Genomic DNA, 62,631 nt, shown 5'->3' on the forward strand with positions numbered 1-62,631 from the left:
TAAAACAAACGCACGCTGTAACGTATAACTTGCTTTGACGCGTAATGAGTGACAGTAATTTTTCATCGTGTTTGTGGGAAGCTTTCTTTTCTACTTTTCTGAAATTATATTATATCATAAACAGTCTGAAGCCTGTAATTTACCCCAAATAAAACACGTGGAATGGAATGTTTTACCTTTTTCTCTAAAGACCGCAAGGTAGCGTATTCGAGCGCTGGAGTGGCGAATAGGGTGCGCTGCAGTCACTGTCTAATGGCGGATGAAAAAGGTAAAACAAAAAGATGCCATAACTCATAACTTGCTTTGAAGCGTAATGAATGACAGTAATATTTCATCGTGTTTGTGGGAAACTTTCATTTCTATTCCTCTGAAATTACATTACACCATAAAATCTCTCTGAAGCCTGTAATTTTCTCCAAAGAAAACACGTGGAACGGAATGTTTTACCTTTTTCTTTGGTACTGTTAATCACCGCAAGGTAGCGTTTTCGAGCTTTGGAGTTACGAATAGCTCCAATGCACGAATGCTTAAAGTTAAATCGTCCAGTGTTTTTTGGGCGCTCATACCGGCAGCGACGTCATGTGAACAATAAGTTAAGTTTTAAGAGTATGCGAAGCACATAAGTTAAAGTAAGTTCAGGATTCTCGGAATAGATTTTCAATCTCCTTAGAGGTCAATCCATTTCGAATCACCCAGGAAAAAAGACGATTCGTTCCCCATATGTTTTCTAATTTTGATAAAATTTGGTGAATATGTTGCTATACTGGTAAAAAAATCATTTCTATTTTTTGTTTCCTATGTTGTGTGGTAGGGATTGAATTTTACAGCAGCTCAAACTTTGGGAAAAAATTCCTCTCCTCTCATTCACTAAACCAATTTTGTATGCATAAGTACATCTTTAATAAATTGTATCTGACACAGAAATCATTCAATCTCACCGAAATAACACAAAATCTATACTGATATTATGAAGAGAGAGGGAGGATTTTTGTGTGTTTACCCAAGTAGCATTGAATCTTGGCGCAATATTGTACTTGGTTGGCTGAATGTTGGCGTACGATTTACACCCAATATTGGCTAAGGCTCGTAGGGGATACATTTTAACAATATCGGCCAATATTGCTATTGCAATCTTGAGCCATTATTGCATGCCAATCTAATGCCAATATTGGCGTTACGTTGGCTAAATAGTGGCTCACAATATTGGCTGAAGCACGGAGGGGATACATTTTGACAATATCGGCCAATATTGCTATTGCAATCTTGAGCCATTATTGCATGCCGATCTAAGGACAATATTGGCGTTACGTTGGCTAAATAGTGGCTCACAATATTGGCTGAAGCACGGAGGGGATACATTTTGACAATATTGCAATCACACTCTTGAGCCATTATGCATGCCGATTTTAAACCAATATTGGTTAAATAGTGGCTTCCATTATTGTTATTATACACTGCTGTCTACATAAAATGCGACATCAAGAAGGTGCAGTCAGAATGATACAAAATTTTACACTTGATGGAAACATTGATTACAAAATGAAAATAAAATGAACATTTATTACTGGAAAAATCCCAAATGAATGGAGGTTTAAGTACCCTGTTGAATCAACTGTTGCTTGTATGTACAACACGATACAGTCGAACATTGAGGTATACTAGTCTCATACGATGTAATAGGTCAATTCCTATCAGTTAATGTAAAGCACTACTAATTCAATCAAACTCATAGATTGTTCAATTTACCGTCAAGTCATTCCAGATATGCTCAATTTGTGACAAATCATGACATCACGCAGGTCAGAAAAGGTGATAATGTGGGAGAGGACCCCCCCCCCCCCCCTGCTGTGTGTGAAGGTGCATTGCCCTATTGAACACGAGTCTCAACACATGACAAAAATATACCATTAGGTTGTGATAGTGCAGCAAATCAATGTTAGAGGTGATCCTGTCCCACACACAATATAGCACCCCATAGCATCACTACAGTTGTCGATGTGGTGTGCTCCCAAAAAGCAGGCTTTATTAGGGTCGCATACACTTGGAGTAGGTTCGAGTTCAAATCGATTTGTAAGCAACCGAATGGTTCCTGATTGTTCTCATAGCGATGAATCCAGATCGAATTTGGCAAAAATAACATTTTTGTAAGGTTATGGAGAACACGTTGTGAACTACCAAATAATGCTTTTGCTTTTCAGCGGCATACCCCACCCACAGCTGGGATGCCTTTATGGGTTGCAATCATGTACAAAACATAGTCACTTCTAATATTGATCCACAGCACTACGACAGGTCACCCTGCGGTCCCCATGACACCAAACTGCGTTAATATCATTATTCAGTCACATGTGTTGGCACTCATGGCGGGGCTCCCAGGAAGACACTGCTTGATCACACACAGCAAGGGTGTGAGGGGACTTCCTTTTCCACTTTCTATGTCCAGTGCGTCACCCTGCTTTGTCACAAATTGAGCATATCTGGGATCACTTGAGATGGTGAATTGCGTAGGCTATGAGCTTGATGGAATTAGGTGCACATTTCTAGTACCTGTGTAGTAGGATATCCTACAAGACTGATATGCTTCAATGTTTGACTGTATTACATCGTACATTCACGCAATAGGTAGCTCGACAGGAGACTTAAACCTCCATTCATTTGGGATTTTTCCAGTAATAAATGATCAATTTGTTCTCATTTTGTAATCACTTTGTGATAGTAAGGTTGCCATCACGTGTATAAAATTTCATTTCACTCAGACTACTATCCTTCTTGGTGTTGCATTTCGTGTGGTCAGCAGCGTAGGTAGCTGTTACAGTTTAACCAGGAGGGAATGTGTTAGGATTCCAACAATTTCAACGAAAAGGAAAAGGAATTAAAAGTCGCTTTCCTGGAAGCTTCGACCACGTAAACACTGAAGATGACTGCCCCAGATGCAGTTGAAACGTTTGTGGTAACAACACTCAGACCACAGCAGAACAGCCCAGAATCTCACAACATCATCAATTTAATTCATATTTAAAGTGCCTAGTTATTAAATGTTGGTCAGAAAAAAAGAGAATTTCTTATGACTGTGCACCAATTAATGTATATTTTATTTTTGAATCATATAACTGTAAAAGTAGCTAACAGAAGAAAAATGAAACAGTCAATGCTAACTCCATAAAAATTGATGAAAATGTAAAATGAAATATAATAAAAAGAAAACTTAATTTTAATTCTACATATTGTAATAATAACATAAGAAAATAAAGAGTTGTTTGAGGAAGCATTTACTATTTTAAAGACTTTAATTTGTGCTAATTGAAAATATCGGATATTTCCGAATTCTGCTCAAAACTTACTAACATTGCTAAATATTAGTTACAAAAGTTCCTGAGCAGAATTCAGATTAGAGTTAATTCTCCCTCGACGAACAAATAGAAAATTTGTACACATTTGGTTTCATTGCAATTCTACGATTGCACAGAAAGTAAATGTAATTGAAGTACAGTGCAAAAGTTGCTCAAAATCTTTGCTTGATCGTTTTCATTGTCATTCAAATTAATAATAAACTTTTAAATTTGAAATAACTTATTAGTAAAGTTATTTTGCAATATTGAACAAATAATGGTAGGAATTTTTATTCTTATTTAAAAAAATTAAATATGAACATCATTTTTAAGTACCTTATTTTTCTTTGACCCGGATAGTTCAGAAATAGTAACTTAATTTTGCAACAATTAACTCCTTCAGTAAAATGTTTGACCATGTTTATATAAATAAAGTAAGTAGATCTTTAAAATTTCTTTATCAAATACTCCAGCATATGTCTAATATTTTCACATAAACAAAAAGTATTCAATAATGAACTAACAATTATTGTCAAAGAAAAATAATAAGATCTATTTCACAAAATTGGCATTCATTATAATAAATGTGGAAAGAAACTACACTCAAACCTAGTTTTGTGTGGTGGATAGGGACCGCATAAAAAAATTCACTCAAAACTTCACTATTAGCTACAAAAAAATGCTTTCATAACACAGTCTCACTTGAAAATAACCCAAAACTTACGAAACAACTGTAGGAATTTCTTCTTTAAACAAATTCAAGACACTTTTCACTCCAGAGTTCCCCGTACCTACCACTTTTTGTGGCTTAACCAGTTAGATGGGACCCTGAAGATAGCTCTGCTTTTGCAACTACTTTGAATCTCGCCAACCATTTAAATCCGCTTTTAAAATATACATCAGAGAACGATTCATCACTTAAAAATACTACCGAGCACTTGTTTTATAGACAAGTTAGTCAATTGAGTAACAATTTGATTGAAATTTTCATGTACCACAAAGAAAAAGGATCACACACAAACAGGTTTAAGTGTACTGCAAACAAAGTTGTTAAGTTTTTATTTTTTAAAATGGATGTAATGTAGGTGACAATAAACACTGAATAATCTGAAAATCATTTATTATTGATGCAAATATAGGTTGCACTTATTGCAGTGAAATTATGGACAAGCAGTCAGTCTAGTACATATGTTTGAAAACTAAAACACATAAAAAAATACTTCCACTTACCATTATGAAAGGAAAAAGTTGAAAATGATTATTAAACCCTTTGCATTTTTGGCTTAACTTCTGACGTCACTTTTTAGCTCTGTATTGTCTTAGTTTTTATAAAAAATAAAAACATTTATTTTTATTTCTAAACAAATAAAAAATATTCCATACATAATGCAAAAGAACTTACGGCTTACTTTACATGTTTTTCCCCTCACCTTTAAATTTCCAAAATCTTCAACATTATTAAATTTTAATCTACTTTTAATAGACGAAAGAGTATGAACACTTAATTTTTTTGTGCAAAATAGATGAAGTGAAACAATTTATAAGGTTGAAAAGGAACATTCACTAGAATAGTTTGTTACAGGCAACGGTATAAATAGAATTATTTGTAAAGCAAATGGACAATTCCACGGTGTTGGACGTAGAATTTGCACAACATTTATCAATAAAAGTTCAGATTTTCTAGATGACTGAGCCATTTTTTTTTTTGCTCAATACTTATGCATGTAGAAACAATTAAAAAACCTACAAAATTTCTAGAAAAAAGTTCTAACTTGAAACATGAAAAACGTCATGGTGTTGAACGTATATTCAAGAGATTCTTGACATGTCATTAGAAAATAAGGGTTTGGCACGAAAAATTCAACACTGGTGCAAAATCATAGTTAATCAAAGCATCTTGGTTTTATTCGATTTCGGATACATTTCTTGAACTACTTTATCAGATAGAACTTCAATTATTTCCGTAACAATGGTTGAGCTAAATAGTTTACACTACCTTTACTGCCATTTAATCGTACATGCTCAGCTGAAAATAGACCATGGAACTTAATTCTCATTCCGTAATGAGCCAAAAGTCTTATGATCATCAAAACGCAAATTGGTGTAGAGAAATGAACTTGGTAGCATAAAACTAGTCCGTAAAATCTTCTTTCAGATTTTGCATTCAGACTTCTAAAAGTTTACTAGATTATTGTCAATAAGTTTAGGTGTTATAGAGCACTGTGAAAAAGAATGCAGTTTTCCAGTAGAAATTTGAATTTTCACGGAAAGTTTGTCTCATGATACATTCTCACTTTAGAATCATGAAAATAAAACTCCTGGAATCTTTATATATTGATCCAGTGTTTTCAAAGTCAAATATGATCCAGAATTTACTCCAGTTTCAAATGTTAGTTCAGAATTCTCAATGTTTGACGCAATTTAGAATGTCACTGTTCGATTATGATTTCGAGTTTTGAAAACACAAGTCGATCCAAAATTTTCACTGCTTCACATCGTTTCAGCAATTTCTTCAATGTTGGATATCTATCCAGAATTTTATTCAGTATTTAATATTTCTTCAAAAAAAATTTTCCCTCATTTCATTACTTTTATTTTAGAAGACAAAGTTCATCACTGCAAAAGAAAGCTTTCTCATTAAGTTGCTCCAATAACGCTTTTCTCTTTCGCTTTTTAAAATTTTAGAGTGGATTAGACATAGTTAAAAAAATTCACTGATGAAAATGATAAAATATCATTTAAGAAATGAAGGCAACAATAAAATTTTGAGGAAAATATATCCGATATTCGGACAAAAGCATTTACCATGTGCAGCGGCGAGGAAGAGTAACAAAACACAAAATGTGCAGAACAGACAAAGTTGAAGTTTCTTTTTCGCCGGGTTTTAAAAAATTACAAAAGCGTTTAAAGTGAACTCAAATAGCTCCAATTTTTGAGGACTCTCTCTACGTTCAAAATTTGTTTTAGCTTTAAAACAGTTTGTGGAGTTTCAGGTAATTAGACTCAAAGTTTAATTGCTCACTTAGGAAAATGAATCATTTTTCAGATTTGTTTCAAAATCGGTTGAACATCAAAGAGCCATCTTCCGCCCAATATTGGCTTTCCATTATTCGACCAATTTTTCGCCAATATTGTCTCACAGCCTAAATACAATAATGGTTGCGCATTGTTAAGCCAATATTGGGACAAGATTGTGTGCCAATCTAAGTACAATATTGTTAATGCAATAATACGCCAATATTGGCACAAGATTATCTGCCAATCTAAGAACAATATTGTTAATACAATGGGAAGCCAATATTGGCTTAATATTGCAAAAATCGTGCCAATATTGGCCAAGACATTGCCAACGTGAACAATCTCACGCCAATATTGAGCCAAGATAAAATGCTACTTGGGTATATGTTCGAAGTAATTTCCGAAACCACTGCACCTATTTGAAACATTCCTTCACTATATAAAAGGTGCTTTCTTACTGAGTGACATAGTAGGCTTTAATTCAGAAAAATCCGATAAATAGTTCTTTTTTTATTCCAATTTAGGCCCAAATTTCACATAAATTCTCGAATATGGGAGTGAAAAATTACTTGCACATATTAATATTATATATCGTTGAAAAGGGTGGAATTTTTCACTTTCTAAACAATTTATTTCACTGCTCTAACTTAATTACGGCGGGAGTTATTTGCATTTTTAGCTCGAACTTTTTTATGCTTAGCTGAAATTTAGGCACTACTTTCTTCATTAAATCTATCAATAAAAAGTGAAGGAATTTGGTTGTTAATGGTTGAAGGAGATTGTCCCTCAGTTTTCTTTTTGACACCATTGGAAAAAGCGACATTTTTTACTCCAGATTTCTCTCGACCTATGGTCGTAAAACCTAGCTTCTATCTTCAAAGGAGAAAAGTTACAAGCGTTTCTAAATGAAATTCAAAAAATGTCATTTTGATTCAGGTTTTCAACCATTTTATTTTCGCGTTTCTACGGTTACTCTTTTTGAATCCATTGTTTCTTTCCTTATTTTGCGTTTCATTTCTTAAACTTATTTTATTTCGTGTTTCCATGGTTACGCTTTTAAAATCTATCTTTCACATTTTAATTTCTTAAAAGTATTTTGATATCTGTCGTCATTGTTTGGAAGGGTAATTTTGCATGGTGTTTATTATTATTATTATTGAAGCCTGATTGTTGAATGTGTCACTTGACACACAATTTTTATTCTCAAGGTAGACCGTGCAAAGCCGGGCAACGCAGCTCTTTATATATAAAGATTTGAAAGCTACTGTTAATGTGATTTTATACTTTTTTGTTCGTTTGGCGAAACATTTACACCAATAGCGCAAAGTAAAAATTGCGAAAGTATAAAAAAAAAAAGATTTTTTTTTTAAATCTTTGACGAAACTTCTGAGACAAAAATTACAATGCTGTTTCCAAAAGGTAGAAAACTATAATCAGTGGTTTACCGAGTGTTTTGCAGCTGAAACACTGCTTTAACGACGTTCAAGAAGGACTACACATGCTATGAAACTATTTAAGTTTCGAAAACACTATTTGAGTACAACGTGAACGATATTTAACGCGTTTAAAACTTCATTCAATGAAATATGTCAAATAAATTTTCTCCCCCCCCCCCTTCTTTTCCCCTTATCAATTGTTCAGCTCCCCTCCCCCTTCCAAGCACGTTTTAATAAACCTCTACTGAGACACGGGCTACTTTGGCCCACATTTTGTAACTTTTCTCATTTTTCCCCCCCAATAATTTTGTAACTAGTCCTTTTTCTTAGCTGTGAAAACATTTTTTTACTCATCTAAAGCGCTCTTAATTTGATTTTCGACTAGTTTTCACTTTGTTTCAAAGTGAGTACCATTTTTCATTGCTTTATTTTTTGGGCCAATAATACCCTTACGTTTAGTTTACTTTCACAAGAAATTTTATTTTATATTTAAAATCATTGTACAAAGAGCCAAAGGAAAACGTGTGTTAATGCTAAATTCGTTTTTTTTTTTTTTTTTTTTTGAAAGAAAAGTACATTTTACAAGAAGTTTGACTCACATTTTAAGGAAAATTATATATTTTTTAAAAATATATATGCAGGCCTAGCTATTGTCTCACAAATTGCCGACGGAGAAACAGTCATCATATAAGTTTTCCAGGTTGATTTTTTTTTTTTTTTTGACAAAATACCTTTTGCAAAACAAAGCATTCTTAATTGTCGGTCGTTTCAAAAACTTCCTGGTACATTCTATGCTTTCAACACACACATTACCTATTTCTTCACTCACATTAATATAGCTATCACTGGAAACATGAACCCATTTCATTCTAAAACAACAAAATTCTATAAACTTACCAACAAATTTAACAAAATTTGTAAGAAGTAGATTATGTGGATCGACCTCTTCTAGACCTTTTTCAACTTGTAGTTCCTCTTCATCTACCATAGTAAAAGTCATGAAAAAGAGCCCTAATGAATTGAGGCTATAATATCTCTCTTCATCCGTTGATCAGAAGTCCCGATTTTTTCTTGTATTCCTCCTGTTCAGTTTTACTCTTTTAACTTTCTTTTCTCTTTCAAATCTCCCTCGCGGATTTTTTCAAACTTTTATGCTGGGCCAAATTAAGCCGTAATTTGTAGGTTTGAAGATGTGTTGTTATCGTGAAATTTTTAAATAAAAACCGCAACCTAAATGACAAATACTGAATAAAATATTAAACACAAGTCCCGACTAACTAAAACTGAGGCCCTAGGCCCACAGTAATTTGGAGGCCCTCTGAAGACTCTATAGCGGAATGCAGTGGTTGATTTATAGGTTTGGGCCCCATCGGAACGAATTTTTGGGGCGTCTTTGTCTATCACAGAACTCTATGTAAATCATTTGTCATGTGCATTTATGAATCCCCTTCAGGGTCCCTCATAGTTGTGACATGGTAAATTCACTACTAGCAGAATGAATAAAAATTCTCCGTTGGAAGTCTTTTGCTATTAAAAAGTCTTCATTTTTTAAATTATTTTAAAAATACGTGTATATTTCGTATATTTATAATGCTATTCATACTACTTTAAGAAATTTGGGGCCCTCAGGCCCAGGCCTCTTCGGTCTGTGCGGTAAGCTGGCCATGATTAAACAATGTTCATAAATAAGTACTTGGCAAACTCTTACATATAAAATCAGTTCTGCGTCTGCTATAAGTTTGAGAGGAAACACACGAATAAAGACACACGTTAGCGCTAAGAACAGGAAAACACTCGTATTTCCTCTTCAGGAGAGCTATCGAACTGCTTGGTATACATAACTGAATGCTTGGGGATGGTCTCTAGCGCATTCCAGAGAAATTTCTGTTCATGAAGGCTTCCAGAGAACGTTGTATGTTTTTTTTTCATGGGCCAAAGAAGGACCTAAGAGCCAAAGTAGCCCACGTTTACGGTATTTTGTTTGACATACTTAGCCGTGACTCTTGGTTTAAGTATTTAATTTTATATCACTCGTTATTTGCTCTACTTTTTTTTCTCGGGAAAAAATCGACGATATCTTACAAATTCATTTTTAAAGCTTTCACTGCGCCATAATTTAAGGAAGTTTAAGTATGCCGCTTCTCTAACAAGAATGATGAAAAACTCGCTTTTTTTTCTATTTAAAACGGAATTCTATGTAAATGTCCACTGCAAGATGCTTATGTTCATCTTGATCTTCAGGGAATTCTCTTAGAAATTGGTATCAGGCTAATGAGTAGGGTAGGTTTTTGCACTTTAAATTTTGTAAGGGAAGGGAAAAGCTTCCAGTGTCTCCCCCCCCCTTTTATCTATTTATTTGGGGGAGGGGGGAGTCTATTACTGATTTCGAGTTTAAGAGCTCCTTTATAGAAACTAAAACCAAAAATTTTTTTTGTTTTGTTTTCGAAAGAATATGTTCAACCGCGATTGTAAAACTGCAATAGTGGTAGGGAAAAACATCTGAAACATTTATTTTGAAAGGAGATAATTCGATCGAATATGATCGAGTGTGTTCTTACCAATAGCGCAGCTTTGTCCCATCCGAAAGGAAATTTCTCGTTACGCTACTGATAGATAGAATTCTATCGAATCAAACAAAATCGAGTTTAATGAACCCCATACTTGAATTTGTATGACGACATGTGTTTTTGAAAAATAATTTTATACTTCAACAGAATCCGATGGATTATGTAAGGAAACAACGACCCTGTGTTTAAGGTATAAAAGCAGCTTTTATTTTAACAGCACTGACCAGTTTCACAAAGTTATAAATAAATTTAAAAACTTCATTTTGTGATCTATAATTGAGTTTACAAGTAAAACAGGTTCTCTACTTCGCATAGATTTTAGTGAATTTATAAAAAAAAAAAAAAACTGAAGAACAAAGAAACTTGCAAAGCAATGAAAATACTTTACAAACATCACACAAAACAGGAAATAGTTTTGTAATAAACATGTTTTGAAAACAAACAATTAAATATATTTGGCACTGAAACAAATACTGAGCAATGTTTATTAATAGATAATACACTCCGTTGCTTTGAAAACGAATATATTATACAAGAATCAATAAAGTCAAAAAACGAAATAATAGATTCAGGGGCATATTCATCTTTAACACAATACAAGGTTACTTTAACACAATAGTTGGTGTGTTAGAGATGAATATGCCCCTTAAACCATTCCTACCAGGAAGCTTAAAGAACTTTGGTGTCTCTCGGCAGCTTTTTTTTAAAACGAAAAGTCTTCAGAAATAAAATTGTTGAACGAATAATTCACTAACGAAGTATCTTAGATTAAAATCCATAATGATGTGAAGTGAAGTCAAATCGATGTCTTCCGTAAATCGATATAAATATGAGAACAAGGTATGATTCCAGAACTTAATGACATAGTTTACTCGAATGCACTGCTTATTATAATGGGGTTATTGGTTTATTAAAAAATATTAAGTTTAAAATGTCTTGTAAGTAAATGTTTTTAAATGAACTTTATTTTTTAAAAAGCAGCAACAGACATCGAGAGTTACAAATGTTAAGGCAAGATAAAACCATTTTATTTAAAATATTTTCTTTGCTCAACCAATCTGCAACCTTTCCAAAATCTAATCAGTACATACATTTAATGTAGATATAAATATTTTTCAGAATCCATCCTAAATTTAGTTTAATAAACATTTTAACATACTATAATGGAAGCGTTATAAAACCAAACTGGAGTTACTCTATCATGTTATACAAGACAGTTATTAAAGGTGGGAAAATTAAGTTTTAACATTGGAAGATTTGCAATTCTTAACATCCACATACTTAAAATGTTCACCGCCGAGTTTCATTACTTTTCAGTTGATAGCAAATATGTACTAAAATAAATGGACTTGTTTTATTTTTTTATTTTGCACAACAAACTGTAAATTATTCGTTTCGATTCTACCTAAATTCTCGCTCCAGGTTTGTACTCGATAGTTGCAACAGAACCTCAATGCGCACCAGAAATCGTTAATATTTTGTTTTTGTCGATATGTATTGTCAACTCTTTTCTGAAAACGTCTGAAGAATGGATAAAAAATTCTTAGTTTTTCATTATCGTTTCTCTATTGCTTCAAGACTACGCGATTTATTTTTTAGACCCCTCTATGGATTCTTGCAATTTCTTTTCGATATTTGAGAAGGCATCTGCACCCATGTAATCCACTTGACCTCGTTCCCATGCATATCGACGGGCTTCTGAGCTCTGGATGAACGCTGATGAACCTGGAGCGATTGGTCCTATTTGAAGCTTGGAAAGTTCTCCTGCAATGCCACTCTGCAAAACAAAGAATTTCAAATTTAACAGATGTTTTCAACGCTTTTTATTGCATCATATTCTTATATTCTTAAACTAAGCGGTATACTGTCTGTCCTTCACGAGAAAAGCTCCCGCCGTAAAGTCTAAGCCCGTCTACTGCCATAGAAACGGACTTCGTTCATTTTCTGCAAGGGTTAGCAGGAGGGGTTTTTTTGGCGCCATTTCGCTACTCGTCTTCACCTTCGTGCAATCAAGCGGATTTTTTCAACATCAAGTTTCCCCTTAGAAAAATAAGACACGCCTCGTTGCTATAGCAACAGACAGGTACAGACATTTCGGCGGGGGCTTTTCTCTTGACGGCAGGACAGCATATAGCTCTGACCTGATACCGCAGACTGAGTGCGAGGTGCGTCGCAGATTCTCGAGAAAGTCTGCACACTATTTCATAGTTGTAAGAAGAAAAAAAGAAAAAATTTTAACATTTCAGTTAATAAAGATTTGGATCGTAATTTCCGGGATATAATCCACAATTGGCATGTACTTACATTAGCGTCTTATTCCTAAGCATTTCACAGTGCCGATTTAGATTTTTTACAATTAATCAAAAGGCAGTTTATCTTGCAGATTATCTTTTGATTTGCGTCGCAGACTTCTGCAAAAAATTTCTGCTTCTAGATGCGCATGTATGCGTTTGGTATACATGCTCATGTATGCCTGGTAACAACCAGGAAATTTTCGCGCATATGTGCGCCTATGACAGAAATGGATTGCATTTGTTTCATAGCTTCTCAAGTGCAATCCATGGTACAATCTACAGTCATCAGGGGATGGAACAAGGAAAGAACATTCTTTTGATGAATTGAAGGGCTCGGGGCAAGAACGTGATAAGCCACACTTTTGAAATAATGAGTTTTTTGTTGTAAATGCTGCCTTGATAATTGAAATAAACATGACAATGGATTATGTCACTGTCAGAATAGCATATCTGGTTTTATTATTGCAGAATCTAGGATGTGGAATACAAAATGTTTGTAGAATTTTTCAAAAGTTAGAAATTGGCCTACCGGAAAAAAACTCATCTGGCATATCTTATTCTTGCCCCGAGCCCTTCAATTAAATGTATCAAATGCTTTGAAGTTATACTTACGCATTCTTCTGTGAGATTGGGTTGGACTTGTCTCATAAATAGGTCCCACCAAAGCTGTAAATGTTCAAATGAATGAGGACTGTCGGGCTGAACTCGACCCGTTTCACTATTGTACATTTGCATCCATGGTTTGATATGACCCAAGAAATGAACAATTTTGACATCTTTACCGAACCTAAAATGTAAACATCCATATTATTTTCAGTAGAAAATTGTAATTAATAAACCTATTTAAAATTTAATTTAGCGCAACCCACAGTCTCGGTCACAGAAAAAGTTTTCTCCGCGTCTAATTGAATGAAGTTGCTGTAAAAGAAAAAGGTGTAATGAAGACAATGTTCAAGAAGAGGGGGGCTTGTTGGTAATTGTTTGGCTTTTTTTTTTTTTTTTGCCACAGGACCTATTTTGGTGCAATTATAGGTTTAAAAAAATGTTCGGCTAAAAGAAAAGAATGATGGCAGTTTTCCATGGTAACGTTTGAAAGTAATCAAAATATAAACGAGGCAAAGTACACTTTCAGGAAAATAGCACTGAACAGAGCTAAAATACGGCACTCAAAGACGAATTCCTTTTAATACCAGAAGTTTCATTTTTTACTGCGCATAAATTGATTTGATCTAAACTTGATATGTAAGTAGGATTCAATTATTTTTAAAACTTATTTTTTAAAACTTGCAAAATTTCGTACAGCAATCAGATAAATGAATTTTAAAGTTCTCGGAATAACCGCGACACACAGCTCTGTAAAAGAATATCCTTCCTCAGACCATAACTCCTCGCGGGGAGGATTTACATGTTTCTGCATCCCAGTGTGAAGCCCATCTACTGTGGGAACCCCTGGTTCAGCAACTTATTTTAACTGGTCTTGAAAAATTCCAATATTTTTCTGTTACGTTATTCATAAAGATGAGTTCTCGAGGTGGATAAATATTACCAATATTAAAAGTGAAAGCTTTCCTAATTCTGTAAAATATCAGAAAAAAAGATTGTTCAATCCATTGAACTTTTACTACGTGTCGAGTTTTGCTAAAACATACGTCAACAAACAGTTTCTTAACACTACATTCTATAAAAGAGCATTTGAAAGACTACTTACGTTTGCTGATTATAATTAAGTTAATATACAATACATGAACCACGACCGTTTGATTAAAATCTGCGGGCAATTTAGCATTGACGTAGTACCAGTTACTGAAGCAATTTTTATAATATATTATACGAAAAAAAAATTGTAACATTTTTAAATATTACAATAATCATCAGTCATTATAATGGACTATTCCATTAAATACTTACTTGGGGTTAAATATCTTGAGTACCTGTACACCTTCGCTTCAGAGCAACAGTAAGATAACTAATCCCGGAAATAACACTAAGATATCTTACTGTTGTTCGGAGGCGATGATATGTTTTCAGTTAAATTGAGAAGTTACTTACTGTTTGTATGCTGGTTGATAGGAATATGTGGCATTGGCATTCATGTTGTAAATGAAGGACAAATGCCTAGATATGTCAGCTGTCCTCCAGTCTTTGAAAAACATGTTCAAGACTCCCTGGTCACCACCTACGAAAAGAAAAGTTTCTGCTCTTAATTGACTGGCAGTTGATCAATGAACTCATTTAATTAAATTGATATGAGTATATCAAGAAGAACCTGGAAAACTTTCACGTGCGAGTTCATACATTCGTTCCGAAAAACAACTAAAGCACGTAACAGAATGGCCTATAGTAAGCAAGGACGCTCCGATGGGAGGTCACTGTCACCACCCAAAAATGTCCTTATTCGGTAAAATTTGGTTCGACGATTCGGGAAGTTTGGAAACATAATTGTAGTTTTTAAATACCCGAATGTCCCGTTTCATTTAATGTATGGATACCCTTATTTTACCATTCGGTAAAATTTGGAGTTCCATTCGGCAAATAACGAATTCCACCTCCCAAAAATTTGAGCTTGGGACGCCCCTGTTGGAATGTAGCGTTTATGAGATCAAAATGACGATTATATAAATTGACCGTCATTTTATTTCCAAATATATTGTTTGACTGATATTAAAAAAGTTTTCAAAAAATAAGAATACTGATTCAGTAACAAAATTCAAATGAGATACTATCATTAACTTTTGCTATAAAATTATAAAGCTTTAGCAAACGCTGGATGAAAAGTATACATAGAACGAAACACATTGAAATTAAATATTTGCTAAAAAGAATAAAAAGCACCATGAAAGGAAAATAAATGTTGTGATCATCACATTATGAAGAAAAACTATTTGTGGCAACTGAAACTCTTGGATTTTACGTGTAACAAATCATAGAGCTTGCTTCGATCGTCTACTAACCATATTCAATGTCATGAAAGCAATGTGAATTTTATTTAAATTTTGCTAAAGAAAGGAGGCTATAACTTCAGTTTATTTTCATTGGAAGTTCTACAAAAAAATTACACTACACACCGAAAAATTTGTTCTTTCGATTAGTACTAATACACAGCCGAAATGGCGAAAGGATGCTAATAACTATTTGTCGTGTTTTTATGCGATCGAAAGTGACATTTAAATGTAAATCATCTTCCTCAGTGATGATTTAATTAATTGTAATCGCTCAACTATGATAAAAATCAGTCCCATTTGGAGCGATTGCCACCAAAATTGGATTAGTGCCTATTTCCGTATATGATGCAGCTTCATTTGTACACCAAATTTTGTCTGAATCCACCTCGCATTACTTCTTTACTATGCATTTGACTTCGCATTATTTCAAAACTATATGATAATAAATTGGGTCATTAACTCTGTCATCATTCTGCATTTCATATGAGACTCCTTTATATAGCGATATTTTGGTTTCAATACGCCCGCAGAACTACTTTTGTTCGGTGACAAGATGCCTAAAATTGAAAAAAATTGATAGTAACCTGCGATCAGTAAACAAAAAAAAAAAAAAAAAATCTGATGTGTGCATCACATGACTTCCTTTTACTCCAATTTAATGTCATTTTCCCATTATTGGCAATTTTAATGTGATTCAATAGTTTACTCTCTAAATATCACCACCAGTGGCTAAATTTAAACCAGATTTAAAAAAAAAAAAATCGTCAAGTTGGCGACAAACTTGGCGACCAAAAGACTGGCGATTTATCGTCAAGTGTCCACCAAATTATAACACCACTTGAGTATCCATCGAAATTAACAACTCTCAAAAAGGGGCAAAAGACCCTTTTAGAAACATCCGAATGCAACCAAAAGAGGTGCACAACTAGACCCTCACTAGAAGTCTACGTACCAAATTTAAACTTTCCAGGACATACCGTTCTTGAGTTACGCAACATACATTCGTAAGTCACGAGAAAAGTCGTTGTAATTAACCGGGAAATGTCAAAATGGATATTTCGGGTAATTATACGTTCTTTGGCACTTATCCGCGTGTGGTAGAGTTGAAAAAAAAAAAAAAAAAAACTCAACATTAATTTGGGGGTGAGCAAAATGGAAATTAAAGCCGAATTTTGAGTGAAATTTTTTTTGTGAAAACAATACTTCCTTTTTTGTAAAATTAAGTAAAAATAAGTAGCAACTTTTATGCTGCTGGTGGCCACTTCGAACCATGTTCCAAACATAATCCCATTCCACTTAATTGTGCTTATAAACATGAAATATTTATTACATTATATACATACATATACCTTAAAAATACATTTTTACTAAATTATATATTGAGAGAAAAAGGTCTTTTGAAGGAAAGGGGAAAAAAACCCTTTAAATTGCAAACATCTCTCTAAAAAACGCAATGATAACGTTGTAAAATATTTGGGGAAAACATATTTTTTTGAATTTTGATCTTGCTTAAAATTTTTAGATCTGATTTATAATGATGTATTTTAAGTTCATACCAAAATGTTCATCTCAATATGCATTTTTCTGATTTTTCAAAAAAGAATTTATTTTTTGCTTATTGAGACATTTTGACTTTGCACAAAATTTTCAGTAAAAGTGGGATCCAGGGTTGGCAAGTTTTTGCCGGAGGCGGAAAAAACCATGGAAAAAACCACGGTTTTTACCGTCCGGCAAAAATAGGTTTTTGCCAGTTTTTGCCAAAGTGGCAAAAATAGATTTTGTGTTAACAACTTACGGACAGTTTTTTTTTTCCTTTTATATAAAAGTAAAAGCATGAAAAGATTTTGATAAAAGGCTTTGCCATTTTCTGTAGAGTGAGCTAGTATCACTAAAAAGTAGAGTGATTATAGAATGCACATATTGATCAGCTTTTTTTTTCTTCTTTTTAAATTCTTCTCTTGGCTATCCATTTTCCCAGTAAGTGAGAAAAAATGCATTATTTCTTTAGTGAGGAAAAGTTAATATTTTTCTATATTCAAGTAAATATTCTGTTATTAATTAAATAGCTTAAAAATCTTAGTGGGATCAAAAAATAAAAAGTGATTAATTAAATATATATATATATCTATAATTATAATTCAATCTTTTTATTAATTTACTAAGCTTAAGTAAACATTCTTTGTTTTAGCATTGAAGGAATTGGCTCATTCTGAAAAAAATGTTTTAGCAAACATTCAAAATCTTTTACAATCCCAATATTTGTTTTTTATATTTATTTTTCACTTTATAAATTAGAAGTAACATGGAGAGACAACTAAAATATTAAAGTGCATTATTTATATTATAGTGTCACTATTTCTTGATTAACACTATAATGCTACTTTATTTGCAATTAGGTTTTTGCCGTTTTTTTCATTTCTGCCGGTTTTTTTCATTTTTGCCGTGGTTTTTTCCACTGTCCCGAAAAAAACCCCATCCTGGTGGGATCAATAGAGATTTTTTGATAATTAAGTTATGTATCAAAATTATGTATTAAGGGTTTGCATCAATTTTCAGTTCTATGCAAATGCTTCCAATTCTTCAAAAAGATTTTTTTCAATTTCAACTATTGACCTTGCACAAAATTTAACTCCACTTTTTGCACCTCATTTATAATGCTGTCTTTTAGGTTTGTACCAATTTTCAACTCTGTGCGAATTTTTCTGAACTCTAGTGTCTATTTTGGCCGGACTATAATATGTTCCTAAAAAGATGTAGAATAATTTCAGTTACAAAAGTTTTAACATATAAATCACTAAAATCTTTATTTTTCTGCTATAGAGAAAACTTTGAAAGCCCCCCCCCCCTTTTGCTTTACCTCTCTTTCGGATCATTTCTAATGGAATGAGAGTTAGTAGTAAACAGTTTTAATAATAACTCGTTAATGTAAAATAACTCTTATTATTGGCATACCATCAAAGCTTCCGTTTTGGATGGCAAATTTGATTATTGCAGAATAAGTTTCTTCGTTGGGCTGGAATACAAATACACCAGAGTTGAAACAATCTGGCCACCCAACATCTGGAACGGCAGAAAGTTCTTCTCTATCGAATAGCTCATCGCAGTTTTGTACGACCTGAAAAGTAGAAAAGCGTTATTTAACACCTTGCACTGAAAAGTACTTCTAAATTAAATGAAATTTAAAGAAAATAAAAGTTTGTCCCTGAGATCCTTGCCTCCTTCGATTAACAATCAAAGCTATTTTGCGTGTTGAAAAGTCGGCTAATATTATTGAATCTTATAATATTACTGTAGGTTCTACGCCTATTTTCAAATGAATCACAATGAGGTTGTTTCCTTCAGTCAAAACGTCTACTTTAAGTCACTGATATTGATAGAATAAGCACAAAAATAACATGAAGCCAGAAAGAAACTTATTTTCTCAGCAGTTATTATATATATATATATATATATATATATATATATATATATATATATATTTCACACAAACATTCAAAATAGAAATGAAAAAAGCAAATGAAAAAAGCGAGAACATCAAAATGGAAAATGAAAAAGGTGAACCCAGGACCAACACTTTCTCAAGGGGGGGGGGGGGGATTGGTCCTAAAGTTCACAAGGCCCTTTCTGTCTAGCAAGAGGGAAGGTCCCAATAGCTTGCTACCCTCCCCGAGAGCCTTAGAAGAGAAAGGAATCAGAGAACATACCTAAAGATAAAAGAGCTGAAGAAAGTTCCGGAGTGCATCCAAACGGAATGAGCACATTGAAATTAAAATTGACCTGCACGTGCCAGGCAAAGATGCAGTTAGGACACGGCAGCAGCGTTTCTCTTTCGGATAATTCTGTGCATATTGATCTTTTTGATAAACGAATGTCCTTTCAATTCCATGTTAATCGTTTGATTTCATGGGATTCAAATATTTCTATTAAAGTTTTTCGTAATACCTTGATTAATGAAATTAACAGAATTAAAACTATCTGCAACAGAAATGATTTTGTTTCTAAAAATCTTAATTTAATGAAAAGCACTTTAGACTATAATAAAATCCCTCAATCTTTTTATTTAAGCTACATTAGAAAAGTAGGGAATTGCCTAGCAGAGTGAAGTATAGCGCAATTGTATTATTGCAGTAAGGCCACCTGAGCTATGAAGAAGGTCTGCCAGGAGCTATCCTGAATATTCTGATGTAATTTCCGATCCAATTTTTGTTGTTTTTTTTTTTCTCTCCTCGGCTTTACTATACTCCAGGTTTTTTCAACTCCACGGTTTTCAATTCCATGTCCCGCTGCTGCCGTGTCCTAACTGCATCTTTGCCTGGCACGTGCAGGTCAATTTTAATTTCAATGTGCTCATTCCGTTTGGATGCACTCCGGAACTTTCTTCTGCTCTTTTATCTTTAGGTATGTTCTCTGATTCCTTTCTCTTCTAAGGCTCTCGGGGAGGGGTAGCAAGCTATTGGGACCTTCTCTCTTGCTAGACAGAAAGAGCCTTGTGAACTTTAGGACCAATCCCCCCCCCCCCCCTTGAGAAAGTGTTGGTCCTGGGTTCACCTTTTTCATTTTCCATTTTGATTTTCTCGCTTTTTTCATTTGCTTTTTTCATTTCTATTTTGACTGTTTGTGTGAATATGTTTATACTGTTTTTGTTCCTAGCAGCTTTGCGCTGGCATTACGGTACACTTTTGTATTTATTCTTTCAGTTCTTTTTAATGTCGTTGATTTTTTCAATTTCTTTGAATTTCTATTTTAAATTTGTCTTAAATTGTATCTCTTGTTTTATATATATATATATATATATATATATAGTCCGATTTTGGAAATAAGGCGTGGTCATTATGACATCGCAAGTGATGTACTTTGGCGCGTTACTCCATTGCCATGCTAAATGTTAACTCTTTGATGTCAACCACGTTGCCGGGATATGATAATTTGCGCTGTGCGCTAATGGCATCAGTGAATGGCATTTCATCACTTGTGATGTCATGTGCAAAAGCGTAAAAAAATGAATTTCAATCTGCGAACCGATTAAAATACCCGAAATATTAATTTTTTTCAAAATGTTTAAAAAATGGTTTAAGCATGCTCTTTCAGGAAGAAAAAAAACCCTTAAAGTTTCGGAAGCAACCCCATTGCAAGAAAGTTCGTGCGTTTGTCAGATTAAGTTTAATATTGCCAATTTTTGTGCAGTATTGTTGACATCTGAATAGGACAAGTCCAACAATAATTTCAGAAAATATTCTAGAACAGCGATACTCAACCAGCAAACCACAGACCGATGATAGAAAAAGAGAAAACAAAAACATGGGTCCAAAATTTTTAAGTGTTTAATCGATGTGCAAAATTTTATTCTAATCGGTGAGTGACACTTCGGTAGGTTTACTAGTTAGGTCGGATGATTCTCAAATACAGATCTATTTCATGAAATATCACAGAGTTTCCCAAACTGTGGTCCGCGGACCACCGGGCGTCCACGAGTCCATGGCAGGGAGTCCGCAGTGCTATCCAGCTAAAACGTAAAACATAACTGAGATTGAAGGACGAGTAACGATATTTTAATTCAAAAAGAAAGTTTCAAAATAAATTCATGAGGAATAAAAAAGTTCTTGCTTAAGTACATGCGGGACGCAGCAGCCTCCCCCCCCCCCCCCTCGGAACTCTCGGGGGTAAACATACTACAAATTAATTTTGTGTACATGGCGTAGTTCAAAAAGTTACAAAACTATATTAGGTAAAACGCCAACATTAGGGCACATTTTTACAGCTGAGATATCATACTTCAGATAAACATTTTTATTCCTAATTGAATTTTAAATAAAATTTTACTTCCATGATAACGCAAAATAATGTAAGAAATGAAAATCCTACAAATGCTTTGAAAAATATATAGAACAATGAATAAATAAATTTAAAGGAATAAAAGCGTGAAAATGTGTTATATAAAATAGATTTAAGTGTATCAAATCATTTTTCCTTTTTGCTCGCGCCGGAGGGGAGGGGGGGGGACGGGTTCCGTGGAGTTCGTAATTTTTACGGAGGGGGTCCGCGGAGATCTGAAGTTTCGGAACCTCTGAAATATACAGTCATGTTTCCGAAAATTGCAACAACATGGAAGACTCATTAGAAAGGAGTAAAATTTATTGCTCATATTACTCCTAGTGCTACAAATAAATTATCAAAGTTATAGATAAAGGAAATAAAAATAACAGCTGAAAATTAATGTCGAGTGTAGCTACCCGGCTCAGCTATGAGAGCCTGTACACGTTTTGGCATCGAATCATAGAGGTGCTGAATGTCACGCTTCGGGGATAGCATCCCATATCGCTCACTCATTTCAACACATCATATCTTAAAAAAGGGGATTTTTTAGGAAAGCGATTTCAAAAATTAAAAGTAAGATATGTAGTAAAATTATTTTTTTGCCACTGATTGAACTTTTTTGCATAAGGTCTTTTTCCAAGAAAATCTGGCGTTTCTTGTTTCATGAAGAAGTGTAAAAACAGATCTTGCAGAGATATTCTACTCATACATGGCTGTTAAAAATGGCATAACTCAAAATCGCTTTTATTTTTTTTTTAGACATGACGTTTTTGAAAGGAGAGAGCGATTTTGATTCAATCTAATGCCAAAGTTAATCCGCACCCATTGCCGGACGAGACGCATGCGCGAAACTCCGATCAACGCAATCCCAGACATGCTCGATTGGCGACATATCCTATGAACGGGCAGGTTAAGGAAGTTGTGATCTGTCGTGCACTGAAGAACACTTGTACGTTAAATGAAACATGTGGACGTGTACTGTCCAGCTAAAACACTGCACCAGGAATGCTCTGAGGAAAAGGTAGTGCTTCCGGCGTCACAACGGCCCTGACGTAGCTCTCGTTATTGAGGTTACACGCAATTCGGAGTAGATGGGATCGCCCTTGATACATAATAGCGCCCCAGACCATGACGCTTTCCATTATTCTAGTATGAACGCGGATTACACTCTCTGGGAGGAGGCGTTCCCCTAGGTAACGCTTAACACGTCCATCGTTATAGTGCAGATTAAATCTGGACTCATCCGAGAAGATGACCTGTTGCCAGTCCGCACGCCACTGGGGTGTTAATCTGCACTGTGGGCCCATTGAAGCTGGAGGCTGCGATAGTTGAGGGTTGAAGGAACCCTGTATAGGGGAATCCTTGCATGCAAGGGCCCTGGCGCAGCAGACGTCGACGAACCATGGATGCAGCAATCTGTAGCAATACTCCAAAGTTGTACCAGTCAGCATATGAGAGGACGCTGTAAAATCCGCAAGCGTGACGCCTTGGTAATTCTAATTCATTTGCATACCTTATGCTATACACTTGATGTGAATTTCCATTAAATTCCTTCTTGGTGCTGCAATTTTCACAAGCAAGAGTGTATGAAGAAAATAGACTGCTTATGCTCAAAACAATTATAGAAAAACTTTTAATTTATAAAACTACACTTACTAGAATGTCGGCATCGAGAAAGACACATTTCTGGAACTGTGTGAGCCTCCAACAATGAAATTTTGTGAATGTGACTCCAAGCTCTGGCCTTGTGAGCAATGTCAGATTAGCTTCATCTTTGCTGTCTAAGACGTCTACAACTTTGATAAGATCGAAAACATTTCCTAAGAGACTCCTGTTAGGAAAAGAAGGAATGCGTATATTTTTTGGAAGTTAGCAGTTAAAAAACATAAAAACTATTTAAAAAAATATTTATTATTTAAACAAGTTTTTATGGGCGGAAAATGCCCTATTGAATGCCATATTCAATAAATGCATGAGAAAAATCAAGATAGGACTTAGGTAAAATTTAGTTTAACTTTTTTCAAATTCAAAAATTAATTTTATTCTGAAGCTGTCATTGCAATTAAATGCTGTCAAAAAGTTGAAAGTTCTACAAATAATTAGTTGCATTTTCCTTTCTTCTTTTTAAATGAACGAACCTTTCTATTTACAAACATCCTCTTTAAAACTCCTCTTGATCAGTGCAAAATTAGTGTTTTTTTATACACTGAAGAGAGTAGAAGCATTGAAATAGATTTTGTGCTTTATTTGCGTTGGTTTTTATGCGTGTTCACTGTTCATGTTCGAATTTTATCATTCGGTAAACTAGAAAATTCCTTCGGAAAATTGAGAATTTTCTCCTTCCCAAAATTTTAGCTCGGAGCGTCCCTGTTAATCTTAGTACATTAATATTTACACATGTTATCCCCCCTCTCCCGAAGCAAATCCTGCAAGTATGCTTATTGATATTTTAAAGAAAATGTACAATTAGTCCAGTGCATGCGGGGCAAGTGGATGGAGCAAAGTGAAATATTTTGTTTCATTTACTCACTCAATGATTTAATAAAAATCACTTACGTTTTTATTTATTAATCAATTCATTTTCATTACTTCATTTAGTTATTCAATTTTTTATTCATTCATTCACTTATTTTCTTATTTTTTCCTTCTTTTACTCGCTGATTTATTTTTCTTCTTATACTATTTTATTTATTCATTTAATTGTTCGTTTATTGTATCATTATCTTTTCATTTATTCATACAACCTTTTATTTACTGATTCTTGTGATAAAACATATGTTTTATACACGAATAGAAAATATTTTAGTAGAAAATATTTATTTTTTCACTTTGTCCCAAGAAAAAAATAAGTGAAAAATTTCCACCTTTTTTTTGCAGACTCAAATTTACTGCCAAAAATAAAAAAAAAAACACTGTTTCCAAGTAAGTTTTACTTTGAAATACAATGTTCTTTCTTTGTGTGCTGTAATTTTCAAAACAAAATTTCCGATTTGTTCACTTTGAAGAAAAAAAATCAGTCATCTTAACCATTTCACTTTGCCCCACATTTCCCTACCATTTCCCTCCCAGGAGTGACCTGTCCCGTCGGCCCATCGGCACGCGGGCCGGTGCGCCCGCCCTTCAGCCTGTGTGCCTTTGCTCCCTCGAACGAGTGTGTCTTCGGGATTTTTTTGCGCCCTTGAACATGTGAGCCTTCGTTATTTCTTTTTGCGCCCTCGAACCTAAGCGCCTTCGTCCTTTTTTGCGCCCTCGGTTTTTTTTTTTTTTTTTTGGCACCTTCGAACCTATGTGCCTTTGTCTTTTTTTTTTTTTTTTTTTTTTTGCCCCTTCGAACCCAACTTCAAGGTTGGTGCCTTCTTGCGGAACCCTGTCCTCCCCTTCCCATATAAAAGTGAGGAATGACGGGCCTGCCCGTCCGAGATGCTACACCAGGGCCCGACTAACTAAATGTGAGGCCCAAGGCCCACAATGCTTTGGAGGTCCCCCTCTCTATTCTATTACGTTAAGTCAATGCAAAATAATGTTTGACAATATTTTAGAGGAATGTTTTCAATTAATAAATCATTAATTTTCATTATTTTCACAAAAATGCATGATTTTTTAATGCTATGTATAAGTTTTTTAAAAAATCGGGGCCCCTGAGGAAGATGAGGCCCCAGGCCCAGGCGGCCTGTGCGGTAATCAGGCTCTGTGCTACACAAGCACCGTGAATACCAAATATCTTCTTTTCAGAGATGCGTTAAAATTATTTCTGCTTACCTGATTTTATTCGTAACCTGAGGTGTGACGATGATCGCTAATTTTCTCGTCGTCTGCACATTCCTCAAACTATGGGCTAGAACTAAAGCACCTAAAGCATATGTGTCGTTGGTTGCGCACGTGACGAATGCCTGTTGGTCCACTGAAAATATAAAATGTCATATTAGAATTTTTTTAAAGTAAAACAAAGCATCGACACATGTTAAAAAACATCTGTAATAGTCATGTTGAACACCTAGCAGTATCATACAAACTATATTATGTGAGAAACTAAATGCAACTTAATTAAATTCTGACACTGAAAATTTACTATTCAGAAAAAGTATTCGATCACAATACACCCGAAGTAGTAACTGAAATGAATTGGGGACTTCAATTGTACAATGTACAGTGTGTAACTTGTAATTAATAGTACATCTCTATACGTTGTGAAGTGCCATATATAATAGATACACAGCAAATTATTCTTTCAAAAAAAAAAAAAAATGCAAACAACTTCGGCATATATCAGTTTGAACATAATAAACAAATAAAAAAATATTAAAAAAAAAAACCTTTTTTAACTTGTTTTTGACGGATTAACAGTTTTGCATTTAAGGATTACTTGCTAGAAGGAATATTTCTTTTTCCACTTTTAATTGACGCATGTATTCGCAAATCAATTGTATTTGAAAAAATTTTTTTTAAATTTTTCAATTCTCTACCAAGAGAACCCAAGTGAAACAGTTTCATGAATGTAAACCATGAATTAAAGCCAGCTTTTAATCAAGAACAATAGCAAATATAAAACTGAAGTTTCTATTAGTAGATGGGGGGCATCATATATTATCAATAGCGATCTTTACCAATAACGTTATACGGAACTAAAAAGTCAAGCACAATCTTTTTTTTTCCCTCGAATTCAGTATGTTTGATTTTCGATGACAGTGGAGCAGTATAATTTGAACTTCAATGGACAGTGGTTAAAACCAGTGGTGCCCAACCTACGACCCGTCAGCCATTTGTGCACAGCAGTGGCGTAGCTAGACCCGACTTTCGGGGGGGGGGTTGTCCCCAAACCCCCCCCCCCCTTAGCTACGCCCCTGGTGCACAGATTATCTTCATTCGGGACATTAAGAATGATTGTGATAAATTTTGAGCCAAATAGTCAGAAATTGATTTCTAAAAAACTAATGGAAACTTCGGATAAACAAAATAATCACAAATGAAAATAACAAATTTTGGTTTGTAATGTCATTTCCTTTCCCACGTTTTCCCATATTAATTGAATTTATTTGAATAATATTTTAATTTTATATTTGGTCTGACCCGTGAGATAAAGTGCGGTCCTCGAGTAAAAAGGTTGGGCACCTCGGTTTAAACAATTCCATTTATTAAAAAAAGGGGAAAAGAGAGCTGGTTAGCTTCCGCTAATAAGGCACTACTAAAGCTATTGATCTCGCTTCAATTTCAGAATCCTCCTCCATCTCCTTCAAGCAGAAATAAACTCTCTCAAGGTCAAAATGTCTTGGTATCAGAGCCATGCTATACTTAAACGGAGCATAAACAATAAACGAAAGTGACGGTTACATGAACTCAATCACTCGAAACTGATAAGCAATCTTTGATGGCTTCTGTAAATTAAAGTATCTGGTGCGGACCCCGCACTACTTCCGTTTACGTCTATTCAACATTCTAGAAGCACTTATTTTGGCGAGACATAATTTTCGTGAAAATGAAGGTATAGGTGAATTCGCGAGCTAAAAACTTCGCAATTTTTATATAAACAAAACCGAAAGTTGGAAAATCCGCCGTGAAAAAACATTTCGCTACGGGTTAAATTTTCGCGATTACGACGAGCTAGGAAAATTTACAAAAATTGAAGCCTCGCGAAAACACTTGCTTTTGCAGCAATCGATATTTTTAATAACTCAAAAGAATGAATGCATGTTTTCGTGTAGGAGCGTTCGACGCAATACTTCTTGAATGAATAACTTGTTAAACATTTTTCTTTGCATTCATACAAACATTTCTGAACAAAATATTTCGTTTGATTTTGAAGCCTCATATATAAAATAGCCAATGATAGAGTAACGCTCCTGAGGTCATCAACAATGAAACTCGCTCCACGGCATGATAATTTGATATGTTTCGGTAATGTATAAAATGCAGCGAAAGGCTTTATTGTGACAAGGCTGAACTGGATCCGGTAATGTAACTGTTTTTGGTAAGAGTGGCATTTCGAGGGAATAAAGGAACGAAAAAACGGTCTACTGTGAACGCTATCTACTGGAGTTTATGGTTCATCCACTGGAGTTGAGGTTAAAATTTCAACTATCAAACTAGCATCAAGGAGACAATTGCTTCTTTCAAATGTAGAAGCTATTTTGACGGGCGATTTTCTAGTCATGAAAATAAAGTTCAACAGAATTTTAAAAAAATCAATCAAAAATTATCAAAATTATTAGTGTTTCTAGAAGCTAAGCCATGAGAGTTAAAAAATAAATGTAAAACATCATAAAATGCGAGAATGTATTTTTAAAACCTTACCCATATTTTTGACAAAGTTTTCTTGTTGCTTTTAATACCGTAAAATTTCTAAAAGGACCGATTTACGATAGGAAAGTATTTTTATTTAACTTATCAAAACCCTATCTTCAAAAAGATTAAATCATTGAACTGATTGCTTTTTCCGATTGGGTAGAATTGCAGGTTTTGTTGATAAAATCAAATCTTTAACCGAGGGGAGAACAAGAAAAGTAACACTACAAAAGATAAGATTAAAGTGATGATACCTAAGTGAATCAGTTTACTACGAATGAGGATCTAAAAATGAAAAGCATTGCAAGGAATTGAAAATAAAAGCAGCACTACAGAAGCGCGTTTAAGTCCCTTTATTTTTATTCCAAAAACTGGTCTACGGTTTAATTCACATTTTTTGCCAAATGGAGTCAAATTCAAAATGCTAAAAAACTATGAGTAAAAGTAAGGAGTAGAGCATGTGATTAAAAAAATAAAAATAATAATAAAGAAAAGCTGTTTGACAAGTTACTAGAATTAGCTGGCTATTGTTAGTGGAGACTGGGCGTGATTTCATTAATTAGTTGCTTAACACGTTGTCTGACACGGCAATTTTCAGAAATCTGGCCTAAAATGAGAATTGGATTTAATCATACTAATTCTAGTGCATAGTTATCCACAAACAATAAAATATTATTTTATTTCTTGAATTTGAACTAATTTTTATTACATTTTTTAATGAATTTTCTGTTTGTGCAAGCCAACATTGATTTTTTGTTCTTTTCCCAGAAGCCACCCATCGATATTAGCACTGATATATTCAGATTTTAATCGTAACTGCGCAAAAATGGCAAGCAAACAAGTACGAGATAACTCTTAATTATCTTGTACTTGTTTGGCGTCCTAGCAATCTTCGCGTTGGCGAAAGCAGTCTACGAGTTATCACGTAGTTGGCAATCAACGTGTTGAGCGGAGTTGAAGGGGGGCTTAATTGGGGCAAACCTAACCTGGCAGCATCGTGATGCTGTGATTAGGATTTGCGTAGCTTTCACAATGCTGCCAGGTTAGGTTTGCCCCAACTACAGACATTCATACATTTCCTATTAGCAGGGGTTGCGCCATCAATTTTTTTAAGGGGAGGGGGGTAAAAATTTTTAAAATTTATTTATTTTAATTTATTTACCGATTTATTTTTAAATCAAATTATTTTTTTTATTTTATTCTGTTTATATTTCATTTCATTTATTTAGTTGGTGTGTGTGTTATTGGTGTAGCACAGAACTTTTCTAATAAAATATTAATAATAATTAAAAATAAATAGTTAAATAAAAATATTTAAAAAAAATAAATTAATTTAAAGAATATTTAAAAAAAATAACTTAATATTTTTTTTAAAATAAAAACTATTTTTTTAAAATAAATTAATAAAAATATTTTTAAAAATAAATAAAATAAAAAAGAGAGCTAAAAATAACAAAAGGGTCGAGAAAAATTGTGTGTGGGGGGGGAATTAGCGCTATTGGGAACCTGGAGGGGGGGTGGGACCTTTTTTTCCATGAAACGAAAAATTTATATTTTTTGAAGAGTACATCAAAATGATTGTTTCCGAAAAACACAATAGCCTAAGGTGAGCCGACCATGCATCATTCTCCAGTGAAAATGATAGTGAAAGGGCGATAAGAGATCTTTCTCAACTATGTACATCAGACAGTCGTTTTTTCCTTCTTTCCACTCATAACACAACTCTGCCAAAATAGGTAGAGCATGCAGGGTTTTAAATAGATAAACTCTACCTCACTCCAAGTAGGTCAGGAAAGCAATGGGTCACTGTCTGGTACAGCGACAAGACTCGGGAAATTTGGCATTCACGTGAGGGAACATAATGATTAGGCGTGACAATAGCCTTGGAGAACTGCCAACCAGGTAACTGATGGAGGGCAATAAACACATTTAAAAGAAAACTGAGGTCTTCGAGTTTTTAACATTTTTTAATTGAGTTTATGACGGAATTACAAGTAATGCACTTAAGATAATTGCTAATTATCATATAGAAATTGTGACAAAAATCATCAATATTAGTCTATAAAGAGGTGAGTTCATAGAAGATCTAAAAAAAGCAATAATTACACCGATACACAAATCAGGTGCTAAAGATGACTGTAATAATTTCAGACCTATCTCAGTTCTACCAATATTCTCAAAATTATTGGAAAAATGTTATAGCTCTCAGTTGAAGAATTTCTAAGAAAAATATGATTTTTTCCATAACGCACGATACGGATTTAGGCAAAACAGAAATACTGAAAAAGCTGTATTAAAATTAGCAGGTGAATTTATGCGAACATTAACGAAAACTATGAAAGCAGTATTCTTGGATTTACGCAAAGCATTTGACAGGGTAAGCATAAAGATTTTGATAAAAAAGTTATACAATATTGGAATAAGAGGAATACCTTACAAATGGATATTATCCTATCTCACAGACAGAAAACACAAGCAACAAAACTAAATAACTGTATAAGCAAATAACTGTATAAGCAAATTACTCTATACGCAGATGATACAGCATTAACATATTCTGCAAGGAGCATTAATGATATAAAAAACCAAATAGAACTTGATTTAACTGCTGTAAATAAATGGTTAACTGACAATATGTTATCTCTTAATATAAATAAAACAAAATATATAAAGTTTGATTTAAAAAAGTAAGGAATTAATAAAATTGATTTAAGCATAAAATATCACGAACCAACATGTAACTGCACAAATAACTGTAACTGCCCTACCATAGAAAGAATCGAAAATATAAATTATTTAGGTATAACTTTTAGTGAAAATTTAAAATGGAAATGCCATACTGATAAACTTGTGAAGAAATTAAGAGGTAGAATACATTGGCTTTATCTATTGAGAAATATAGTTGGGAAAAAGTTTCTTAGATGTTTATTTTATGCTTGGATAAACTCAATAATTACGTGTGGTATTTGTGCATGGGGAGATGATTATGAAACAAATCTTACCAATTTAAATAGAACTTATGCAAAAATTTTGAAAATAATTTATGAATCTAAACAAGAACTTAATAAAAACGATACTATTTTACAAAAATCAGAGAAATATATGCACAGAGAATATTGTATTTTTTGCATAACAACAGTAACTGGTTTGAAATTAATGAAATACAATATAATACTCGAATTTCAGGTAAACAATATAAAGTTATAAAACCAAATAAAACGATTATTAAAAAGCAATTCTTTTACTTGGCACCGCGGCTGTTTAATGAACTAACGGAAGATGTTAGGAATGAGAAGAACTTCAAAAAATATAAACAAGGGGTCAATGAATATATAAAAAATAACGACATTCTATCAATAATTAACTTTTAGCTGATAAAATATACTGACTTGCCAACCGGGGGGGGGGGGATTTTGTATTGTATTTTTTATACTATTGAATGTTTCAATGCGAGTTATTGTGTTTTTTTTTCTGGAGTCAAACAGTCCAATAATTGTTCTGTGTAAAATTTTTACTACTTGTGTAAAATTAATTTGTAAATATTACTGTTAATACATATGTGTTTGTACTCCATACTAAACCAATTAAAAAACACTGCGGACAGTGCCTTTGGCGCTCTTTAGTGTTGAATTTACTACTAACTCATGTTGAACTATAGTCAAGATTTTCTTAATGTTTTATTATGACGTTTGTAATTTATGTCTTATAATTTGTAAGTTTTTTTTTTTTAACTTTATTTTATTTTGCTTACTGTTATGTATGTGTATTTTGTTTTGTTAATATCTTATCTTATAGTTTTAAGTTTTACATGTCTCATAAATAGTAAAACTTCTTGCCTTTAGTTTGTATTGTTGACAAAACTTGAATCATTTTGCGCGATTGTCATAAAGCATTATTGGATTAGAAAAAAATTGGCAATCAATATATATATGTTTCATTTAAGATGCATGATAATTTTTTAATCCTAATGTAGATTTACATTACACTTTTGTATAAATAACATTATCAGGAGCGGATACAAAGGGTGATGAACCGTCCCCCCTAAGCTGTACCCCCCCCCTAAACCGTTGGCAATATTATTCATTCATTGTGTTCAAATACTTTATGAATAACGGGGATGCCCTCTCCCCTAAGGTCAATGGCGCACTCCCCCCTAAATATCGCGAAGACCCCCCAAAGAATGAAAAATGCTCCTAAACCCCCTAAAAATTTCAATGGCGAAGTCTGCGCCATATCCCCCCCCCCTTCCTAGGTGGGCACCCCTGTGAATAAGAACGATTTCAGCTATCTTTTCAATTCACTAATTATGTTTACACTTACATATTTGAAATTGCCTTCTTTTCATTACTCATGAAATTCATTAGTAACAACTACGCCCTAAGATGACTTAATCCTGACCGATTTGAAGTTTTTAATCGACACCCTAACAGTTTCAGAAATGTTTCGTGCCAGTACCCTATATTATTCAGCATGACCTCCAACCATTGAGGAGGCTCCCAACCCTTCCTAAAACACTAGTCCGCATCCGCCCCTGAACATTATTCATGCGACAACGCTGGTTATGTAGCATGGTTTAGTAAACGCAAAACAGCTTTAAATATTGTACCAATATTTTACTAAGTGTATATATAAAATACTTTTGTAAAGTTTAACTATTTTCAAAACTGCTTACAAATTTTAGAAACATTGCTTCATTAGCAAATATTGCTTTATTAGCCAAAATTTGAATTGAACGTCGTTTAAAAGTTGCAGTTATTTATCTGAAATTTAAAGCATCCAAACACTGTTACTTTCTGCAACTTATGAATTGTTGACGGAAATGTTTGGAAGAATTTGATAAAATGAGAAATTGTCCAAAACGTTTTTGTATTTATTTTTAAATAACAGTCTGGTGTAAAGATTTTTAGACACAATCTGTCTACACAGGTGTATAAATAATAAATCCTCACGCATAGCAGCTGGATACTGGCAGCTGAACCAGTTAAAGAAGAGAATTTCCCACATTTCTTACGCGATGTCAGCCAGTTGTGTGAAAAAGATATCTAAGAAAGTATAAAGTAAAATCACTATTCTTCTGAAGTAGCATTGTTCTCGGGTGATAAATTAAAGACGCTTCAAAAAGACAGAATGCTCAGTGACTGCCCTGACATATTAAAGGAAATTCTTTAGACTAGAAAATTTGTTTGGTTTGTTCGAAATGAACTCTTGAAATAGGCAAGTTGCCAGTATGTCTAAAGGATTTATAGAAAACTTGTGATATTGAATTTCTTTCATTGAGAAATTACTCCTTTAATCATGATACGTAATCCCTAGGTAGATCTATTAAAGGGGGCGAAATTGATGAATTATATCTCTAACATCAAAGACTTCTTTTAAAGCACAATGAAATATCTGAAGACAGTATTCAAAACATTTGCTCAAATTTCTTCATTATCTTGCTAAATGTCATGCCTTCAGGATAAAATCATTTACATCTGAATCAATCTATTTATAAATTGCAACTTTGCAAATGAGTGGTTATAAATATTTAAATGTTTTTATTTTGCAGACATGCGCAGAAATCAACAAAATACATTTCTCAAGGCTGCGTAGTCGGAGTCGAAGTGTTGGAGTTAGACTGATTTTGAAGTAAAAGAGAAGTAAATCATCGAGTTATCATCGAATCACTCGATCATTCAAGATCATTTGAGAACTTGATTACCACGAGTTCTCGATTATAAGTTATCAAGTTCTCTACAATCCCGTCTCAAGTTCTCAACAATCACATCCCGAGATCTCGATTCAAAATGAACGAGAAATTAATCGCTCGAGACATCGATTCGAAAGATCTCGATTGAAAATCACTCGATTATGAGAAGTACTCGATTCCCAAGATCTCGATTATCAAAAGTTATCGATTATGCCCTCACTAAAGAGTCGAAGTAGGGAATCGAAATTTTAAAATTCCAAGAGCTGGAGTCTGAGTATATCATTTTCCCACGAAGTCCGCCACTCCGCCAGCGCTTGCGGAGTCAGAGTCCGACTGATTTTGGGGCAAAGGAGTCCGAGTCGAAGGCTCTCAAATTTCCGGAGTCAGAGTCGGAACCGGCTCGAACTCAGCAGTCGTGACATTTACAATGGCGTTATGAATAGTTTGTTATCGATTGGAGTTAAAATATCGTTAAAAAATGACGACAAAAAACGAATGAATAATGTTTAGAGATTGAAAAATGCATGTAAAAAGAATGAAAACTAAGCTTTTGAAACTAAATAAAATTTTAAAAACGGCAAAATTATTCATCCGAAAAATAAAATAAGGGAACGTCTGATTGAAATGATCAAAATTCTTCCTGGAGAAAAACAGTTCCAAAACCCTCCCCAATAAAAGCTATATAATATACCCGAATATTTCTGATGATCGGGGAATGCATCAGAGCGGTGAAGCGAGTACAGTGGATAATCCAATTCATGCGTAAACTAAAAAATTTTTTGGAAAAATGATACAAAATGTAAAACTGTTCAAAAGACGAATAAAACAAAATAACTAAATAAACCCCCCCGTAGAACTTTTGCACTCTACTTTTTTATATTAAAGCTACGGGTATGGTCACAAATAGCATTACTGAGTCAAACGACTCTAGCAATGCTTGATAGCTATAGTGCGTGGCGTAGAAACTCCGGGTTTTCTTTATCAGCAGTCGTTGATGAAACACCTTCGGGACCACAAGAGATACGCAATACAACATCGTTATTAAAAAAAAAGGGGGGGGGGGTAAGAAACTTTTTTTTTCTATTTTAAAAACTAATGCATACACATTAGGGTGTCCCCCCCCCCCCCACAAAAAAAAAAAGAAAGTCGATGTTTCAAGTATCTTTATACTTGAAAAAGGGAAAAATATAGTTCCTTTTATATTTTCTCCTTTTACGTCAAAAAAAAAAAAAAAAAATTGTAAAAAAGTTTCATATAATTTGAACAACGGGAATGCGTGCCGACATGCGTCTTTGAAAGTGTGAACCAGCACTGTGTACTTACTAGGTGGACTCTAAAAATTTTTTTTTGGAAGTTTGACTTTTTATGTTGATAAAACTTTGCCACTATTGCCCCACACGTACCACATAAATATTTATCCAAATTAAAAACATATTAAGGTGTCCAGCAAGAGAAGAAAAAAATGTTTTTTTCTACTTATCTTTTAAAAAATTACGCATAAATTTTTAAAAAATATCAAGTTCAAAAATTATTAGTGAACACATTTTCAAATCAATATTTGCAAATAAATGGAACGAAAATAATACATTTAAAATAAAAATAATAACTTAAACTTGAAAATATCCATATCTTTAAGTATTATGCGAGAGACAAGTATTGCAGAGGAGTAAAAAATTCTATTTAACTCATTTTCCTACTTGACTATTTTTATTTTTGTGCTTGATAATTTCTTTAAATTTATCTTACATTTTTAAAAAATTATATAGATAAAATAAACTGTTTTAAGAAAATTATAAATTTTAAGCTTCTTACTGGGACACCTAAATACTTTTTAATTTTGATAAACATTTTTGTGGTGCATGAGGGGCTATAGGGGCAACGTTTTATCAACGTGAAATTTCGAACTTCCAAAAAAAAGTTTTTTTCGAGTCCACTTAGTACAAAGTGCTGGCTCACTTTTCTCGGGATGGAGAGAGCATTTAGTAATGATCGTTTGACGAAACGGTATGTCTTCTATTCCACTACAAGAATAAATTTTGAAGAACACCAGCACTTTTTTTTTTTTTTTGAAGGCCCTGAAGAGGCCAGCGATGGAAGGCTATCAACAACCATCACAAACGAAAATCTGTCGCTGAAATTATGAACTTACTGTGTCTGTTGAATGTTCCTTGAATGGCACAAGCATTAAACATTCCAAAAAGTACTGTTCAAGAAGACTCCCCCCCCCACCGAACTTTAATTTTTTGGAGGAGGAAATTTTCAATTTGCCGAATGAAACTCCGAATTTTATCGAAGAATAAAATATGGAGCACACACACACAAGCATCGTTACATTTTTTTTTTTTTCAAAAAATGCAATTTCGAAAACGCCGTTTCCAAATTAGCCGAATCGTCTGACAAAATTTGCCGAATAATTAAATTTTTTGAATGTCACAGTGAACTCTCATCGAGCAGTCCTGTGTTCAAGTGATCGTGATTAATTCTCTGCAGCTGTGAAAAGTGCTCGAAGATTAGTAAACGGCCGATCTTAGCACATTATTTTGATCCTTTCGAGAAATTTTATGAAGTTAAAAAGAGACTTGCACCAGAGCTCTGAAGGACATTGCAAAAAAGGCCAGCCGTTACTCCATCAAGGCCCTGAAATGTCGCTGGTGGCGACATATTGACTCAGGCAGAGTCTATTTTGAAAACTTATGTACAGGGTTCGCCGATATATATCATGATATAAGGTAGGTGCGGGTATTAAGGCCTGTCGGGTAATAAGGCCTAAACAGCGAAAATATAATTTAAAATGGTTGTAGCCGCTTAAAAACGCTATCGTAGATAGTTTACACTCCCAGATGGCACCTCAATTTGGTCGCAACGCCATGCTCAGTTCTTTTGACTAGCGAGCTCAGATTCATTTTCACGGAACGCTTGTAAGACACGAATAATAAAAAATCGTCAGATTGAAATGTAAGTAATCTTTGTAATATCATACTTTCATGCATAGTTTTGCGCTACAGTTATCTGTCTTGAATGCTTCTATCGATATTTCATGTCTGAGTGAAATAATATGATCGAATTATTGTACTTTTTTGTATTTTTTTTAAATTCGACGTCAGCGGCTAATAAGGCCTACCAAAGTTGACCGTAGGCCTTATTATACTCCTTTTTTTGTAACGTAGTTTTTCAGCTGTGCATCTTATTTTGAACCTTTCTCAACATGGTATGAGTGTTTATTAGTAATTGCGACTTTTTACGACTTGGTTCATTCTTATTTTAGTGCCTACATCACGATGCCCCCCAAACGAGCACTGTGGTCTGATAATGACTTAGTGTCGGCTGTCCAAGCAGTAAGAAGAGGTATGCTGAGCTCATATAAAGCAGCTGTGAGGTATAATGTTCCCAGGAGAACCATTAGAAACCATCTCCAGACCGGAAGTTTGAAAAAAAAACACTTGGAAGAAAATCTATTCTCAGTGATGACCAGGAAGCTGATCTTGTCATCAGAATTTTGAGGTTTTCTGAAGTAGGGTTGCCTGTGACACCACTTATTCTCCGACGCTTGGTTTATAAATTTTGTGAGCTTAATAACATAAAGCATAATTTTAATAAACTTGCTAAAGTTGCTGGTAAAGATTGGTTTAAAGCATTTATGAAAAGACACCCGGAAATATCTAGACGAAAAGCTCAATTTATGAACCCGGCCAGAGCTCAAAAGCTTAAAAAATTTATCGTCAATGATCACTTTAACAGACTGAATGAAATTTATGATAATCTGGACTTGAGAAGTCATCCTGAAAGAATATACAACATGGATGAGAAAGGCTGCCGTCTCACAATTCACCACCAGCAGACTGTTTTGGCAAAGAAGGGACTAAAAGAGTGCATTTACAGTCTTCGGAACACGCCGAAAGTGTCACAATAGCTGGATGTGTAAATGCAGTTGGTACTGCTATACGACCAATGATAATATTTAAAGGCAAACGGTTGAAGGCAGAATTATATGACAATTTGCAACCGGGTTCTTTGGTAGAAAAATCTACAAAGGGTTATATGACTAATGAACTTTTTACAGAATTTCTAAAGCACCTATCTAGATTTAAAAGTGCAGGAAAGTCCCTTTTAATATTTGATGGAGCGGTTTGTCACCCAGACTTAACAATCGTTGAAGTCGCCGATTCATTCGATACATCATATATACTGTTTACCTTCGAACACCACTCATGAACTCCAACCCCTTGATAAAGTCGTCTATCGATCATTTGAACACCACTGGGATGCAGAAGTTTTATCATTTATGGAACAAAACCCAGACAAAAAGCTCACCAAGGCACGGTTTAATGTTATTCTTTCAAATGTCTGGTCAAAATGCGCGACACATAGTAACATTACAAGCGGCTTTAAAGGCCGCTGGTTTGTATCTATTGAATCCACAGGCTATTTCAGAAACAGCTTTTGCTCCGTCTGTATTAACAGAATTTCCAGCTCCCGAAGCTGACAAATTTCAAGAAAAAAATTCGCAACCTCGCACCTTCCTCACGCCAATAACCCTAAGGCATTCCACATCGACAGCACAAGATGAAATAATTAATAGTACCCCAAACAAACCTCCTGGAACCACGTACGGCATGGTTTACGGTTCTAGTTCTGACGATGAAGAGGACAATGTACCACTAGCTCAACTAAAAAAAAAGCATTTCAGGAGCTTATGCGTACTCCAGTGAAAAATACTGAAAAAACATCAATTTTAAGAAGAAAATCTATTAATTATCGAGGAATTAAAGTCACCAAAGAACTGTTTGAAGAATATAGAAAAGAGAAAAAAGCAAAAAATGGTGTCAACGCTCAAAGAAAGACGATAAAAAAAAAAAAAAAAAAAACGATGCTAGTTGGTACTGTCACGCTTGTGAGGAGGATAAAATGATTGACATGAGGCCCTGTTCAAAATGCAACAGGTGGTATCATGAGCAATGCGTCGGTTTGACAGCCGATGACGAAGATATTTTTGAGTGCCCTGACGGCTGTTAATTTTTTTTATTTTTATTTATTTATTTTTTTTTTTTGAAGATTTTCAGCATGAGTAATGCTTAAGGATGTTACAAATGATCTCAATTACCAATATTAATAGCTTATTTTGATTATTTACGAGTGTTAAAATATTAGGCCTTATTACCCTACCGTAGTATAATAAGGCCTAATTGCAAGGTTTTTTTAAATAATTAATTTTATGTTTGTTTTCGGCAAGAAAGGCCGTTTTTTGTTATTTTCGTGTAGTAATTGAATGGTACTTTAAATTTGCCATTTGCTGATTCGGATCCTTTTCTTTCCATTTTATTCCGAATCTCCCTTAGGTAGGCCTTATTACCCGCACCTACCTTATATCACAATATATATCCGATATTTATTTTGAAAATATCATGATATTTTGATATTTTCGATATTTATTTTTTCAACCACAGTATTTTCAATATAAAAATTATATTAATCATAGTAATATTTTACATTTATTTTTGAAAATAACCAAAACGTTATGTACTATATTTTTAAGATATATATCATTTACATCATTATTAACATAACAAAGTAGTATAGTATTCCTTTTTTATTTTATATTCATAAAATTATTAGTAATGTAACAAATTTAATTCCGATTAAAAGTGCTTAATTTAATATTAAACGTTGGTCAGAAAAAAAGAAAATGTCCTATTTCTGTGTACCAACCAATACATATTTTTTATTCCTCTTTCATATAATTGTGTAAAACTAGCTAACAGAAGAAAAATGAGTAAAAAACTAATGCTAAATTAATTCAATTCTGATTAAAATGTCAAATGAAATGCTAGAAATAAATTATAAAAGAAACCTTAATTTTAAGTCGTCATATTGTAATAACAATATCTCATCAAAAACAACCCTGTTGTAAAAATTTCCCCGCCAAGAAAACCTTTAACTTTTCCGCACAAAAAAGAAAACCTGCATCCTAAACCCAAAAACCCTCAACCATAAAAAGTTTGCTCTAGTTTGCCCACCAAGTATCTGCCAAACTATCATCCTCCCTCTTCTCCTTTTTCATCACAGCTACTTCCATTAGAACCTCCTCTCACCTTCAACTCCTCAGAAATATGGATAGATCTTTTAAATTGTTTATCTTGTTTGGCGGGAAGCTTTTTGTTCACCAAGCAACCACTTCACTTTGAAAAGCTTCCCGCCAAACAAGATAAACAATTTAAAAGATCTATCCATATTTCTGAGGAGTTGAAGGTGGGAGGAGGTTCTAATGGAAGTAGCTGTGATGAAAAAGGAGAAGAGGGAGGATGATAGTTTGGCAGATACTTGGCGGGCAAACTAGATATCATAAATTTTTATGGCTGAGGGTTTTTGGGTTTAGGATGCAGGTTTTCTTTTTTGTGCGGAAAAGTTAAAGGTTTTCTTGGCGGGGACATTTTTACAACAGGGTTGTTTTTGATGAGATATCACATCTTTTTGCATTGATATTATTACTTTGTATTTTTAGAATTGAGAACTTCAAGTCAGAAAATTTTCTATTGAAACAACGCTGTTTTGTGTTTTTAAGGAACAATAATGGCTAGCCTAATTTTACGTCAAGTTATTTTCTGACTATTAAGATTCTATGTTCATTTTGCGAGAATTGGGCGGTTTAAATTTTATTGCATTCCTTGTATCCTCTCTGTTGCAAAGAAAACTTCTTATATAATAAAATACTATATTTTAAATTATATTCCAGTATTTTATAACTTCGCAATAAATTATATTACAGTTTCTTTATTTGACAGATTATTCAACATTTTCATGAAGGTTTCTTTAAATCTTTTAGAGCTTGGGGGCTATTTTAATCTAGCTTTTCACTTTTTGTTTAATTACATTTTTTCTTAAATCGTGGATTATTTTACGTTTTATGGGATGATTTTAATTGTTTGGTGATTTATCTTTTTCTTGATAGAAGTCATTGTCTTTTTAATACCTAGTTTTGTTTAAAAGTTCATTTAAAAAACAAAATAACGCATGCTATCACCAAAAAAAAAAAAAAAAACTAAGCCATTAAATATTTTAAATTTGAATGTGTCAGAAGATCTATACAACTTTACTCGATATCAAATCGCGGATATCCCAAATTTTCCATAGCGAATGCGCATGTTGCGCGCGGACTAAGCTCATTAAAAGTCTTGCTTAAATTGCAAAAATTTTTTCAGCTAACAAATTACTGCAAAGCACGGATATCCACACACGTATTTCATATATTTTCAATTCATTATGTGTTCTTTGTGAAAAATCCATTAATTTAGAAAATAAGCAAACCAATAAAAAAAAGTGCTATTTTTCGCTTTCAATTAAAAAGTGATATGTGCCGTATCCATATGCGTACAGTTTCATATAATTTGTCACGTAAAATATTGTAATGGTTTAACCCCAGTTTCGCGCCGACATTTAAAATTTCTTCCCTCCATAAATATATCAAAACTGAAAAACAGGAAGAAAAGAAATTTTGTATCTGCGAAACTGGGGGGGGGGGGGGGGCAGCATTCTAATCTCATTCATTAATTTGTTTCCCTGCTTAAGTATAAACAAACAATATAGAATCTGAAAACAGAAAGCCCAATGAGCTAAATCTGCGCGCATGCGCAGTCGCAAATTTGTGATAACCGCGATTTAACGTCTAGTTGCAACTGTTGGATATGTTTTGGTCTTGATTGAATTTCATTTCCTAAGACAACTTTGGAATAACTGTTAGATCTGTTCTAACCTTGCAATTGCAATTCGAGATAAACAAACTTTATGAGCTGAGAGCAAATACATAAGAATTTAGGGAAAATTAGTGATTTTCAAACTTCAATTACTCCGATCCATGATGTCCCTGGGGGTTGAATTTTTGGAAATTTACTCAATAGCCCCCCCAAGAATATGTATACACAAAATCATTACCGTAGCCTCCCGGGGGCGGTGATAACCCCGGGAAGATACAATTTGGGGGGTAAAAACGAGGGGGAAAGGGAAGTCAAATGGCACATCAGTAGGGCACAAGGAATGTGTGTGCGAAATTTCAGCTTGATTACTTTTTTCGTCTGGGCTGTAGCCCTGTCAAAGAAAGCGAAAACTTTTTTGAACAGCGATTTTATAACTTTAATACCTCCACCCCCTGATGGTCCAGGCTTTTGTATTTTGGTTCATGGCGTCAGGAGCTACTAGAGATTGAGTGTACCAAAAATCAACTCCGGGGGTCTTAATGGGGCTGAGATACAGAGGGGTGAAAAACCCAAAAAAACCCTACTTGTTCTGTCGTGTAATCTTGCTCTTGGCCGCTTTTATTTTCTTTCGTCTTTGGCGGTGGATTTGCTTCTGTTGGCTGCTGACGTTTGGTTTCCTTGGCGGGGCGGGACGCTCCCGCGTCCCGTGATAAGAAAATAAAGAGTGTTTTGAAGATGCATTTACTATTTTGAAGTCTTGAGTTTCGGTTGATTAAAAATATCGGATATATATCAAAATATCCGATATATATATCAAAATAACGGATATTTTCGAAAATATCATGATATTTTCGAAAATATCATGATATTTTCGAATCCTGCTTATGTATAGTTTAACCGTCTGATCAATAAATTTTTTGCAATCGATTCACTGGATTTACTTAAAAGACAGGTCATTTATACCTTTACATCCTAGGGTAACGGCACCAGTCACAGTCATGTTTAAAACATCGCTCTCAGGCTAAGTCAATTTTCTGAGCATTTTAATGTATATCGACTTTTTAAACTATTTTTCTCTCATGCAACTACATATCTAACGTTTGAATTTTTCTGGACCTCTGAATGACTTAACTATTTTAATTTGCTCAATTTCAAGAAAAAAAAAAAAGCTCCGACCCCCAATAACAGACAACGAATAATCTGAAAATACCCAATAATAGATAGGATGGAGAGAGGATGAATAATGGACATAAATTCCCTTTTTCTCTTCAAAATGTGCGAAAGTTCTTTATTTTTAGAAATAAAGCCTTATTAAATTTAAATGAACATGAAACACCAGCTGACCTTGTGGTGGCTGTTCGTAACCTTCCACGACTGCCTTGTAAAAAACTGACTCATAAAATTCACTGACAACACTAGATGGTTGCATCGTATTCATGGGCCACAGCAACATCAGTTTTACAGCCTAAAAGGCTTATTATTTAAATCCATACTCATAACTGTTGTTACTGGCGACCTTACCTTATATCTTTATTTTTGTTTTATCCACATCTCTAAAAACTAAGGGCGAGGCTCCACATTGCCGTTAAACAAAAAAAGTCGATATTTTATGCATACACTGACTGCCCAATACACTATTTGCCATTCCGTATTTATCAACTCATTTTACTCTCTCTCCCTCTTTCTCTATGTTAATCTTGATTTCGTCAACTTTCACTTGCACACAAAACCAACAACAATAGTTTTAAGTCTTATTCAGTAAATTACCGCCCATTAGCCAGGGCTAAAGCAGAAATACGTGAAATGCACCGCCAGCTCAGTCATTTCCAGCCGACGACTGCAGTTTCGTACTTATTAGCACTCATCAGCCCGACATAGGAAAGTGACTGAGCTGGAGATGGAAAACCTCTTACCTTCAGTAAATTACCTCCCAATGGGCCGGTAATTTACTGAATATACCATGCCTTGCCTTCAATGTTCGAGTTGAACCGAACCATTGCTTCGGTCACTCGTCTGGTCTGTGCTAATTCTATATTAGCTACCAGTTTGTTTGGCACTCTTGGCTTCCTTAAGAGGTTTTCCATCTCCAGCTCAGTCACTTTCCTATGCCGGGCTAATGAGTGCTAATAAGCACGAAACTGCAGTCCTCGGCTGGAAATGACTGAGCTGGCGGTGTATTTCACGTATTTCTGCTTTAGCCCTGGCTAATGGGCCGATAATTTACTGAATATACCATGCCTTGCCTTCAATGTTAGAGTTGAACCGAACCATTGCTTCGGTCACTCGTCTGATCGGTGCTAATTCTATATTAGCTACTAATTTGTTTGGCACTCTTGGCTTCCTTAAGAGGTTTTCCATCTCCAGTTCAGTCACTTTCCTATGCCGGGTTGATGAGTGCTAATAAGCAGGAAACTGCAGTCTTCGGCTGGAAATGACTGAGCTGGCGGTGTATTTTAAGTCTTATTCAAAATTTCTAGCAAGCAATTTTAATGCTTTACAAAATGCTTATTGCTATCCTGATTTAAACAAAGGGAAAAGTTGGAATGTGCATATCTGTGTAATTCTTTAATATTTTGGCCTCAACCGGTTTTGATAAAGGATTCCTTCGGTTTCGAAAAATGAAGTCGGAACACATGAAAGCGCCGTTATGGTTCTTCACGTCCCACTTGCCTTTCTTTTCTCGTTCACTTCACTAGCTTGCTCATGAAAAGGGTGACAATTCACCTGGAAACCTCCCAGACTGTGCCAACTTTTCAAGAATCGGATGCGTTGGTGGTGTCTAATAATATGGTAACAGGAGTTAATTTTATCGCGTTTTTGAAGTGGAGTAATAATAGGAGATAGGATATTTTGAATCTGTCTCTCTTACTTTGTTTGAGAATACTTGAATAGTAGACTGATATGATTCATTTGCTGTCAGTTAAAATTTCACTGCTGAAAGTCCCATGCAAGTAACTGAAATTTTAATTTTTTTTTTAAACTAAAATAGAAGGTCAATAATTCTTATCGATTGTGCCTTACAATGGGGTTGTTTCCTTCAGTCAAAAGTAGTACTTTTAGTCACTGAAATTGATAGAATAAGCAAAAAAAAAAAAAAAAATAACATGGACCCAGAAAATTCTTTCATTTTCCCCAACAGTTATTTTTTAATTAACTTTTTAAAATGTCCGATTTTTCAAACAAGGTAGGGAGGCTCGGCGACCAAACTGACAAGGCCGCCTTAGCTCTTGGCGACCCTGGGCATATCGAGTCATCTTTGGAAAACGCAATTATTCGTCATCTTGTTCCTTATACGGGGCAAGATGATTTTGTTTTAGACATCATGAAAAAATATATTTGTAATTAACGGAGCATTTAGCAAGCATAATTTGAATTTTTGTGTAATATCTAGCATCTAATAAAAAACATAGCAGTGAACAATGCTAAGGAGCTGAGAATTATGCTTCTCCATAACTGATTCATTCATATGTGACACAAAAGAGAAAATGTTTTTAGTAGTTCGAAAAATGTAAATTCCAATGCTTGCAACCGATTCATGATGGGAATTGGAAATATTACCATGACAATATAATTTTCTCAGCAAAACTTATGAGGAAGCCCTGTTCCTAATAAGGCTAGATTGCCTTTTTTTTTTGTTAAGCTGCTGCCAAAAATAATATAAATTTAAATTTGTCACCCCCCATAGACTAATCCCCCCCCCCTTTTTATGAGTCATTTGATGAATGTTCAAAGATTGGAGTCAATTGAACCATAAATGAACGAGATATGCCCTGAACCTAAGGTTGGCCTTCTTTGGAACACTTTACTTATATTGATTTATTCTTGACTTGAATGCTTTCCCACCTCGTTAAGAAATTTGAAATGTCGCGCTTTCTTTAATCCCCCGTCCAGATTTGTCAGGAGGAGGTCAAGTCCTCAAATTCCCCTTATGGGTGCGCGCCGGAGTGGGACAGTCTCGTTTTCAGGTCTTGTTTTCTGAACAGATAGAACGGGACACTGAATGCGTCAACCAAGTCATTAGGTGGAGTTGTTTAAGCATTTTCATACCAAAAATTTAAATCATGCATAAATATATTTCACGTTTTCCTTAATGCACGCATAAAATGGATATTTCCCTTTTTGACTAATTTGTAAACTAGCAAAAAAGCACAGTTGCAAACCGCATTTCTTCAAGCAATGTTGATTTTAAAGTAAGTTGTGTGAAACTCCGTCAAGAATTTCATTCTTATTTAGAATCACCAGCAAATGCTCTCAAGCACATTTGAACATTTAACAACAATGTCAATTCTTCTCTTTTCAAATGTTCAGTTAGATTTTGTTCTGTCATAAACTATTAAAAAAGAGAGAGAGGGAAGGAAAAATCTTAGTCACCGAAAGTGGGGACCAAATATTTCTTATTTGTCTTAATGTTAGCTTTCTTAAATTTCTATCCTTACTTTTGCAATGGAGCAAGAACTGCGTTCTCATGGAATGCAGAAAAGAACTTATGTGTCGGCAATTTGACATCAACAGGCTCATCTTGAACTCGGCCATGAAACAGTGTCTTCGAACATGACGTTCTTTTTATTTTTAACTCAAAAACAACCACTGCTTGGAAAACCGCCATTGTGAGAGTTCTATTCAGGTAAATCGTATACACTCGTGCGCAATAGGGCTTATCAATTCAAAATATGCGTGTAATGTTCTTAACTTTTATAGATGTTGACAAAACAAATATTGCGTTCCACGTATCATGAAATAGATCAATACAAAATTAAACAGACAAGTCAATGAGAAAGGGGAGAAAATTCACATCATTTGAGTGATTCGAACAAGATTTGAAACAAATGCAACCCACTCCGGAAAAAATTGTTGGCGAGATTCCATTCGGTATTACGAAATAGCCTTCTATTTATTAAAATTTTTAAGATTCGTTCGAGGTTATGTAACAGAAATTATTCTCTAATCGTTTCAGACTTTACATGATTTTAAAGCTGAGAAAAACTGCTAAGATGAAGCTTGATAGAAATTTTTGAAAGAAATTAGAGTTTTCTGCTACGAATTACATTTTGTTACACAAAACTAAGCACGGTACTTTCGAAAATTAAATTAGGTCGTAGCATTGGCAACGATCAAAAAGTAAAAGTCTGGGATTCAAATCTTGACAGCCATGAATGTTCAATTGGCGATTCCCAATTCAATTGGCCCTTCCTCCGATTATGTCCTGGATCCCACTGAAAGTTTTAGGTTCCTCCAGTAATCCCTCAAAAGAACTTTGCACTCTGTGAAACAAAGTTCTCGAAAAACTGTTCTTGAAAAGGGCTAAGACGTCTATCGTCTGTGTTGACACTATAAAAAGTCAAAAGAAACTGTTGTTATAAAAAAGTTCGGGACCAAAAATTCCTTATTCTCATTCCGTCGGAACCAAAAATTCCTTATTCAAATCCCGAGATTACAGTCGCTGCTTTTAGTTACGATGAGGTGAAGAGATTCTCGTGGGATGAGAACCTACGAAAAACTGATTTATCTGCTCGGGGTTATCCTGTTTTTTTATATGCAATGCGGGAATATGAAAACCACTTTTAGAAGTTCTCCAGGGTGGCAGAAGTTCAATGAAGTGCTTTGAACCTAAAAAATCGCCCAAAGCAAATATGTAAAACGGGTGAAGGCATCAGAGCCCATCAAGCAGAGGTGGTGCCCAGATCCTGGTAAAAGTTGGTGCCCCTCTCATAAGAAAATCCTCACATCTTCAAAGTACGTATTCGTTTCCAAAAAGATGAAAAAAGAATACAATGTACTCTATTTTAATGCCCTTAAAACTGTGGTGCCCAGGTCCACGGACGTGCAGGAATGTGAGACACCAGAGTAAATTTCAACCTGCGGTTCTAAAAGTTGTTTCTTAAAATTTTAATATTTTCTGTTTTTACCTGGAAAAGTATTGCATAAAATTGTTTTTACTTTTTTATTTCACCCATCCTATTTGAAATTTTGCAATGAATGCATTTTTTTTTTTTTTTTTTTCAATTTCATATTTGAGGCAATGAGAAGTAAAGGAATTTAAGTGGACTTTTGTTTTTGTCACGTTTTTCTAATTCCTACTGAAGCATTGGTACCACCTTTGCTTCTAAGAGCTTCATTTCCCCCCCCCCCCAAACGTTTATGAGATTAAATGTAGTAGAAATGCTTGAATAGTTCAAACAAAGTAAATAATAAACGCTTTAATTGAACCATTGCCAAACAATTATTTTACGTTGCTTTTACTTATTTAACTTTTTTTTTTTGTCTAAAATAGACATCTGAATAACCTTAAAAATGACTACGTAAATTGATGTAACATATTATGTGCAAGAATTACAGGTTAAAAACCTAAGTGAGGTTAAAAAATGTGATATTTGCATATAAGAACGTCGATAGGAATCTTTATTTCCGGATGAAACCTTTGGTTAAAATATATTTTTCATATATTGTATCCTTAATCTTCGCTCTAGTGACGTAGAGAGATCAACTGTCTGTTCTCTTTGATAAGATATAAAGCTTTAAAAATAGCTAAAACTATTGGCACATGTGATAAAATAGCTCATCCTGGAAATTACATGTCGTCACTTTGAAAGAGCAGCAAAATCCGGCTGAGAAAGCTAAGTCAATGAATTTTCAGATCAAAAATAGAATCCTCACTCTTGATCGTTCGGGCGCGGTTTTAAAGTATAGAAAAGCTGGTTCCCAAGACACATGTGATGCTCTCAATTCAACCTAAAGTTAATATTTCTACTCTAGATTGTCTCGAATTTGATCGAAGTAACTAGCAAATGAGAACTGACAATTTAATTCAGGATGCATTTTGGTATAATGATATCAGTCTGAAGTTCATTGAACATCAAGACAATAGCGTGTCTCTAATTTTATTGTTGCAACAAGGAAATGGGAACTGACAATTAAATTGGGAATGAATTATGAGGGACATCATATCAGTTCAAAGTTCATTGAACATTTGGACATCAACGTTTCTCTAATTTGACTATTGTAGCAAGGAAATGAGAACTGACAATTTAATAGAAAACGCATTTTGGTAAAATGATATTAGTTCACAGTTCAATGAACATTAAGACACTAGCGTATTTCTAAATTTATTGTTGCAACAAAGAAATGGGAACTAGCAGTTAAATTGAGAACGTATTTCAGTAAAATGTCAATTTAAAATTCATTGAACATTAAGACACCACCTGTGTCTCTAATGTTATTGTTGCAACAAGGAAATGGGAACTAACAATTAAAATGGGAATGTTTTCTGAGGGACATGATATCAGTTCAAAGTTCACTGAACTTTAAAACACTATCGCTCTAATTTGATTGTTGTAACAAAGAAAGAAAAAAAAAAAAAAAACAAGACAATTTAACCGAGATCTTACTTTGGTGATATCAATATATCAATTCAAAGTTCATTGAACATTAAGACAACAGCCGTACCCCTAATTTTATTGTTGCAATATGGAAATGGGAACTGACAGTAAAAATGGGAACGTATTCTGGGGGACATGATTTCATTTCAAAGTTCACTGAACATTAATACACTATCGTATGTGTAATTTTATTGTTGTAACAAGGAAAGGAGAACTAACAATTTGAGAATGTATTTTGGTAAAATACATTCATAATATATCAGTTCAAAGTTCATTGAACATCAAGACACCAACCCTGTCCCTTATTTTATTGTTACAACAAGGAAATGGGAACTGACAATTGAATTGGGAATGTATTCTGAGGGACATGATATCAGTTCGAAGTGCACTGAACATTAAGACACCAACTTATCACGAATTTGACTGTTGTGACAAGGAAATGAGAACGAACAATTTAATTGAGAACGTATTTTGGTAAAATATTATCAATTCAAACTTCATTGAACATTAAGACACCAGCTGTGTCTCTAATTTTATTGTTGCAACAAGGAAATGAGAACTGACAATTATAGGAATGTATTGTGCGGGACTGATATCAGATAAAGTTCACTGAATACTTAGATATAAGCGAGTCTCTAATTTGATTGATGCAATATATAAATGAAAAATGATGAGAACTTACAGGCAAAAGAACATTAGTTTGAAGTTCATTGAGCATCAAGACAACGACGTCTCATATCGGATTGTTCTAGCATAAAAACTTCTTAAATTTTTTGGGAGGGCGGAAATTCTCAATTGCCGAATGGAACTTCAAACTTTGCAGAATGAAACTCCAAGTTTTGCCAAATGATGATAATTTCGCCAAATCGTCAGACAAGATTTGGAGAATAAGTAAATTTTTGCGAGGTCACAGTAATCTCCCATCGGGGTAACCCTGTTGGAAAATTCTAGAATGTATGAATAAAATAATATTGCTTCAAAACTTACTGAACATAAAGACACTAGAGACTCAGGGTTCGAAAGTTTCTACCGAGGCGGTTAAAACGACTGGTAGAAACCGGTTAAAACCGGCATGGCATAAACTACTTTCTGCCACATTTGCGGCAGAAACTGGCAAAAACTCACAAAATGATAAAAAATTAATTATTGACATACATTAGAAAATGCATGGAAAAAATAATTGTTAACCAAAGCACAATTTAATTACACAATACTATCACATTTTAAATCCAAATGTTACATTGTTTGGACCCTGCAGTTGCTCTTAGAAAAGGTTAGTTCCAAAAATCTAAACTGTTTCTCAATTTAATTTGCACAAATGAGAAACTTTTGAATATTTTTGCAACAGAAGAGCTAGCAGGCAATGCATCAAGGAACGAGCAATGTTTGAAACTTTCATCTAATTTATTTATTTATTTTTTTAAACTGGTCTACCTTGTAGTAACTGGGGTAGTGGTAAAAATTTGACTGGAAAAAAAAGTTTCGAGAAATGGGTACAAAATCTAGGTTAATATTGGCAAGTAAAATTCTGGCACTTTCTTCTTGAAGCGCATGATAATTTCAATCACAAGCAAGGAAGGAAGGAAGATAAAGCATATAATCTAGCCAATTACAACCAGTAGTGTCTGTTTAATTCTGTATGTCACTCCTCTTTCCTAGGCACCCATATGATTTTTAGTCCTTTGTCCGATTAATCTACAATTGAAAAGTTTTCTTTCTGAACTAAATCAAGGGCACTAGGATAGGATTTTATTTTTTCAAATGAGGAAATGAAGTTTAATTTTTTAGTTTACTTAAATTAATATAATTTAGTAATTAATTCAGTTTTTAAAGACGCTTTTAAGTTTTTGCCAGTTTCTGCCGGTTTTTACCGGTTACAACCAGTTTCTGCCACTGGCATGGCAAAAACTAGTTTCTGCCTGCCAACAGAAAGAGCCTAGATTTATTATTGCAATATCTCACCCCGGCAACAGGCAAGGAAAGTGACGCAACTAAAAAAAACAATGTAGAAAATCAAGGTTTTCACAAGGCCAGGTACGCACTAGTAGTTTTAAGCGATTTAGTATCAAATTTTACAATATGTGTAAACAATTAAAATGTGATGTTTACTGGTTAGTTTTCTTTATCGAGATTAATAATGCATACTTTAAGTTCGAAAATTTTGCTTCTAAATCATGAAATTTTAATGATGTGTCATTATTGATTATACAGTTTTTACGCCACCACGCACTAGTTATGTAAGCAAATTTAATGCGAGTTTAATGGCAAGAAAGGGCATTAAATTTAGATGTTGAATCAATAGCTAGAACATTTTTTACAAATTTTGTGTTACGTCACTTTCTTTGCCGGGGAATGCATGAGTAAAATTTCACCAGCTCAAAGTTTAATTTAAAAAAAAATAGAAATGTTCAATGTCAAGGCGGTCAATCGGGTTTCTTCGATAAAAAGAAAACCTTATTTCAATTCTTTATTTCTAAAGTTATGTTTTCATGAAAATCTAGTTAAAAATATATGTATCAAAAACGCAAGAAGATTAAATATAGAAAAGAACAATTAAAAATAACGTGGAATATGTTTAAAAAAAATCCTTTTTACGCAGTCATTTTTGCATAAAATCGTGTGTGAAGATTGCAACTAACCAACGATTAAGATAATATAAATTATCTTATGAAACATGATGAACATGGCAACTGAATAGTTCTCTTCAAATAAATTTAAACGGATTATCTTCATTACTGGCATTTTCCTACGTTATTACGCTACATTATTTCTATTTTACCCTAGATTAAATGGTAAAGATATAAACTGAATCTACTTTTTAAAAATGGCAATATTTCTTCTCTTTGGTTGCAGTTTAAAATAAAATCTTGAAGCTGATGAAAAGTTGCTTGAAAAATCAAATTTCGACTAATTTTTCAACTAAACAAAGATTGTTTATAAATATAAGGCTGACTGTTCAATCTAATGATAAACTTAATTTTTTCTCCGGGAAAATGTTTAGAAATTACGGTGCGTCTTATAACCCGAGAAATAACTTCAGAAGTTCAAATAACTTAAATAGTTGATATAATAAGTTTTATTTTCATGAAAGCAACAGATACTATATAAGTTTCACTTCCTACGAATTATTCTTATCCCAATTTCTCCCTAACGTCTTCCATTTGTTGCTATGTCGTGTGTCATTTGAATTCCGATTTACAATATTTCATTGATATTATTCCATTTGGCGGTAGTTGGTTTAAACTCCATATAGGCATGTGAAAGCATTCATGTTCGATACAAAATCAGCCGCGGACCCAGAAGGGGTCTCCCGCTTAAGCAACCAAATATAGCCTAAATCTGCGTTTTCGGGACTTCTGTTTCAAAAGAATTGTCCCAAGACGTCTATTTGGGCTCGGAAATTGCACTTTGACGCTGCCCCTCCCTCCTTTGGCCCTTTCCGATAATGACTCCCTCCAAAACAGAAGTTAGATCCGCACTTTTATACATTTCTCTGTCTCTCTTTTTTCTTTTTTTTCAAAATGTTGTTTATCCTCAGCAAGAACATTTTTTTTTACGCAAGAACTTTTGTCCAGTTTTGTAGTTTCTCACAGTTTTCGTTCAAATTAAAATCGGCTTAAAATAAAATCTTAAACAAATTGCCATTATAGGGTCTGGTGGGGGAAAGTGATCAATGGGGTAAAGTGGTCATTCGTCAAATCAATGGCTATAGCTTGGAAAAAAAATGTTCGAATGAATGTGAAAATTTTATTATAGTGTAGGGCAGTTAGAAACTACATTTTGAATACAAAATTTTACAACTGGCAAAATTTTATTTGGTAAAAAAAAAAATATTTTGTGTGAATATGAAAAGTTTTAAATCTAAACACCTCTTTTAACTTCCCTGGAAAATTTTGTTTGTTAGAATTATGATCAGATTGACTGCATAGGAAGCTTCCTACATGTCTCAAGAACTCGTTCTCATTAGCAGTTAGCTGAATCTCTTTTAGATAATGTTTTAGAACAATTTAAGTAAGATGGGGTAAAGTGGTCATAATATTAGGCTTAACAAATATTGTTAATCTAATGTCACTTAATCGTTAAGTATAAGGCAGATATAAATTAAATATTAATTTCACTTAATATGTATTGTTTTTACAGTAAACGGGGTTAAATATACGAGTATATGCATATGCATACGCATATACTGGTGTAAGCCCGTATATAGACGTATTCACATAAATGCACCAATAAATACGTATATGGGTATCTGCAAGTACTTTTAATCTATACAGATATACATTCAACTATACACGTATATACTCACTTATATTCATATATATATATATATATATATATATATATATATATATATATATATATATATATATATATATATATAAACACTTATATACTCAGGTAGACACGAATATACGCGTACGTACTCGAGTAGACATTTACTTCAAGCATATGATATACAAGTAAACAGGGCGAGTTTAAAATATTTGTCAAATTATTCAGATATGTTAGAAAAGAGGATAAGATGCAAGAATCATAAGATACATATGGTCACAAACACAATGCTGACGCACTACATGCACGCAAAGCCAGAAACTGATGGATGCAAAACAGGTCACAAATTTATATTACACACAGAAAATTTTACACAACATTTTAGGTCTCAAGAAAGTTTTAGTGCGATTGATGAAATTTGCGATCTGCAGCTATAATACATGTGCGTCGCAATCACAATGCACTCTCTGTTGCAATAACGAGACTTTTGAAAAAGTTTCATCTGTCGCCGCGCCTTTGTTGCGACTACAGGCCGTAACTTTTAACAACTACTCTAAATATTTCTTAAAAACTAAAATGTTGGTTAAAATCATCTTTGTGTAAAAAAATTGCGATTTGTTTGCATTCATCAGTTTCCGGTTTTGTGTGCATGTAGCGCGTCAGCTAACATAAGTTCCTTATAATTCTTTGCTTCTTATTCTCCCCTCTCACACTCCTTAGAATTTTACCCAAGAGCTTGGATTCATTCTGTAGGCATACATGCATATAACCTTAAAAACTCGTGCATACATCAGTACATGTACTGATGTATGCACGTAAATATACGTCTATACAGGTATATAATCGTGTTTGCACATATACATGCGTATATACTCGTGCTTCACAATATATGTATGTGAGCAGACACGTACAAACACGCACTGGATGTATCCACGAATTAACTCGTGTATACTCGTATATGTGTGTATGTACTTATATATGCGTGTATGCGTCTACTGTACAAGTATATACTCAGGTATGCACGTATGTACTCGAGATACAAGTGCATACACGCATATGATGTTCGTTTACATGCATATATACCCGTACGTACACGTGACACGTATATACTCGTGTAGATACGTACACACTCCTGTAGGTAATCGCGTATACATGCTTATATACTAGTGTATACACGTATATACTTGAGTAGGCACGTGCATGCATGTATCTGATGCATACATGTATCTACTCATATATGAACGTGTTTACTAATGTTTACACGACACGTATATACTCGTGTATACACACATATGCTTGTGCATATACTTGTAATTATAAAAATAACAGAAATATACAAATATTAGGGTTATTTATAATGGTTTTGCATCTATTTTTAACTATGACCACTTTACCCCATGCTATGACCACTATCCCCCACTCCATGGGGTAAAGTGGTCATAAATACAAAGGGAAAAGAAAGTGTTATAAAACTACTTAAATCAATATTTATTTTCCTAAAACTCAGTGTACTGTGTTCTTTAATAATGCAATGTAAAATAAAAACAAAAAAAGTTTAAATGTTTAAAGAATTTATTGTATCTATTATTCACATAAGTTGAAAACCTACGATTTTATGACCACTTTACCCCACCAGACCCTAGAGAATAACTTTTGGTTCACGAATGCCGTCTTGTTCAAAAAATCTTGTGAAGCATAAACAGACAGTTTGAAAATTCCTTTTCCACCCATTCTTCCAAAAACTGATACCTTCGTGAAAATGTAAGTTTAAATTTAAAAACTTTCAAAATAAAAAGGTATACTTTAAAATTATAAAAGAAAAATGTCGCCATTCTGGAAACAATCTGAAATTCCAAAACATTGACCGAAGTTTGAAAATATAGCTTAAAATTGAAAATCGGCGCAAGTCAAACAATAATTTAGAATTCCAACACATCAAACTAAGTCTTGAAAATACCTTAAATACAAAAAAATATCAGTCAATGTCTGAAAATATAATTCTAAATCAAAAAATATCAGTTAACGTCAGAAATAATTTAAGATTAAAAAAAAACATAAGTCATTGTTTGAAAATTGTTTAAAACTCAAAAACATCTGTCACTGTTTAAAAGTATAAATTAAATTCAAAAACATGGGTTGAAAAGTCTGAAAATATGATTTAAAACTCAAACAGCTTCCGATATACATAAAATACCTGAATTCAAAGAAATTAGCTGACATCTGAAAATATGATCTGAAAATTAAACACATTTTCCACAAAAAAATTAGCTGGAAACGCGTTTACATGATAAGAAAAGCCTACTCCAGAATCTTCCCTTGCCTTGTTACATAAGTTTACTGCATTAACAGAATTGATTTCCATTTATAGTAAATAAGTATAGTAATTTATGTGGGATAGTATAATTTATGTGGGATACTTTAAGTAAGGTATGAAATATGCTCAGTTTTTATTCTTCTCCGCGCGTCCTTGAATATTAGGTTATTGAGGAGAAGGTGGAGAGCCTTGAACACCAAGGTTTGGTTCAAGGATGCCATCCAATACGGTTCGCACGTATTAGATATGGAAAGTAGCTACTTGTTTCTAGCTTTACATATGACTACGGGAAACGTAAAATTCTGCATGGACTTCGAATAAAATGTAGGAAAACTAGGAGAATGAATGACCAGTGACTACTGGAAAGTCTCATAAGCGTTGCATTGAAATACACTATTATGAGTAAAATTTCATCGCGTATCTTGAAAATGGGAAAGTTGCGAAAAATTAGTCTCCCATCATCGGATGAATCATCCACGACATATAAGAAACATTTTTCCATTTTTTTTTCTTCTGGAAAACAAGTTCATACCATCCCCTCGTGAGGTTGAGGTCCCCACTCACCAGTTAAGGGATAAAACCCCCCAAAATATCAAAAATGTTGTTCATAATGTACAAAAACTACTGTGTAATCCCTCCCCCTCTTTTTCCGTGAATTTTGAATTCACCGAAGTTTTAACTGAAATTTAAAACAAATTCGCATTTTTTTTTTTTTTTTTTTTTGAGCAATTACGATTGCTAATTGTTTTCACTTGACCGTCCTCGACGTTCCGATTCCTTTTTCAACCCCACCGTCTTCTGCAGGTTGTAATGAGCCAATGTCCCCCGTAATCCGGTTCTCATGGTCGGTGGCGTCATGTCCTACACACACGCACGCTCATACACACTCCCAGACGCGCCTTTACACACATACACGTCAACGTGCATTCACACAGGTCTACGCACACACACAAGCCTACACATACACAACTATACACACGTAACCGCCTAAGAGGAGGGACAGGTTTGGGGAGACAGGAGTCTTTTCTAGAAACAATAACTCCAATGAGTAGGGTCTTGTCGCAGCTCGTGATTGCGAAAAACATAATTTGAATACAAAATTTCAGAATTCAATTTTTTTTTTTTAAATTAAGTTTAAGGCGAGCCTCGCCTTTCAAAAACGAAATATGAGCTTAACAGTTTGTTTTGAAAGTTTATTTTAACGCATAAAATTTTCTCAGTGCAAGATAGACTTTGAGTAAAACATATTTGATGGGGAGAAATAAATAGAACAAAAAAGTTTCACCACGACGCAATCAAAATTTGAAATGCTGAAAAGATTTATTAAAAAAATAGGCTAAATCTAACACTTTTATCAACTATCAGTAATAATTATTTTTATAAGCTTTATTTACATTCTATTGAAAATCGGTTCATGTTTGAGTTACCACGTGAATAACGGACTGCTCTCTTAATTTACACTAAGTGCAGAATTTTAAATCGTATTAAGTGAATAAAAATTTCACTAACATTAATTATTGAAATCGGCGTTTTTATTACCCTGCCGACAATGCATATTTGCATTAAAGAAAGGAAAATTTACAATGAATAAAAATTATTTCAATTGTTTTCAAGTCACTTGATAAAACAGATTATTAGCAATTGTTGAAATCAATTTCAAAAAAATGCAAACCTTTTTAAGGAAAGAATTTTACGAGGAAAGATATGAAGGAGAAATCCGATAAGACTCAACGACGTAACGTGGGAATGAAAAAATTTAAAATTAAATACTTCTATACATTTAACTGGCTAGCAGCTAAGTAGAACGATATACGAAACAGTAAAAATTTCAAAAAAACATCAGGAATATTTATTAAGTTATAAATTAAAATGATATTTTATATGATCTGTCTTAAGACTTGGGGAAAACAAGCATGATACACTTACTGTATAAAGATAAGGACCGCTCGAAACTGAAGAGCAAACTTTCCTTGGTTGTTCAGCCGGTTTAGATATCACTTTGTGACGTCGGAGATAAAATTCGTCTGTACTACGGCAGGATGCAATTTTACGTTTTCGGAAATAAACGGAAGTTTAGAACAACAGATATTCGCGCTTTCTGTGTAAACCCGCCGAAGTCTCGTGGTGAACAACGCCCACTTTGGAACAAGAGTAGAAGAGAGTTTTGCTGATCTGAAAATAGAACGGCCTTCTAAGTTATCTTCTTCGAAGAAGTACGCCTTAACTTCTTGAAGGAAGATACTTCTGTTTTCCACGTAAGTGACGTCATCAAAGTGAAGGGGGCGGGGAGGGGGGGAGCTGTTTTTTCTTTTTCTAATTTTAATGAAACATAATGACACGACGTACTACGGATTGGAGCATTTGTACAACAACAAGTGACGTGTATGGTGACGTAAATTGACAATGGGGTTCCTCTCCAGTATTTAATTCGAGACTTAGAAAAATTTCGATTAAAAACAGTGTTTAATTTGCACGGGAGCTCACAGGAGCTCAGCTCCAGCACTTTTCAAACTTAGGCGAATTTTTACATATTTGACGGAAATTCAGATATTTTGCGAATGAAAATGAGATCTATAGGGCTCTTGAACTTCTTTTATCAGATTTTTTTCTTCTTTTTCTAATTTTTAATGAAACATAATGACTCGACGTATTACTCATTAAAACATTTGCACAACAACAAGTCAAGAAGTGACGTGTGTGGAGAGGAGACGTAAATTGACAATGAGATTCTTCTCCGGTATTTAATTCGTGGTTTAGAAATTTCGATCAAAAGAAGGGTTTAATTTACACGGGAGCTCACAGGAGTTCAGCTTCAGCACTTTTCAAATTTAGGCGAATTTTTACATATTTGACGGGAACTCAGGCTATTTTGCGTATGAAAATGAGGTCTGATAACTGTAGGGCTCCTGTACTTCTTTTGCCAGGAATTAAGCCCTGATTATAAGTAGCCCAATGGCCTCCTTAATCACCATTTACTAATGAAAACATTTATGGAAAGATTTTTCGTTTCATATGCGGAAATTTATCGAATCAAATTGAGAATCGAATTTAAAAAAAACTTGAAATAAGTTAATTTAAATGGTCATTGAAACAAATTACACTAACCTACCAATTTAAACTTTTTGTTTGTTACTGCCTAAAGCAGTGGTGCCCAGCCTACCGTCCGCTAGCTATATTCGACACGCGAAGACGATCCGGAAGGAGGCCCGTTATTGTTTTCAATGTTACGAATCGAAAATTATCTTCTGTAACTTTCCAAAACAACCGATCCTCTTAATTCGATTGCAATTCTGGGAACAAATAGTAAGAAATTAAGTTCCCAAATAGCAGGTGAAATTTCGTATTATTAAAATAAGCTTGCACTCAGGGCCAGCTCTAGTAGTTCTGCCGCCTTAGGCAATATTGACAAGTGCCGTACCCTCCCATTGAATGATAATAATATTATAAAATGATAATATATTAATAAAATAAAAATGATTGTAAAGTGCCCAAAATTAATCCAAACTAGGTTTTGCATATCCAAGCACAGGTACACACTTCAAATTATCTTTTTTAATATTAAAGTAGTGCAACTTATGGCACTGAAACAGATATTCATACTTTTAAAAGACCTTAAAGTCACGTAACTTGACGCCTCAAAAATTAAATTAAATTTCTTATTAAATTCATAACTATGTTTTGAACATCCAAGAACTGGTACACACTCAAAATTAGTATTATTATTTTATGCATTGAAGCAGTGAATTTTATGACGCTGAAACATATATTCATACTTATAAAAAATATGCTTCAATTTCGAAATTTGCCGCCCTAGGCGGCCGCCTACCCCAAGAGCCGGGCCTGCTTGCACTAAATGATAACAACTATTCTTATTTTAAATTTTATTTCTTTTTTCAAGTTTTCCTATTCTATCTACAGAAAAAAAAGTATATTTTTCATTTTTATGTATTCTGGTCAGCAAAATACAGCTTGATATAAGTTGTGGCCCCCCGAATAAAAAAGGTTGTGCTGTGCAATACTGGCTTAAAGTGTTTAAAGATTATGTCGATGTACTGAATTCGAATTTTCAACTCGTTTCTTCGCGTCAGGCTTTCTTGCAAAATTATTTTACATGTGTAGTAAAATTACAAGAGCTTCATCATAAATTATTTCATTGAAATTCCTTTCTAAAAAGTCGATGTACTTCTCTTATGTTCTAGGTTTTGCAGTAGCACTTAAGAGTGAATTTTCTATATTCAAAGATTAGTATGAGTTCAGCCATTATTTCAAGCCGCAACTCTTGAAAAAATGACAAGTATGGCAGGCATAAACATTTAAAGATGGTGTACTTTTTTTTTTTGAGGCACTGTCCTCGTTACATCGCTCATTCGGATATATCGCACTTTTCCTTTGTCTCCCGAAAAATTACAATAAAAAAATGCTGCTTTACAATTGACATCACAAAAAAGGTGAAATTTCTCAGAAAAAGTAGTTTCTTCTTTTTGTAATAAATGAATAAAACGGGCATATTTTCCATAGACATAATTCGTTGCAGTTTTAGTTGCAACTTTCGATTCGTATTCCACCATCAAACGATAAAAATATTTAAAATTCCATTTTTTTTTCAATAGCAAAATCGGTAGATAAATTTTCTTTTGTCTTCATTGAGGAAATCATCTTTTCTGATAATAAACTAATATTTTTGTAAATGCAATTATTTTTACGTTAATTGAATTTTTACTTTTTATGATCTCGATTATATTGCTTTTTTGGATGTATCGCGCTTTTTTATCGTCTTCCAAGAAAGCGCGATATATGGATGGGTTACTGTACTTGGAAGAAAACGTTTTACTCCTCGTAACTCTTCTTTACTAATAATAAAGCTGAAAGTCTCTCTGTCCAGATCTCTGTCAGTCAGGATCTCTGTGACGTGCATAGCGCCAAGACCGTTAGGCCGATTTTCGAGAAATTTGGCACAAAGTTAATTTGAAGCATGGGGGTGTGCACCTCAAAGCGATTTTTCGAAAATTCGATGTGGTTCTTTTTTTCTCTCTATATATTCCAATTTTAAGAACAAAATTATCATAAGATGGACGATTAAATTACGAAATTATTATCATGTGGAACCGTAACACGGGCACAAGCCAATTGTGTGAGAAAATTCACCATACATTATTTGTACGGGCGAACCAAAATACCTTTTAATTTTCTACTACAAGCAAAGCCGTGTGGGTATCACTAGTGCCTTATAAACAATGAAACAAAAAAGTGGTGACTAAGTAAAAATAACATAAATCGTTTAGAAAAGGTTACTATTTTTCAATCGCCGAGTTTCGAGAAAAAATAACCACTACAACAGACTCTAACGCCCTCCCCTTAGACAGAAAGGGTTCATGTATTTTTGCGTGCTCGCGAAAAATGCAGCGTTTAACAACTGTAAAACCTCCTCGAAATTTGACGATTAGCATTGTTTTTGTTTGATAGTCATTTTTCCCCCTTTTTAAATTTTAAAAACGAAGTAACTTTTTTTACTGTATGCAATGTGACTGTATTATTTATGTTCAATCTTCAAATGACAAACTGCATTGTTTGTTCGAATTTTCACAAATTTGTTGATACTAATTTTTTCTCCTCTAACTTCGTGAGGTCAGTGAAGGGTTACTGCTGGTCAAACGTCGCATTTCATGTGAGAATGACCAACACCACTGATCAACACCATTCAGCCCTATCAACTTAAGACAGAAAATTTGAGTTTCTAATTTTGACCTTGTCATAAAAGACACCTTACGTGAAACATGTTAACACCACATGCTATGCATATGGCTGATTAAGAACATTCAAATTAAACAAGTACGTTTGAAGAAGGCAAGAAGCTCCATTCACTGTCATCATCACCAAATATTTCTCTAAAGGGGGGGGGGGGGTGGCAAATCAAACATCACAGCATCAGCTTGGTGGTTTGGCTAAAAGTGGTTTGCAGTCAACAAGGCAGAAATATTTCGATTTGAAAGAATCTTTGAAAAAACTTACCAATGTTTCACGCAGTCAAAAAAAAAAAAAAAAAAACTTTAACCAATGCTTAAGAAGTAAAACGTAAGTCAACTTTAGAGCAGAAACAATCACCCTTTGAGGTTTCGTGACTTTTGGTTTTTTCCAGTCAACTGGCACAATAGCTCCAACAGTTGGATGAAAAACAAAAAGACTTGATGAACTTAAACAAAGCCACTATGCATTAATAAAGGGTTAATAAACAAACTAATGAATGATTTATTTAAAAAAATTAAAAGAAGAAAGAAGAAGAAGAAAAAAAAAACTCATAAAAGAGGTTTCAGGGTTAAAAGAATTTTTTTATCCATACATGAAACTCAATATGTAAGCAATCCAAGATCCAAAACTTAAAATGAAACCGAAAAAAAAAAAAAAAAGAAACAGGAATTCATTGAAAAGTGAGAAGGTTCTCGGGTAAAATGGCTTCTGATGCAGCAACTGAAAGTAAGTAAACAAATAAAAGAAAGAAATCGCAGGTTCTACTTTTTTCCAAAATTAAATTTTAGAATCAATTTTACAATAGTGCATTTTTTATTTTTATTTTCACCAACAGTCCAATTTCACTAAAACTGAGGGAGAGGGGGAAAAAAACAGATGTTTAACTGAGAAAATATTCATTTAAATTCATGTTTTGCATCAGTTACTTCCATGCTAATGCCTTTTTAATCAGAAAACTGCTACTCACTTCTTACATGATTGTGAAGCGCTGTTTGCCCATAGGTTTGAACAACTTGGTCAGCATTATAATGAAACCTTGTGAGATTCATAACACTCTGAATTTTGCTTCAGTTTGCTGAATTTTGCTTCAGCAGTCTATTTGGAGACTTATGTTTGAAGTACAATAGACCTCCAGTCTCAGTGCTAGGTTCATCTGAATTCCTCTCTTTTTCATGTCGTTTTATGCTAATTGTCTCTCGCAGATTTAAAAAAAAAATGCATTAAGAAAAGAAGAGCAAGTTAATAAGTTTACTCAAGAAAAGCTTTTCGAATTTGAGCTTAAATATCTAACTTTTATTCTAACCAGCTTACAGAGTGTCCTGAAAGAGTGACTGTTTTTATAACAGGAAAACGGTTGATAGAAAAAAAAATCATGCAGAAAATTCATATAATAGGCTGTAATTTTTTTCTTTCCACAGTTGCAAATCTTAGTTCAAAAAAATTCCAATAGAAGATGCTAAATCATAGAAAGATACACAATTACATCACACTTTTTCAAAAAATGTTTTTACTGAACAAAATTACGTAACAATATTTTCAAAATGTCTATTCTCAGCTACAATTACATGCTGCAATTGAAGAGAAAATTGGTGAATTTCAATTCTTCCTTTTTGATTTATGGAATTACTAAACGTCATCTGTTGAAAAAATTTTTAATTAAAATTTGTAACTCATGGGGGAAAAAATTATAGCCAATCACATAGATTTTCTGCAAGAATTTGTTCTTTTATCATTAACCGTTTTCCTGTTATAAATTTTTGAAAACAGTCAGTCTATTTCAGGACACCCTGCAAAAACTCTTAAAAAGTTTTATCTTATGCAAAATTTTTGCAGATTTGATTGGTTTTAAAATTTTAAATGTACAAGTA

General features: G+C 33.9%; 1 protein-coding gene across 2 annotated transcripts; it reads right to left on the reverse strand.

The window, feature by feature from the left end:
* Positions 1–10,534: 10,534 nt before the first annotated feature.
* Positions 10,535–57,170, reverse strand: LOC129219779 (glycogenin-1-like). 2 transcript variants are annotated; one of them, XM_054854079.1, is made up of 7 exons: positions 56,945–57,170; positions 25,160–25,301; positions 23,057–23,231; positions 18,539–18,701; positions 14,694–14,820; positions 13,257–13,431; positions 10,535–12,127 (listed from the first exon to the last, which is right to left on the reverse strand). In XM_054854079.1, coding segments are annotated over exons 1-7 (972 nt in total). In that variant the 5' UTR covers positions 56,946–57,170; the 3' UTR covers positions 10,535–11,938. The 2 variants fall into 2 exon arrangements, with proteins under 2 accessions (XP_054710054.1, XP_054710053.1); XM_054854078.1 differs by lacking the exon at positions 56,945–57,170 and adding an exon at positions 27,689–27,737.
* Between the last annotated feature and the right edge of the window lie 5,461 nt (positions 57,171–62,631).

The sequence above is a fragment of the Uloborus diversus genome, chromosome 4 (genome assembly GCF_026930045.1).
Source record: "Uloborus diversus isolate 005 chromosome 4, Udiv.v.3.1, whole genome shotgun sequence".
NCBI lineage: Eukaryota > Metazoa > Arthropoda > Arachnida > Araneae > Uloboridae > Uloborus > Uloborus diversus.

Excerpts from the sequence above, each read along its gene's own strand:
- LOC129219779 (XM_054854078.1), bottom strand. Across the intron at positions 18,702-23,056 it reads TTCTCGATGCCGACATTCTA|GTCGTACAAAACTGCGATGA; the intron begins GTAAGTGTAGTT and ends TCTACTTTTCAG. Across the intron at positions 14,821-18,538 it reads CCAAAACGGAAGCTTTGATG|GTGGTGACCAGGGAGTCTTG; the intron begins GTATGCCAATAA and ends TTCTTTTCGTAG.